This window comes from Rhamphochromis sp. 'chilingali' (genome assembly GCF_963969265.1).
Source record: "Rhamphochromis sp. 'chilingali' genome assembly, chromosome: 16".
NCBI classification, from domain to species: Eukaryota; Metazoa; Chordata; class Actinopteri; order Cichliformes; family Cichlidae; genus Rhamphochromis; species Rhamphochromis sp. 'chilingali'.
The window spans coordinates 16,694,816-16,761,281 of record NC_137943.1 but is presented as its reverse complement, the minus strand read 5'-3'; the positions used below and the strand labels follow the sequence as shown (position 1 = coordinate 16,761,281).

Below are 66,466 nucleotides of genomic sequence, written 5' to 3'. Positions count from 1 at the left end.
GTGTTTCAAATACTCACTAAAAATGACAGTTACTTCTCTGACTTTGTATGTAAACTCTTGTAAAGTACAATTTACTGCCATAACAGTTTAACTATGCGAGATATGGACTAAAGTATGAATCATGCAGTTAAAAGTCAAAACTATAGATTTCATTCATTATTTGAGTTTCTTAAAGCAGTAATAGTTGACACAAAGTTTTACCCTTAAAGGGTTGTTTTTCTGATTAATAAACTCAGTCGGTGGTTTGTGTAAAATGTCGAAAATAACCTTGATCGTTTAGGAAAGAGAGCAGGAGCTACTCACAGCTTGATCTTTGAAAACTAAATCATGGATCTTAAATTTGTAGAAAGACATTTTATTTTTTGTAAGCTTAATTAGCAGCGACTTACTTGTCCTAATTAGCTTGAGAAGGATTGTAATTTCTCTCCATAGCAGTTTGTTTCAGGATTTGTAGAAAACCGGGCGGTCATCTTTAAATAGAAGTTTAGAATATGCATGTAAATGTAAAATGACACTATCATGAGTTCAGATTTAATCTGGGGGGTGTGATACAAATAAGAGTTACACTTTATTTATAAGTGTGTGCGTCAGGCTGAAAAAACGAGCTTTTTCAGACACTTATGTGGCTGTTGAGGATGCACCACAGAAATGTCTTCTCACTGTATTTACTGAAAGTACACAGACTAAATTACTTTGCAGCTTCTTGCTTTTTCTGCCTCATTTTATCTTTATTCCAATTTCTGTGTGAAACTTTTGCTAAAAGTTTTACTAATCATTTTTATGCTTATTTAAACGTTAAATCTACCTTTCATTCTCAATGTGAAATTGTCTCATTTTTGATGAAGTATTGCAATCACAGCAGTCACGACAAGCCAGTGGTTTCTGCAAAGGGCTCTTACTTTGGAACTTTTCCTCATATCGAGGGTGACTAAATGTGGTGTTGAAAGACTGCATTTACTAGCTTAAAAATATAAAAACAACAGTTAAGATTCACTTTATCTGTGTTCTTTGTCTTGGCCGTGTTTACGCTTTTGGTAAATTTCCACTCTGACCTCTCTCCTCGACCACATGATGAGATCTGGCGGCCGGGTGTGTTTGGGTAAAGGTTTGTATATTTACGCAAATACCTCGGAGCCCCCTCAGTAAAGCACCACCATGGCTGAACCCGTCTTCCAGCGCATACAGTAGATTTGTTTGCTTGTGCGTGTGTGTGACCATTATTAATCTTCTGTTACAGCAACTAATAACCCTGTGAACGACTGCAAATGCACATGTGCGCACGTGCATCCAAAGGTTTGCAAGCTATGAAGACCTGATCGTGTGTTTTATCATAAAACCAGTCATCTGTGATACAGAACCATTTCATAGATGATTACCGGTATTGGTTGTCCACAAGATTTGTCTTAACGGTTGTGAAATTTAGACAAACTTTTAATTTTTTCGGCGTGACTCTGTGGTGAGTGTTTACACCTGGTTGTTGAGTGTGAAGTGTGTATTGTTTTGTGATGGTGTGCTTGAATTATAAAGACAAAAGTTGACAGAGGTCTGGAGTTCAGCAGACTGGTTCTCATCAGAGGTTTTTTATTTTCCTTTTGTTAAGAGTCTGGGAAGTGGCTCAGTGTTGGTTGGGGAAGATTCAAATGGTTGTCAACATTTAATGCTTTTTGTCAAGATAAATGCATTATATGACACCTCTGGGCATGTTAGACTGATGCTATCTGATTTGTATAATAAAAGACAGCTGGTTAGCAGATTTGTAGTTTAAAAGGGGAAGTTCATGTAAATCTGAAAAAGTGGGGTCTCATTTACCCTCCAGGGACTGTGAACTTTTATAACGCCACACCCTGGCCACCGCCTGAATAAAACTGAAATAAATCAATCATCTTTGTGTTACACAAAGTCATGAAAAAATATATATAATACTTTTCCAGAAATTAGTGTTCCAGAGACTCTTGATAGTCTGTAAATGACTGATTTGCTTTTGTTGGAGCGATACTGTCTACTGAAGATGCTGTGGGGAAAACTATCCAAAGTAAAGTCTGGATCATCCAGAGTAAAGCTGATAGATTTGGTAAAGAAGTAGTTCACTTTTCTAAATTTTAACTTGTGAGTTAAGACGAGTCCTAAGAATCACTGTGTTAGAAGCAGAAAGGAAAGTACTCGAAGTTTGTTGGGAGTTTGTTCGTTTTTTAAAAAAAATTAGAACAAATAGATCAGATTCAGAGTGGCTCAGTGATGGGTCAGTCATCATGAACTCAAGTTTTAATGGAGAAGTGTGAAATAAAGAGGAGTACAAGATGGGTGGGTCAGATGGACAGTGGAGGCAAATGTGTGGTGCACGGACAAACAGATGCACAGAGAGGTGGGGTGGAGTCTGTGCTCTGGGTGGTGGTGGGGGTGTCTGAGACGATGGGTGGCTTCGTGGCTTGAGGGCTGATTGTGGGTGAGTAAGAGACAGACACACACACAGAGAGAGCAAGCAGGCCACCCAAGTGGCAGTCAGTCAGAAACCTGCGTGTGTTTGCTGCTGACCCCTACACATTAGCACAACACTTCCTCAATTTGTCTTCTGTGTTCTCTGGCCACAAATGAATTTCCTCCCTCCCTCTTTTTTTTTTCCACACACTATACCTTTTAAGATGCTACCGCCACACCAAAAACACACACACAGACACACACACCAGCATTTGAATACATATGCACACAAACACCCCTTTTACAAGTATTACATACAACAGTTGCTTATGCTGCTCGGCCAACAAAGAGTGTGTGTGGCGACACAGATTCAGTGTGTGGGGTAACAACCCCTGTGACATTCCTCGGACACACGTACACTAAGCCAGATATCGCTGTCTGTCACATTGTAACCCCCCAACCTCCCGCACACACCCTTGCCCTCTCCAGCAAATTAACGAAACTTTGATTAGGCGCTCGGCTGGGATCACATCTTTCTCAGCAACATCAAAGGAAGAAGTCTTCAGATACTCCGTTCTTTCTGGTCTCATTCCGCTGTGTGTTTAGCTGGAACAGCCCAAAGTTTGTTTCTCAGACGTTCAGTGATATTTTTCATTTGATTCTGTCCAGCTTTAAGCAAAAGCTGCTTGTTATTGGCTTTAAAATTGTGAGAAAGTCTTCAGTGACGTCTGAAATGCAAGACATCAGCAATTTCAGCCTCAGTTTTCTACTGAAGGGAAAAAAATGTGTCTCATATGAAGAAGAGCTCGATGTTTCACAATCTTTAAGGTGGAGCTTTTCTGATGAGCTTCAACACTTTTAAATCAAGCTAGTGTGGCACTATTTTTTTTTGGAAAAGCTATACCATTTCAGCTATGCTTGCTCTCACTGCCATACATATGCATGTTCGCACTTTCTTGTAAAGGCTACAGGTCTAAGTTTCCATTGCCACCTGGTTGCTGCATCTGACAATACCTCTGTTACAACCGCACGAACAAAGACTTAAAGAAAAGTGTGTTTCACTGTCTCTCTCTGGGTTTTGTGTGTTTTCCCCCCAGAAAGGCAACCATTCATTTCGATGACAAAGGGGTATAGGAGTGCATTATCATAATTAATCTTGTGTGAGACTGTGGGTGGCAGCTTTGACTCTGCTCTGAGACTGACAGAGATGCTCAATAAAGAAAGTGTCTCTCAGCACCCGGGCAAATTTTGAGCCTTTTCACTGATATCTGGGAAGTAAAAGTTTGTGTGTGTCATCAAGCTGGAAAAACTTACAGGATCTTCCCACCAATGTGACTTTGTGAACTTTACACGAATCGTGTGCAAATTAGTTTATAACTGAAACAATACAAACATTTTCAGAATTTTAAAACTGATCCGGTGTTTTTGTTTATCTTTCTAAAATATTTGCTTTGGTCATCTGTCAACATAATCTGTGCATTTAAATGGGGCTTGACTTTAAACGTGCTTGTGGCTGTTCTGTTTTATTTTTTTTTTCAGAGATTTTTTTTTTGTTTGTTTCTTCTTGTTATGTCTGAGTCTTTTTCTCTTTTAGGTCTGGATGGGATGCTCTGATGATTAATGTTTCAGTATACTGAAATATTAAGACACATGACAAAATATTGAAAGATATCAAAATTGTGTAATGAAGGGGTAGAAAATTATTATGATCTTATCGCCCTAATCGCTGACTAGTCTTCTGAAGTTTTGATTGTTTGTTAATTTATTTTATTTTTTATGTGTAAGATACTTTAGTGCCTTTAGGTAATACTGGGAAAGTGTGTAAAATTTGGTTAAATTATATTACTTTCTCTAATTGGCATGTTAACTATTAACTGGACATAAAAGGACATAATAATAATATGATATGCAGCTCGACACAGAGACACACACAACTTTAGAAGAGGATAAGAGAAGGACAGCCACTTCTGCTTTGACCTCCTGCATTGGTGCATTTTAATGGAAGGATTTTTATTTTAAAGGTCTTCTTTTTCAAAAGTGAATCCAGAAACTTTCTGAGGGTTTCCCACAACCCTCAGAAAGCACTGCAGTTCAGCACTTTTCTGAGCAACATGACTCCCTGCTCCTTTCTTGAAGTATTATATATAAACCGTTTTTTTTGTAATAGCTCATTTTGCTGGCTATATGGGTTTAAGTGTGTCTTCCACGTGAAGACCCTCTTTGCTTTTATTTATTCTTTATGAGAGAAAAGGCGGCATGAGCCTTTGAGAAAATAAACAGCGTGGGCCTGAACACCCAGTGTCTCTGCTGTTGTGAGACGGCTGAGTGCCAGAGTGGTTCCGTAGCGCTGCCTATAGCACATACAGAACCCCGGACGGACAGCCAGCCATGCATGGATGAACGGCTCTATGGATGGAGTCTCTGGGGAGAGATGAAATGGAGGAATGGAGATAGGTGGAGGGGGGAGAGCAGGACTGGGGAGACTGAATGCGAGATGAAGGGGGAAAAAAATCTGATTCTGATAAGTGGAGATAAAGGCAGGGAAGACAGACCAGGGGAGATGATAAAGAAAGAGGAAGTTGGGAGAGGCACCATGTGGGACAAAGGACATGGAAAGGTGAAAGAAGGAGAGAGGGCTTGGGTGGTTTGTGTTTAGAAGCCAGGGAGGTGTGATGGCAGATATCTGCACAGCGCATGGTCATCTCAGATGGTTTATTTATCCAAGGCCTCCAGACCAGGCCTCGGACCTCCCTGAGTTTGTTAGGCTTGAAGGGGCCCCCTACCACACAACCCAATTCCTCACATTCCACATGAGCTCCCATTTCCAGCTGCCTGTTTCCCTCTACCACTCAGCCCGGCCCAACCCAGTCCAGGCAAGCCGTGCCCAGTTCCACGAAGGGGAAAAACAGGCCTTCGAGTGCCACTCCTGGACATGAGCAGGTTATAGGAGCAGATGGACGCCTGTGACTGAAGATCAAGATGAAGAAGTGTTTACAATATGCAGCTATGTTGGTGAACATCTGCAGAGTGGCAGGGGTGGTTAATGAGAACCGAAGACAGTACCCTGAGAGTCTACATTTCACCTCCACAGATAGGATGACACACTGAGTGATGGTGAATTTGTGCTGTTTTACTCTAAAAGATGATGAAGATGATGACAATGGTTTTTCTAAGCAGTTTGACAGATTTTTCAAATTCATGAAACCTTTAGTAATATTTACTGTCCTTATCTGAGTTACTCAACAATTAACCAGTGGCGTTGGTCAAAAATAATAGCACATAGTTACTCAATATAAAACCACTTTTTTTTGGTGCAATATTTCATATTAATTGGCTTATGCTATTCACTGGCTGCTGTTTAAAGATGCTAATGAAAAAGAATGATAATAATATAAACATGCTTTGTTTACTCAGCATGTTCTATGTGATTTGTCACGTTATGTTTTGTTCTTACTGCAATTATCAGTGATTTTATGACACTATCCTATTAACTACTTACAACAGCGTTGTCAAACATGAGACAGAGGAGTCAGAACTGGCCTGGCAGACTTCCAGCCAGGACTCTGGACAGCTTTGGAAAATGTAAAGGAGGACATTCATTTAGGATTTTTAAAAGCATTTTTACAGCTTTGGCTACAGATAAATATCCACCCCATGGCCATTCATACTACACCTAATTAAATACATAATAAATAATCAATGAAATAATAGAAATGTTCCTGTTTTTTCCCCCCATCTACTACAAAAATTTCATTTTTATACAGTGGCTACACAGTATTTTTTTTTAAGAAAAAGAAAGGGCATTTTATAATTACAGGACATTCTGGGCAATGAGCTACCCGAAATATTTATTTCTTACAATTTAAGCTCGAAGAGTCGTGCTGACAGATTTCTTTCATTTACTACAGCAGCATTTCTTTATCATATAGATTACGAGACGTACTTCTTTTTCTTGCATGGGATTAAATGTTCTGCACACTGACAGAAACATAAGATCGAAGTCAGCTTGTAGGTGGCCCACAGTGTAAAATGAGTTTGACATCGCTCATTTAAAATATGTGTTTCTGTTTTTAATAATTCATATCAGTGATGTTAATAAGCCCTTTTTATGCAATGCAATAAAAATATTTATACAAACATATTCAGTGCTGTTTGTAAAACTATCTTACTGAGTTGTATTAAACTTGATAGCGACATGGCACGCATGTAAAAGAATAACAGTATTATTTGTACTAGTGTGTGGCTCTGTTCACTTTATTTAAAACTTGGTACAGGAAGTTCTTTCAAAGGCTCTTGTAGTTTACTTATTTTTTAGGCATTCACAACTGTACTAAGTTGCCCTAACTTAGTTATCTTGAGTAAGCTTTACTTAGTTTTTTTTAGTCAACCAGTTTGCATATTTCTTCAAAGTTCTGGCAACTAATTAGACTTTACATTCGTACCAAATATTTCAAATGTATTTTATTTTATTACTACACCTAAACATAAAAAGAAATTGAAAAAAATCTGAATAATTTGGAAAATCCATAACTCACCTAATATTGTTTTATCATTCATTATATGTGCACAATTAATAGGTTTTGGTCAACCAGAACCTGTACATCAGACTTTATTGTAGACCGATATCATCCCTGGTACCTCATTCTTGCATCGGTGTCTTCTTTCTTATTCTAACTCCGCAATCTGACTCCTCATATGACTTTTCATTATTAGTAGTAGTAAAAAATGAAAAATTGTGAAATAAAGATCATTTTTCAGTCCCCGTGTTATGCTCTTCATGGTGTGCAAGAGCCCCTTTAATGGAATATCACTATAAGCCTGCCCATGTCTCTCTGTCTCTTATTCTTGTCTAGATATAATGCAAACGGTGAAAACTGACATAACAACTTAGCAGCAAAGTGATAAACCAAATGAGCTCATAGCACCATCACAGACATGTTCAAACAGCTTAACTTTAGCTTCAGATAGTTTTACAGTCACCCAACGGGCCTCAAATTAGTAACAGCCACCTGACAAATGTTCTGCACAGCAGCACAGGTCAGTGTTTAGGTGGAGAATGACTTTGTAATCCAGTAAAGTGTTTGTACTTCACCCCCATACAGTCATGAGTGGGGCCAGTGGAGGCTTACATTAGCAAACCACCAAGACACCCTTTACTTACTTTATGAGAGAGAAAACAATCTTTCTTTCTTTGTTTCTTTCAGACATTATTCTTAGGTGAGCTGCTTTCTGAACTCATGAAACCATGCATGGCGAGACATGGAAACTCTCCAAAAGTCTCTCCAGAGAGATAAGGCTTTCGCAGAGAAACCAGGCGGCACCAAGGCGTTAATGAAAGAGATGCACGTGTCTAATAATTCCCCCGTCTTTTAAAAGGCTTGCCTTACAGGACTGAGGGGTGATATTTTCTAGGATGTGAGAAACCCCACCAACCTACTTTTAGGAGCTTTTGGCCATAAGAGGTGAGATTACAGCTGTTTAGTGCTAAGAACCTACAGGATCACACGCTTCTTTCCACAGCTGCCTGAAACAAACTGCACTCACAGCAAAGGCTGGGGAAGCTAGAAATGTCTAACAAATGTGGAGGCTCCAAAACATAAGATGCCCTGGAGTGATATGAAAAGTGTTGAAAGATCTCTAATTCCCCCCATACAAAAGAAGAATCACATGTTTACAATCCTTTATAAAAACACGTTTCTTCTCCTTCTCCCCCCCTTCTTCCTTTCACTGATTGGCTGGTGTTGATGAAACAGAAAATCTGAAAATTGTGTGTGCGTGCATGCCTGTCGCTGTTATATCAATAGATGGCATGTGCGATTGCCTCTACAAACTGGAGGCCAGGCCACTGGGAATAATGCTCACTAAGCAAGTGAGTGGGGCAGGGAGCGAGCTGTGTGCGTAAATGTGTGCGCGCACGCACGCACGCGCGGGTGTGTGTGTTTGCATGCGCGGCCGTGCGCAGTTTATTGAAAGAGTTCCTCTCTCCCTTCCCCTCCTCCCCACCGTCCTCCTCCCCCTCCCTCCAGCCCAGGCAGCAGCAGCCTGGGTGGTCCCCCTCTCTCTCCACTTTGGTGAGCTGTTGCTTAGCAGCTAATAATAGGCGATGTTTGCAAAGTAATTTGCCTCTTCCTTGGCCAATGGGAGCCGGAGCACTTTTCCATCAAACCTTCCTTTTCAGGATTTGCCGAGAGGCGAACTTCTCCAAATGTTACCGCCACGGGATCGGAGTTAGACTTGACACGGACGGCTCAGACATAAGCTACTACTACTACTACTACTAGAGCTACTACTCCTCTCTGAGACGTCGGTTCACACACCATCGGGACGAATGAAGACGGAAGGATCTATACGGACTCCGGCGCATAATGTTGGGATGGAGTTTAGAGACTTGTTTGGCTCAAAGGAAGACTAGAAAACGTTCTTCTAGTTTGTTGCCGGTGCTGCTGGATGCGCTCTACTTCTATGTTGGATTATTGTCGCTTTTTCTGAACTCGCACCGATTCTGTGTCGCTTCGCTCTGCGTGCCGTTCACGCTCTTTGGACTATGGCCTCGGATCGCGGGGTCCCAGGGGCCGGCGTCTTTGGAGATTTACCCCCGAGTTACACACGCTCCCAGCCGCCTGCGAACCCAGACCTACTCCGGAGACCCAGCTACTGCCACGCTGCTTTCGCACTCAAACAGATCTCAAAGGTGATACACTGGTCGCAGTCTAGAGTGGATTTTTCTGTGAATACAGCTTTCATCCAGTCGGCAGATGTGAATGAAAGGTTTCCCCTAAAAAGGCAGCTTATTTATTTAGGAGTTAGGTTATCTAATCGGGATTTGAGGGTCGCATGTGGGAATGCGGTGTAGACTTTAAGCAGCAGCTATCAAACCGGAGTCCGGGGACCACCAGTGCTCCCCTGAGGGGAGACGACTGCGAAATCGGGATCGGTTTGATTTGACTATTTAATACTGAAGGGAAACATTGTCGTTAGAAGTTGATGTAATATAACATAAATCGTTTTAACTGGACAGAGCCGTGTTAACCAAAAGCCTACCTGCGTGACATTTTGGGAGCGGAATAAAGCGATAACAAATGAACGAGTCTTCTTTTTTAGCTGTATGTTAACTCTGCTGTTTATTTGAACTGACATCGGCTTCTCATTGCTTTCTGCTGTTAAAAGCCACCGTGAGGAGAGCGAGAGAGAGAAAGAAAGATAAGGGCTTGTTCCCATACCCTATCCCAGGCGTGTTGTGCGTGTTGTGCGTGTTTTTTTTTTTTGACTGTGTGCAGCCAGCGGAGAGCGCACTGGCCCGGGGTCTGTTTGGAAATGTGGTGGGTCCTGTAAAGGAATTCACTGATTGAGTTTGATCTGACAAAGCATCTTTGGACCGCCCGGATGCTTGGACGTGTTTCAGCACTGCTGCGAGAAACCACAACACTACAGCAATGTCTCCTAGCGCAGCAGTGACATTTGTGGCAATTCACAGCAAATGAGAGATTAGACAGATGGGTGTAAAATTATTCATAAAATGTGAAGTAGAACCAAATTAAAGCAAAAGATATCCATTAATATTTTTCTGTTGGGCTACAGTTATAGAAATAGCTTGAACTGCATAGTAAATGTGTTAATGGCTCTTTTTCAGTAGAACAAACTCACAGTTTTAACTTTCAGCTTTTTTTAAAGTCACGCATTTTGCTTTGGAATGAAATTGTCACCTCTTATTTTTCTTATTTATGGGAGCTCCTCTAGGCTGTAAGGTAAAACACTGGAAATCTCTCTCCTTAAATAAGGATGTCATTAAGTACAAAATAGTCCCAACACAGTGTCATTTAAATCGTATTATTGGGATAGGACTACAGATAATGTCTAGCCTGAGATTTAACACATAAGACCTGCATCAGAGCTCTTTGGCACCACGACTTGTCTCCATTTTATGGAAAGCATGATATAAATAACAAACATATGTTGTCTCTGAATACAGATGCATGTCTCTTCAAATGTTTAGAATTTACTTGCACAACCTTGTTTGAAAAGATATGCAACTAACCTTTTTGAGACAGTAAGCATGATTATGTGTAGTATAATAGTAATAATAATAATAATGATAATGTTCTTTTCTCATCCTCTTCCTGCTTCCAATCCAGGGGAAGGCAGTAGGTCAGAAAGCTCCTCTTTGGATCCGGGCGAGGTTCCAGGCCTTCCTATTCTCTCTGGGCTGCTACATCCAGAGGCACTGTGGGAAGGTCCTCTTTATTGGACTCTTAGTTTTCGGGGCTCTGTCTGTGGGACTCCGAGTCGCAGCCATCGAAACCAACATTGAACAGCTATGGGTGGAAGGTGAGTGTGTGATATTTCCTGTTTGACAGTGCATGCGTTGCCCTAGGGAGCTTGTTTTGGGTCGTAATCATGCGAAGCAGTTAAATGTTAAAATGTCTTAAACACTTAACTGTATGCTGTCTGGCGCTGGCACTGAGTCTACAGTAAAGCTATCATTCGGTATGCTTCCTCACTACGTTGTAGCTGGTTGGTGGACTTTTTTTTTTCTTTTTGCTTTTGTTGGATCGTGACAGCTGATAAAGTGACATGAAACTAAGAGAGTGATTGAGATAGAGCAAATGGTGCAGACATCCCCTGGTTTGTACACAATTCTCAGTTGTTTTCCACTGAGTGTAGCTGGAGTTCTGATGATGAGATGTGTTGGCAGGAAGATACAGGTTAGTGTCATCTCAGTGCCGTGGGAGGGCACTAGGTGTTCAGTGAGCGACACAATGGCTTGTCTTGTTGAAATCCTGATGACAGAACTGAGGATTTGTGGGACTTAGTTAAGTATTTTTTTTTTATCTTTTTAGGGGCTTTTATTAAAGTTCGAATTACAGCACACATTTCTAATCGCATTAGCAGCATATAAGGAAAACAGTCCTACTTACTACACACCAGTATTAACAGCCTTGGATACAGCAGATTCATGCCACTCTCTCCTGTGCATTGTATATGTTTTTATCAGCAGTTTTTCATGTTTTTTGACTTCTTTATCTTCTACGTCTTTTCATCATGAGAGCAAACACATCCCTGACATTTCTGCCGTGTTTTTTTGGATATCTTACAATTTCCTCTTCTCTTGATAGCGCTCCCATTCCTTACCTCTGAACTTTTTAAGTTAAGGTTATCTGTACATTTCCAGCGGCAGAGGCAGCTTTATTTGGTTTTTCACACTGACCAAATTCCTTTTAAACCCCCAGGCTTCAGTGCCGGGGCTGATCCCTGCAGCAGATGGACTGTGTGAATGGTTAGCCATCTTTGAGGGCTCTGACCCCTCCCCCCCCCCCCTTAGCTCCCTGTGTGGTCCCTAACTATTCTTGGATTCCATTCAACAAGAGGCAAGCAGGCAGGCAGGCAAGCAAGCAGGCACCACCTCCCTCCCTTACCCTCCTCCCTCCCTCCCTTCTCTCCTCCTCACAAGAAGAAAAAAAATATAAGTGAATGCAGCTGAAGTTTACCCACCTGTTTTGCACGCTCTAAAAGCGCCACAGCAGTTGGTGAATATAAACAGACTCTATAGGGTTTTTTAAGCCCACCATGTCACTGGAGGACAGGAACAGGCGGCTCCCACAGGACCTGTGTGGAGGTGTTGGTGGAATCACACGCCGCCGGTTGTTGGAAGGCTGTGCGCTTCACTTGCGCAGGAATTTAAATAAGGTTCTCTATCAAGCACAATAAAACAAAAAAGAAACAAAAAGAAAAATCTTTAAAAATGTAGGCACTGAAATTGTTTGCTTTGAAGGAAACGCCTCCATCTGCCACAATAAGAAGGAGAGCTGCCACTGTCCCTTTTCTTTGGTTTCACTGTGGTTAGTGTAAAGCTTCGGGATTACCTCTTGAGCTAATTGGCCAAGCCATCTTTTAAAGGACATGTTTAGATGTTTGTGTGCAAGTTGTTTTGCTGTGGGATTGAGAGAGTTGAACTGGGGGGGTGCTCAAAAGGAATGCTGTGCCTTTAAGAGGCCGTGGCCATCTTTCTAAAGTTTCTGCCTGCCTTGTTTCCACCAATAGCCCATTGACAAAGCTGCTAGGGCCTCAATGGAGAGTAAAGTGGTTCGGTAACAAGGAGAGGTTAGTTCTCCCTCTGTCTCTCACTCTTTCTCTTTTACACACACACGCACGTACGCACACGCAGAAAAAGACACATGCACCAATACACATAAGCCAGGGCACAAAAAAAAATATGCCTTCTAGTAAGACATCAGATTTCAGACTGATGGAACGAAATTATGAACATATATTTTACATTAGTTCCTAAGTTTTATTTGCTGTGTTTTCTAATCTAAACATGTAAATAATTTGGCTTTACATCAAAAGCAACTTTAAGAAGCGGCATAAATGAAAGTTTTCCCACTTGCACCCTAATTTGTTCAGATGAAACTAGCTGTGAATTGACACCTTATGTGTTAACACTCCAAGCTGAATGTGAATGTGTGTGTGTGTGTATCTGAATGTGTTAGGAGCATATGCTTCCCATCATATATTCATACTAGGAGCTGCCCCCTGCAGTTTTCACACACATACACAAACACGCACACTTGTCATCTTTGTCACTTCTGGTGCGTGCAGCTTGCCTGGCCGCCTGTCTTCCCGCCTCAGGTTCCTGACTGCGTTCCCGTCTGTCTGCCCGGGCTTTGTGTGCGCCTGTTTATATTTCTACCTGTCTGTCTGCCTGCTCTGTGAAGTCAGGCCACCAGGGCTTTTTTTTTTTTTTTTTTTTAATTGCTTCCTCCCTCCAACAGGACCAAAATACCGTGAAGCACAGCAGTGCAGTCTGTGTCTAGAAAGTGTAGACAGAGAGAAAGAGACAGAATTTGTGCCTACACTTCACAATCAATCAAGCATTCTTTACGTCTTTATTCATATCGTTTACTTCAACCTGAGGACTCTTGTGCATTTCCAGAGCGGATGAGCTACTTATAAGTCGAAGGCTTCATCGTACCTTCAGCTCTCACACCTGTGTAGTGGAGAATAAAAGCTGGAGTATCAGGGTGTTTTGTCTGACAAGGGGATTACGAACTATTTCTGGCTAACTGCCTCTGCTCTAAAGGATCTGAGACAGACATCGCCCATCAAATTACCTTACACCCATGCACATCTTTTTTTCCTTCTTCCTTCTTAAACTGCAGTGCTGGCCCGAGGGATGGCACTTGTTGCCAATTTTCAAAGTGCCTGGATTAAATTGAGTTAAATTGTGTTTCAAAAAATCATTCATGTTATCTAGTTAGAATTAGATAAAGTATACACTGTGGTTCTGCTTATCTAGCTTGGGCCACATGTGAGAATTTGAAAGTTAAGGTATGACCTGCGCAACGTGTGACCCGGCTCTGTATTGTTCACAAGGAGAAAAGAAAAAGATCATAAAAAGAGGCGCAGGAAGAGGACGAGGATAAGAGGAGACAATGGTGTGGGGGGGCAGGAACAGGGTGGAAGGTTTATTGCAAGCTCACACTTTTTTTCCTTTTTTTTTGCTGCTGTTTTTACCTGTCTCATTTGAACAAACATCAAGTGCGAAACGGTCTCGTGGACGTCTTTCTCCATAAAGCCCCGTTTGTTTTATGAGAGAAGTTACTTTCTTAAGCTTTTTTTTGTTTTGTTTTTTTCACTAAAATGTGTAAAACTTAAGGATGCCTTTGCGCAGCCTTTGGATAATTGTTTTCAGGCGCGTATCAAGCCGCAGCCGAAAAGCTGTGTATGGGAAAGAGGGTAAAGAAAATGCCTTCATGTAACAGTGGTGCTGTTTACTCTGACTTTAACTAAACTCATCTTTCTTGGCAGTTGTTTGGGTGAGGCATGACAGACATGTACACAGACTCAAGCTGTCCAAATATGAGCGCAGCGAGACGAGGACTATCCGGGTAGCAGTTGCCCCATAAAAAGTCTTATGCAGGAGAGAGGGAGGTGAAGACCATACAGTGTATACAGAATAACAGGGAATCAGACAAGATATGAAGAGACCGAGGTGTGGACTGATTTAAAGAGAGGAGAGCAAAAAAGTTTGCACAAATGCACACGTGGGCGTTTCACCGTTTGGAGCGGTTTCTCTAAACAAACCTCAGAGTGGCACAGCAGGTAAATGCTATAATTCATTGGAGTGCACACAGCGCCCCAGTTCAGACAGAGAAAGGGAGCTCTATGAGGTATTATTGAAGGTGAATAGTGCGCGGTGGTGCCCCAACTAGATAAATAAACTCCCAGCGTTCAGGGCCTGGGACCTCACTGGTAGAGAGAACAAACAAGACAGAGTCAACCTGGGTCACTTCTAAATGTTTATTTCACCCCCTCTCCCTCCATCCCTCAATCCAAGACTACCTCATTCCATCTCCGTTCTCAGCATCCCCAAAACACACACACACGCTCTTCAACAGAGAGCCCAAGACCACCCCCCAACAAATAAACACACACTGAGCAGCTACAGATACATCTGCATATGACAGACACATGGCTCTTGCTTCTACTGAGACAGGAAGCACAAAAGAGCGTGCTCTACCTTCCCTTTTTTAAAGTCTTGTTTGTTTGGGGTTTTTCTTTTTTCTTCTTCTCTTTTTTGCCTTTGGTTGTAAAACAAAAGCTCTTCATATATTTATTGGGTAATGAGTATCACCGGTTTACAGTGATAGCATAAAACAGGTCTTTGGGCTGAAAAAAGGGCACTGGACTGTCAGGCTCTTTGCTACATTGAATGCGATATCCTTAGAAAGGTCGCAATGCAACCGAAAATGGGATAATAAAAACTCAATCAGTATAGTGTGGCACCCTTTATCTCTTCGCTGAAGAGCAACCTTTGTCTCTGGCTGTGGGGTGGGTGCAGGGGGGAATAAAGCGACACCAGTCACCTTAGAGTTTGCACCATTTGCCTCTGTCTTTACACCGTGGAAGTATAAAAAGTGAAGTGAGAGGGGCTGGAGAGAGAGAGGGGGACTGAACATTTTCTTGGTACTTGGGAGGGAAAAAAGAAATGCTTCTGGGGCTCAATAAATTCATTTCTCATCTGAATGAGACCAGCAACGTGGAAAAATTTTGCTTTTCAGGCGGGGATGAATGTATGTTTCAACCACACATTAAGCAGCATTAGCGGTCAGTGGAGTGTCTAATGTGACTATTTTTCACAGTGGCCAACACTGCCCATGATTAGCATAATTAGCAGAGGCAAGCCTATACATATGGAAATAGAAAGTGCCTAAATGCCAGCCCTCGTGGAAATTTATGTGTGGTGGCTAACACCACTGGCACATCTGAATAGAAAGTAAGTGAAACTGATTTTTCATGTTGTTTTTGCTGTTTTATGCAGTTTTTAAGGTGTGATTTGGAGACAGCTTTTTATTTATGTATTTATTTATTTTTTATTTTAATACCAGGGAAAAGTTACAGGACAAACAGAGACCACATTTGTTTTTTTGTGTGTGCGGGTAGTTTAGCTCATTTCCTGAGTGAATGGTGTTTTTGACAGCTGCTAAACAGATACACTGTATTTCTATAGGTAAGATAGCAAAGTGCCAGCTTCTCTTTCTTGCCCCTTGCCTCCCCCCCCCCCCCCCCCCCCCTTACATCCCGACTCTGGCATTGTTTTACAGGCTGGGAAAGTTTTGGTCCATTTGCTTTTGTTGAGGGGAGAAAAAAAAACGTTCCCTCTTTATTTTATTCTGCTGTTTGTTGGGAAACATCTGAAAGAAATTGAAGGGTTGAATGACAAAAGGGTTTGCATTCAGTCTGGAGCTGTACTGACGGATTCTATAGAGGAACAGCCCATCTGCTGGGGTGCAGCCTGCTTTAGGCAGCGCCCTGGCTAGGGGAAGCCATAGGGCAGGACTGGGCTGAAGAATCCAAAGTGGAGATTCTGGTGGGTCCAAAAGAAGGGGGCCTATTTGGGTGCCAAGATGAAGGAATGAATGTCTCATTTAGCTCCATTGCTGAAAATCAAAAGGAAGTAAAGCAGCTCTTTTGTGAATAAAACAGTGGAGAAGGAAGTAAATCATAGGGAAAAGACAGCAGGCGAGGGATAACTTAATCTATTTTTCATATTGTTGCTACGCTGTGATAAAGTAGCGTAGCAACCTTCCCTGAACTATATTTTATCAAAGGAAGTTTTGTGTAGAAATCGGCTGCATATTTCTTCTCATCTTGTCATGCTGTGTAAATCAGGAAAAACGTCAAATGCACTACATAGCAAGTAATAGCATACATGTCACCTTCAGCCCTCTTCTTCTTGAGTCTTCCTCCATAGCAGCGTGGGGCCTTTCAGGGGCCCCCTAATCCAGCTAATCTACCACACTAAACTTTGAAGGCGGCCTGGTCTGACCTAGAATGGCCTGGAACTGGGACTAGGTACCCATAACCACAATAGAATAGAATAGAAACAGGCCTTTAAAGGTGGTCTTGGATCATTCTAGAAGCCAGATGTTTTATTGAGTTAGGAGATGCTGTCTGTTTGGCTTGTAAGGATGGAAGGGTCAGGTGGGTAGGAAATGACTGAGGTTGGTGGAGACCGAGTCCTGTTTCACCTCAGTACACACACACACACACACACACACACACGCACACACACACACACACACACACACCGGCACATGAAAACACGCTTTCTTAAAAAGTTTTGTTTTTTTTTTTGTACACCCACAGCCATGAAACCATGTCAGGGCTTGTTATGACATTTTCCCCTCGCTTTTCACTTTCCCAATGTCATAACTGTTGTGAAAGTGCTTTTAGTGGTGAAGCTAGTAAATGAATTCACATGTTGCACCCATCAGAGTCGAATTGTTTGCTAAAATTTGTAAGATGGTGGTCGAGTATCGCGAAAGCATCTCGACAAACCGATGGGATGTGATTTAGAGCTGCGATCATTTGTGTTCACCCATCTCCAAGCCCCCCATTTTTATTTTTTATTTTTATTTTTTTCAATTTTGATCATGTTGCCAAACAAGGACTAATATTTCATGTTTCAGAATCGCTCGTGTAATAAACTTCCCAGCCACTGGGCTGTTAAAACCCAGCTTTACACCCTCAAAGGTGCTTTCTTCCCAGGGTGGGAAGAAAGTTTCTGGGAACTGTCTCTTTAAGGCTGTGAGGAGCGAAGCCTGGGTGAAGGGAGAGGGTAGAGGGGGGGAAACTGAAAAAGAGTGAGAAAGGGAAAAACAGCCTCAGAAAGAGAGAGAGAAAAGGGGGACGAGGAACAGGGAAAGAAAGGTAGAGACGGAGAGGCTTCTTATGAAGAGAGTGGTGAACTTGAGCAGAGCTGAGTGCTGGGGAAGCTTAGAAGTCGGGTGGTTGGGGCCGGACCGGGGGTTGAGGAGAGAAGGCGAGAAAGAGAGGGAGAGAGAAACGAGAGAGGACTGGCTGCCTGGGTGGTCCAGATGGGAGGAACGAGACACAAATAGCTATAATTTACTTCAGGAGGCCTGTAATTACAGAGCCAGAGTCTCTTCGAGCCACCCAGTTCCTGTTGGGATCAAAACCCCACGCTGCAGAGGTTAACATACGAAATGTCAAAAAAGGTTTAACAGATGTCAAAGAGGTCCTCAAACGGAAAGTGTTCAGTTTTTTAGTGGTTTTTTTTCCCTTTTTGATTGGAAATTAGTGGGGCAAGAAAACCCAAGCGGGGCCACGAAGATTAAAATGTTTTACACTAAATCTCGTATTTACACTTCATGACAGTATGAAAATGACTTAATAAAAGTTAAATCTCATTTTCTAACATTTCCAAAATTCCAGGCAGAATTATTTCTTTCACATATGTCCTGCTGTGGTTTATAAATACATTAGCTTTAAAAAAAGAAAAAAAAGAAAAGTTTTTGTGCAAAGAACATCAAACAAGAGCGTGTCCCATTTTGAAGTGTTTTCTTTGTGAGATGCACTAAGCCCGACACCAGTCACTGCAAATAAACAAGGTGACCCGATAGTGTCGAGGCCCTGCGAATGTAATTAAGCCTTGAAAGCGAAGCCTAGAAATATTGGACTGTGTCACAGAGGACCGCAGTTCTAACCTGATCTCACACTTTTGCGGCGTAGGCTGAATAGTTTGTTTTTTCTTTTCTCCCCATCAATTATGGGAGCCTGTTCCAGCCAGGGGGAGGTCCAGAAAGCGTGAGGGAAAAGAGAGAGCGGGAGAGTGTGAGAGAGAGAAAGAGATGGAGAGAGAGGTAGATGGGAGAGTGTTAAAAGGATAAAAGAAATAGATGCTCGGAGCTGCGAAGTGCAGTGCAGTAAAATTGGGTGAACGACTGACAAAAATTAGAATCAAGAAGGTGGTAGCCCTAGTTTCTAAACTCCCACCACTTCCCTCTTTTCTCCCCTCCCTTCTGTCTCTCTGGGGTTGTCGTGTAGTGGGACAGCAAGAGGGGCAGACGGGCCCTCTGTGATCCAGCGCGGCATGTTTCATGTCCACTTGGCACTGGCACAGATCCCCCCAGCTGGCAAACTCTTTTCAGGGCAACCTCCTGTAATTAGGGGGCTGGGGTCTATTGCACAGCACAACATAGCTCGCTCTCTCTCTTGCTCCCTCGCTCTCTCTCTCGCTCTACATTTTTTTTCATCCACTTTCTAACTTTTCTCTTCATCACCGTCTCTGACAGCCATATTTCTTTCCTCCACGAATATATTCACCGTTCTTTATCCATTCGCACTTTTATGTCTTTCAATGCCATATCACAAGAACACCGCTGAGGAAGCGTTGCAGAGAAATACAGAGTCTGAGATGAACACATTTTCCAATAAACAACCTTTAAAGGTTGAAAACTGTGCATAAACATCAGGAATAAAAGATGAAGTGCCCATCATAATTATTTTTTACGAGTTCAGATTGTCCCGGTCTGTATCTGCTGCTCTAAACAGAGCAGCAGTAGAGCGTTTTGGGGGCATCAGAAGGCTGGTTTCACTAACTAACAGGGCACATCTGTTTCGCAGAAGGAGCCAATAAGAAGCTGTATTACTCATTTCTCTTGGCCAGACACTGGCTTGTGTGAAGTGCCTTCAAAACCAACACTGGCGAAGGCCAAGGGCGTTGGTCAATATATGTGTGTGTTCTTGTGTAAGTGTGTGTGTGTGTATGTGCATATGTACGCACAAAACCTACTCTGTATTAGGATACAAATGTGTGAGTGTCTTTGCGTGTGCATTAAAGAAAATCTATCTATCTGTCTATCTAATCACTTTTCATTTCTACTTTTTTAGCTGGCAGTCGTGTGAGCACAGAGCTTCGCTACACAAGGGAAAAGCAGGGAGAGGAGTCTGTATTTACCTCACAGATGCTTATCCAGACCCCCAAAGAAGAGGGCACAAACATTCTCACCCAGGAAGCTTTGCTGGTTCACATGGAAGCCGCGCTGTCCGCCAGCAAAGTGCAGGTGTCATTGTTTGGAAAGTAAGTGGACATGCTCTGTGAAGATCTGCTTCGCGCACCCATGTGTTTTTTAATAAAACTTTTAATCTAAAACCTTTATTTCTCTTAGATCATGGGATCTTAATAAAATATGCTATAAATCTGGAGTCCCCATTATAGAGAACGTCATGATCGAAAGGGTAAGTCGATGAAGAAATATCTGTTTTGTTTTGTTTGGGTTTTTTGTGTGTCTATGTTTATTTATCACTGATTTGTGATGTTTACTTCTTTCTTTTCTATTTCCTGATCCCAGATGATTGACAAGCTGTTCCCCTGTATGATAATCACCCCATTGGACTGCTTTTGGGAAGGGGCCAAGCTACAGGGAGGCTCTGCCTATTTACCGTAAGTCTTGGAATATTTGCCATAATTTATTTTTTTTTGGGTGCACTTTTAAGCACTTCATTGACAGCTTGGCTGTTTCTATGCACTGCTTCCATCTGATCTGAGTAGAGCTTTTGGAGGGGTCCGTCACTTTTAGCACATGATGGATGGAGACATACAGTTGGGCTTTCAGTAGTCTATCAGTGGGTGCTGTGACTGACAGTGCTGGTCAGTAATAGAGTTCTTTTAGGGCCCAGAGAGGGACTGAAAGGGGGTGTACTGACAGAGAAATTCAAAGAGAGAAGGTTAGAGAGAGATGCAGCGGGCAAGCAAGCGAGGCAGGGATGGAGAGAGAGTAGATGGCTGTAACAGCAACTGGGTGGTGGGTTGGTAGAACGGAGGGCGGGGAGGCGGCGGTGGCGGTGGCGGCGGTGGTGGTGGTGGCAGGGGAGCCCTTTGGGTCAGACAATGGTAAGCATTCTTTCAGTTTACGAGTGAGTGTCCATCAGTGCAGGGGCCCCGGAGGAGGGAGGGGGGCTGGCTTTGTCAGCTCACGGCTAACACTCGGCATTCTCATGGTAATGCCCCGGGCTCCTAGCTCCCAAGTTGTCCAACAAATAAAATGGGCAGTATTCAAGCCCCAAGTCCCCCGAGAAGGACAGAGAGAGCCTACAAGACAGTTAACAGTGGAGTCTGGGCGTATTTGGGCATTTGGAGATTCTATTTTTTTTTCTGCAGGGGATAAAGTTCTCTTGAGAAATTGAGTCACTGAAAGGGATCTCTTTTTTTCCTCGTCAGAAGTGATATTTCAATTGTGTGCTTAGTTTAGAAAAGATAGTTTAGATCATAGCAGATGTTTCTTTGCAGAGGAATTATTTGTTTATGTGTGTGTCTTAGCTGACAGCGGTATGTTGCATGACAAGCCAGCACATACAGAAACAAACACAAGTTTCCCATCCTTAGCATCTCCCTGTTGGCTTGTGTGAAAAGCATAGCACCAGAGAAAGAGAAGGGGGCCTTTGATGAATCACACATCTTCCAAACATTCACACAGTGCTCAACATCTGCTGTTATTTATTAAATGTATTTAACTTCTTCATTTATTTGTTGTCGTCGTTGAGCTTACGAGAGCCTGTTGCATTCACTGGCGGGACTGTCCCTTTATTCAGCTTCTGCTCCAACCATTTTTTTAAAAAACAAAACAAAAAAAACCAACTCAAAAACAGAAGAAATAAGAGTATGATAGAGAGCAAGAAAAGGGGAGGGGGGATCGGGAAAGAGAATGAGTGAAGAGTGGGAGAGAAAGAGGGTGAGAGAACTGGGGAGAACAAAAAGCAGCAATCTATGAAAAAACAAAAGGGCCCAGGCCCGGTCCAGTCAAGCAAAAACTAGCTGATAAAGGAGTGTCTTTGCAACCAGCAGCAAAAGGGGGACCCTGGTATGTGGGAATAGGAGAGCAGCTCTCTTCATGAGCCATCGGGGGGAGATTCAGCTTGGAGTTCAGATACTTTGGGATAATTTTATTTCCCTTTGTCTCGCTGAATCACAAACCACAAACATAATTCCTCCAGTTTTTCCAAAATTCTTATTTTCCTTGAGCAAGTGCATTACATTTCCTGATGTAGGCCACATTGCAGAGCAAACCAGCGCAGTACAGATGAAGCTAACAAACAGGTTATTTGTCCATGTACATTTCATCCCTCGCCCGTTTTCCCTTTCCCTGCCTTCCATCCTCCTGGCCTCTCCCTTCCCTCCCTCCTTATCAAGATGTTTGGGAGGCAGAGGTAATTGTTATGACTCAGTGCAGGGCATTGAGGAATGAAAGTGAGCAGGCAGCCACTGTGCCTTTTCCCTGGGCATTGTGGCAGCGTGAAACAGGATAATAAACGCTATTTTATCCTGTATCTGCAGCTAGCCTCCTGTGTAGCCCACCACAACAAAGGAGCGAGAGAGAAACTGAAGTAAAAGTTTTCCTGCCCAGAGTAAACATTAGCGAAGAATTCAAAGCCACGTAGCCGTGTGGGCACATGCTCATAAAAGCTATTTTACGTTGCCTTCCTTCCTTAAGTTCCTACAAATAATGTAAAATCAGTGTGTGTGTGTTTGTTGCCATTATAAAGTGTGTCTTTGCTCTGCAGGGGTATGCAAGATATCCAGTGGATGAATCTAGATCCAGTCAAGCTGATGGAGGAGCTGAGCCAGTTCACCTCACTGGAAGGGTTCAAGGAGATGCTGGACAAAGCCCAGGTGATGCACAGAAAAAATTACATGGATATCTTTACTAAACAAGGCTGCGTGTCATCTATGTTTACACCTCTTATTGTGTACTGAGACATCTCTAACATTGTTTGATTCCTCAGGTGGGACATGCCTACATGAACAGACCATGTCTAGACCCCTTAGACCCTGACTGCCCCCTCAGTGCACCTAACAAGGAGCTAGGAGAGGTAACCTCGCATGAAAGAGTGCAACTTTAGTAATTATTTACAGTGCACACAAAGTAAACCAAAGAGGCGCGCATATTGACATTTCTGCTTTCTTATTCAGAGTCCTGACATTGCTGGCCGTCTCCAGGGTGGTTGCCATGGTTTTAGCCGGAAGTTCATGCACTGGCAAGAGGAGCTCATTTTGGGAGGGCGGGTCAAGAACAGCCAGGATGCTCTGCTGAGGTGTGTGTGTGTTTTTGTGGGTATATTTATACATTGTCTTCCTCTTGTGTGATTAAAGGATCCAATAGCAAGGATGCGACGCGATCACTACCAGCCAAGTAGGCCTCGAGTTCCCCTCTGAATCTATGGAACCCCCTAACAGCAGTGAAGACACATGCTAGGAATGCCTCATATCGAGAGGGATCAGTTTCCTGAATGACCCCGGTCTGGGATCAGCCAATTAAAGATGATTGACAGTCACATAAAGCCCCACCACCCTGCTGCACATTTGTTGTGTGCAGGACCAAAGAAGAAGAAGAAAAACAAGGAGGCGAATAACACTCAAATTCACTTTTATCTAACCCAGGGCTCTTTATAAGACAATCTTCAGAGTTCAACTGGCTATAAAAGCATGGCCAGTACAAATGGAGTGAGAGCACTGGGTCAGAGCCCAGATCAAGCCCCCCTCCACAGACCCAAGAGAGCCTTGAATGAAAGAGGATTCCAGGCCCATCTGCAAGAGCCACACTTATTCTTGGATGTGATTTATGATCATCTCTTTCACATTTTGAGCGGCACTGCTGCTTACTTTGCTGGTGCCAAGAAAACCTGAGGACATCTGGGACTGCAGCCTAGAGATGAGCAGACAGACTAGATAACACCTGCTTTTAGTTGTTTACACTGGCAGATGGGCAAGCAGGCAGGCGGACAAATCTTAGAAGAGACGGCACCTGCTTTCAGATACAAGGAACATCTAAACACTCAGACTTAATGGTTACATTATGGTTTTTTTAAGAGTTGCTCATCATTCCTGATGTGTACTAAACTTTGTTTGCATGTTTTGCAGTGCGGAGGCTCTCCAGACCATGTTCCTGCTGATGAGTCCTAAGCAGCTATATGAGCACTTTAAGGACGACTACGAAATCCACGACATTAACTGGAATGAGGAGAAAGCCACCGCCATCCTTGAGTCCTGGCAGAGAAAGTTTGTCGAGGTATGAACTCGCGCACAGATTTCACGCTCCTTTAAACGCGCCATGCTTCAAGGACAGCAGGGCAGAAATAAAGATATTTTGTTGTCACTGAGATCATGTAGGAGGAGGGGGAGAAAAATTAGAGCTCATTTCCTTGTCCTCATGCCATCTTCACTGACACACACACATAAACACACACACAAGCGCACTGAGACTTTAATCTGCAGTGTCTGAATTCCATCAGTCTTCAGCTCCCTTGTAAACTGAATCGCAGGGCAGACCAGAGCACCGGGTTAGTGTGTGTTTGTGTGTGTGGTAGGCCAATCGTCTCCCTCTCTGTCAGGACCCTAGTTATAGGAACAAGCTGTTGCTGTGATAGCTGACACCCACCACGGCGAGGCTAAGCACAGCGGGAGGGAGGGGCATTTGGGGAGGGGAGGAGGGGTAACAAAACTCAAATGTAAACAGAGACATGAGGCCCCCCCAGCCCGACATATTAAAGTACAAGCGCAGATCTGTACGAGATAGCAAATGATGGTCGAACGCTTACAGGTAAATGGCTTTCAGGCGCTTTGGTTCCTTCATGGGCATGAAGTACCAGGAGACGCCTTCTGAGCCATGCGATCCCATCCTTTTTCACCTTTGACCTCACAACCTCTGGCATCTGTGCTCATTACTCCTCAGTTGTCATACTTATGCACGCACACACACATGCTAGCACATGTAAAAACACACTCGGGCCGTCTTACTCGCTTTCACAGCCATGCACATTTCAAACAGAAATTTTAGGGGGTCCTGAGATATAGGGCTGTAGTAGTTTAGGGGGATTTTGAACCATGTGTGTAACAAGGTCCATATTCCTTCAGTTGCTCTTCCACAGTGCTTAGTTATAAATTGGGTAGTATGTTTTTTTTTATTCTTCAGCAGAACGCTTTAACAGTTGATTGATGTTTCCCCATCAGGTGGTTCACCAGAGTATTCCAGCAAACTCCAGTCAGTCCATCCACGCTTTCTCCACCACAACCCTCAATGACATCATGAAATCCTTCTCTGATGTCAGCGTCATCAGGGTGGCTGGAGGATACCTGCTCATGGTGATTATAGTCACTGACGTTTGCCCATTATTAATGGATAATAAGTATCTTGTATCATTTCACTGTCTTTAATAATAATACATTTTCTCCTCTCCAGCTGGCCTATGCCTGTGTGACCATGCTGAGATGGGACTGCGCCAAATCCCAGGGGGCTGTTGGGTTGGCTGGGGTGCTGTTGGTGGCTCTGTCAGTGGCAGCTGGACTGGGTCTCTGCTCCCTGCTTGGCCTCTCCTTCAACGCCGCTACGACACAGGTACAACATAAAGGGAGCGGCGTACATCATTCAGTTCATAAGCACATTTAAATTTAAGGAGGTCCTCCTTTGATTTAAATCACAGAGTTTGATTCCACATGCTGAATGATCATTCAGACCCTTTATTCTCGACTGATGTTTTTCCTATTCCAGGTGCTTCCCTTCCTGGCACTGGGGATTGGTGTGGATGATATGTTTTTGTTGGCTCACTCCTTCACAGAAACTGAAAGCAACATACCCTTCAAGGTACCTTTAAAAGCCTCTTCTCCTCTCTTCCCTTGTCCTGTCCTCTTTTTTGCTCTCTTCTGATTTGTGTCTTCTGTTTTTGTTTTTTGCTTTTGTAAAGGAGCGGACAGGAGACTGTCTGCGTCGCACCGGCACCAGTGTGGCTCTGACTTCCATCAACAACATGATTGCATTTTTCATGGCTGCTCTAGTACCCATCCCTGCGCTCCGAGCTTTCTCATTGCAGGTATGTTTTGCAGACATACACAGACACACGCCTTCACACACATGCGCACATGCATAAACAAGCTGTACACAATCGCACACCATGAGGCCTTGGGCTCCTTTTAAAATGAAAGAGATAACTTAAAAGAGTTGACATTTATTCAAAGCAAGCAAAGCCTTTGTTCCTAGTTTTATTGCCACTGCACCTAGAGGGCCAACGTTTTTTGTGTGTGTATGTGTGTGTGTGTGTGTGTGTGTGTGTGTGTGTGTGTGTGTGTGTGTGTGTGTGTGTGTGTGTGTGTGTGTGTGTGTGTGCATGTCTTTGCGTGTAAGTGTGCATATATATTTATATATATATATATGTAATGCGCATATAATATGTATAATGGGGAATAATCAGAGCAAAGACAGCGATGAACAGACAGAGACAGAAAACGGCAGGGAGAGGGAGGGAGTGGACCAGTATATCACTGGGCCGTCAAGGCGGTTTTCTCTGATCTGTGACTAACTGTGGGTGGTCTGAAACACACAAGCTCGCACACAAATACACACACAAAGATGGACACACTCTGGAAACCACAGCCAGTTAGAATGTCAGCTTCAGGGGACGGGTGAGCGGGGAGGCTGTAGCTGAACTGGTTAAGGGTGATGGTTTTGCTCAAACTTTATATTTATATATATCTTTCTATATTTTTTTGTGACTTCTTTCTTTTCTTTCCCCTCCTGGCTCGCTTAGTATTCGTGGCTGGTGATTTAGAGAAGAGCTTTGCTTTACTTACTGTGGTGTCAGGAATTTAAAAAAAAGTCTTGACTCTTCCCAGTTGGGCTGGTGTGTCTGTAATTTTATATCCTGTTCAGTCTCTTCTTAGCTCTATCTTGCTCTTATTTCACTCTGTATTTTTTTCTCCCTCTCCCTAGGCGGCCATTGTGGTTGTGTTTAACTTTGCCATGGTGCTGCTCATCTTCCCCGCCATCCTCAGTTTGGACCTCCACCGTCGCGAGGACAAGCGTTTGGACATCCTCTGCTGTCTCTACAGCCCGTGCTCCGATCGCGTCATCCACCTCTCCCCTCAAGAGTTATCGGACGCCGGAGAACAGCCTCACACGCCAACAACGGCGCACACGCACCAGTACACACTGCAGGCTCGACCATCACCACCAGCACCCAAATCACTACGACGGTGCAGGCGTTCACGCAGTGCGACGCGGCAGGCCAGCATATTGTAACAATTCTGCCGCCTACCTCACAGATTTCCACCAGCCCTCCTTCCATCATCCTCTGCCCTCCCTCCCAGCCTCAAGGTAAACTGAACTCTATGATGATTCTGACAATACAGCAATTTATGATACTGGAATGCTCATTTCCTGCTTGTACTTCCTCCTTTTAGCCGCCTCTCCTTCCCCCACCACCTCTGTGCCAGACCCCTATGGCTCCCAGCTCTTCACCCCTACCTCCAGCTCCACACGAGACCTCTTAGCCCAGGTGGAGGACTCCAGATCAGGGAAAAAGTGTGTACCGCTCCCTTTCCTGCACTGGAACCTGTCCAATTTTGCCAGGGAGAAATATGCCCCTCTGCTCCTTAAGCCTAAAAGCAAAGCAGCCGTGGTTGTTCTCTTCCTGTGCCTCCTGGGCCTCAGCCTGTACGGTACCACCATGGTGCATGACGGCCTTTACCTGACCGATATCGTGCCACGTGACACCAAGGAATACGACTTCATCGACGCTCAGTTCAAGTATTTCTCCTTCTATAACATGTACCTGGTTACTATGGACGGATTCGATTATGCCCGATCTCAAAGGCTGTTGATTCAGCTGCACAACGCCTTCAACTCAGTTCGATATGTGGTCAGAGACAGCGACAACAAACTGCCCCGCATGTGGCTGCACTATTTCCAGGATTGGCTCAGAGGTAAGAATTCAGAGTAATGTTATTTTGGGTTGTTTTTTTTAGAGGGAGTTAGGTAATAACTTCTTCTTTCTGTCTCTTTCTGATAATGAGTCTGCTATTTAATGCATTAGGTTTTTTCAGACATGCTTTTTGCTAAAGACAACAGTGAGTGGGTTAATGGGTGTGGGGGTTACAATGTGCAAAGGGTGAGTGGAAGTTCAGTCATATTGTTAGACTGCATCCACCTGGGCTTAGAGGTGACGTACTCGCTCACGGTTTGAGGTCATAGGCTATCTTGGCATGTGTGTGTGTGTGTGCGCGTCCTTAGGCTAGAATGTGTCACAGATCCAGTGAAGAAGAAGTAATAGCGATCAGGTCAATCTGATCCAGAAAAGGAAACTTGATATTTCACATTTTCAGCATCACTGCTCACACAGGCAGACATGCAGAAGAACTGTTATGATAACAGAAATCAAAGCATTTATAAATGACAGCCTCAATAATCCTCTCTCTTCTTTGTGTGTTCTACCTCACACACAGGTCTTCAGGCGGCTTTTGATGCTGACTGGCAGGCAGGCAGAATTACCGCTGACAGCTATCGTAACGGCACAGAAGACGGGGCTCTGGCATACAAGCTCCTGATCCAGACTGGCTCCAAGAAAGAGCCTTTTAACTACAGCCAGGTGAGTTAAAAAAAAAAAAAAGATAAAAGGCTTTGTCTCATAATATGTTTGCTTGGCATTGTAGATGAAAATATGATCAACAAATGCTAATTTTTTCTCTAGCTGACCTCTCGTCGGCTGGTGGATGTCGAGGGTTTGATTCCCCCAGAGGTTTTTTACATTTACCTGACAGTCTGGGTCAGTAATGATCCCCTGGGCTACGCTGCATCTCAGGCCAACTTCTACCCTCACCCCAGAGAATGGATTCATGACAAGTATGACACTACAGGGGAAAATCTGCGCAGTAAGTCATCTGATTTTGGTCAGAGTGGATGCATTTAAAGGTGACTTACAGTGTGAATACAAAATCACTTTACCTTCTTTTAATCTCCTCTCGCAGTCCCAGCTGCAGAGCCCCTGGAGTTTGCTCAGTTCCCCTTCTACCTGAACGGCCTTCGTCAGGCCAGCGACTTTGTGGAAGCCATCGAGAGCGTGCGCACCATTTGCGATGAGTTTGGCCGCAAGGGTGTGTTCAATTACCCCAACGGATACCCCTTCCTGTTCTGGGAGCAGTACATTGGCCTCCGACACTGGTTCTTGCTGTCGATCAGTGTGGTGTTGGCCTGCACCTTCCTGGTCTGTGCGATCCTCCTGCTCAACCCCTGGACTGCAGGCATCATTGTAAGTGGATAGCTCTTCATCCTGCACTCCACTTTTTTATTCCTTCATATCATGCATTTTTCCACATCATTTCTGTTTTGTTTTTTTAATTCTCCACCTCATCCTAACTTAGCATCCTTAACCCCTTCCTCCCTCTCGCTCTCTTTATTTTCACCCTTCTCAGCATAGCTCAATAACACTGTCTAGGGGGCCCCTTTTTTCTCTGTTGAGGGCCAGCATGCACACACACACACACACACACAAGGCCCTTTGTTATTCTAATGTGCGCTCTGCGAGCCTAAAAAAAAAAAAGGAAATGCAAAGGAGCAAGAAAGGCTTTACCCTCCTGAAGCCTCTACCTCCAACTCTCTCACTCCTTTTGTCAAAGGGAGAGGGAGAGATTTGGGGACAGGACAGATCTGCCCAGTTGCGACCTTGGCCTGCACAACCCATCCATCAGGGATATTTGTCTGTACGTGTATGTGCGTGTGGGAGAGTGGAAAAGAGACAATCTGAGTGGTCAACAGATGGATAACATTTCACACACAAGCTGGTGGGACCGGTGGTCCTCAAAGACCCCAAACTCACACAGAAACACATATCCCCATAGCCCCATTAGGGGTCTGTAGCTCAACTACAGAGCCAGTTTCAGCAGGAATGCGTTTAATTTAAGCAGCGGCCCACAGCAGTGCTGATTGAGACAGCAACACAACACAGTCTCTCAGACAGAGAGGCACAGCTACGTGCATGCATGGTCTCCAAGCATCAACCGGCATGTGAAGGCTTCACCCAGCCTGTATGTGGTCGAGCAGTAAAACAGCTTTTATCATTTCCAATTTAACTATGCCCCAGCTAAAAGCCCCAGCTGGGATCAAAAGCTGCCGTTGGCCAGGAACTGCTTTCTCCTCCTTGTTTTCTAAGGATTGTTGTTGCTGTTTGTATTGCGGTGTACAGTAACACCCCACATGAAGGCATTCGAAAGCTGTGGCACTGCATTACTTAGCTGTTGTATTAAATGTCAGAAAACAATAAAATGAGCGACACAGGCTAAAAATCTTGTGGAAAAAAAATGAAACAAGATAATTTGTTATGGACAAGTAAATGTGAATGTGGTGCAAACACTTTGCCTTTGGTGCTGTCAATCTCTGGTGTTAAGCACCTATGGGAAGGAAGAAGAGAAAGAGAAAGAAGGAATATGGGAGTGGGCGAGGGGGATGGGATTAACCCGAGGGTGGGAAATTTGATCTCATGTCATTAAGATCTTGACCACAGGGTCAAAGATTCTGGCAGCAGGACTCCGCTCCATCTAGAAAGAAAAGCATTATCGTAGTTGAAATGCTTTAATTTTACAATCTCGTTTAGCCATATCTTCTTTTTTCATCCTACTGTGTTGGCTGGCTTAACATTTCCTGCACTGGAAAAGTGGTAACGCTAAATTTCATGTGTGCTTTTAGGTGTTTATCTTGGCCATGATGACTGTGGAGTTGTTTGGCATCATGGGTCTAATTGGCATCAAGCTGAGTGCCATTCCTGTGGTCATCCTGATCGCTTCTGTGGGCATCGGAGTGGAGTTCACTGTTCACATCGCTCTGGTAAGGAATGAGCAGCACCTAACCACCTAATCATACCTAATAGAAGAAAATGCATTACAAAATATTTTATTTATAACTGGCGAAAAGTTGGCTATTTTAAAATTATTGAGGTGTTGGCTTGCTCACTCATGGTGGCAACCTGCTTCCGTGCACACTCTACTGTCTTGTAGCATAGTGTTGTAATCCTCAACAAAACCAAATGCAGGAACTAGGGAGCTTGCCAAAGCCTCACCGCAAGCACAAGTTTTGTGTGATCGGCAAGATTTCCAACTCACTTCTCTTCCCCACCTTCCCCCCTCTCTCTTCCGCAGGGCTTCCTGACAGCAATTGGCAACAGAAACAAGCGCTCGGCGGTGGCGCTGGAGCACATGTTTGCCCCGGTGGTTGACGGAGCGATCTCCACGCTGCTGGGTGTTCTCATGCTGGCCGGGTCCGAATTTGACTTCATCATGAGGTAAGTGAGTGTGAGTGTTCATTCGGAAAGGTCATATGCTACCTTTAGAAGAATCAGCATTTTGTGTGGAGCCGGTTGTCTCATCTCACTTTGGGTGCAGTAGGAAACCTCACTTTGGAGGTCTACATGCAGGTGGAAGTCCTTTTTTTGTTGTTTTTGTAGACACACACAGAGACACACAAACAGTGACAAATAAGCACCTGGTTCTGTCACTCTGGGAGCGCACACACATCTGACTCCTCGAGCTTGGAGTGAAACAAATGGGGAAAACATCAAGGGTGTGTGTAGCAGCTGCTTGTAAACATGGAAGTGTTCTGCTGCCCACTGGGTGGTGTCTCCCTCTCACTCTTTCACGCTGTCTCTTTCACACATACACAGGGGAATCTGTAAAAATTCCTATCATCTGTTTGGCATTCCCGCCTTCCACGTTGGATGCCGTAATGAAAAAGAAGTGGAGCTAAATTTGAACTGGTCAGATGCTCTGCGGCCCACCAACAGACCCTCTGTTTGTGTGTGTGTGTGTGTGTGTGTGTGTGTGTGTGTGTGTGTGTGTGTGTGTGTGTGTGTGTGTGTGTGTGTAAGAGAGTCTACACTGGTGAGTGTACATTGTGTGCGCATCTGCTCTGTGTGCGTGTGTTTTCTACCACTGTTTCATGGTCAGAGTGGAAAAAAGGCGAATACCTCCATGTTTTTCAGCCGAATGTGGTCTCGGCCCAAACCCTAAACCACAGCCTTGAGCTCACAGACTGCAGCAGGCCTCCATGACATAAAAAGCACAGTTTTCTTCAGAAACGGAGACAGAAGCAGAGGGAGCAGGAGACGTTTTCTGAGGGTGGCTTCCGTACAAGGACATAAGGTCTTTGTGGGTGGCTAGATCACAGCCTGATGAGTAGATCTTCCAAAACTGTTGGATTACACTCATAAAGAAATGTACATATATTTAGGTACCGGTAGCGGGAATTTGAGAATACCTGGGAAGTTGGGTTGGAATTAAGGGTGCCAGAGCAAATTTCCAGTACTTTTTCTCTGCTCACGTTTTTGAGAGACAATTTTCAAAAAAACAGAGCGTGAAGGAGAGACAGAGGGGACTAGTCTCTGTTGGAGGTCTTGTTTAGCTGTAGCTGTAGCTGATTGGGGGAAGCCAAGGCTGGCTAGCTGGGGAGTAGCATAAATATACTGCTGTAAACATCTCCTGGCCTTGTAATGCACTGAATAAACAGCACGCCTAATTCAGCTCTGCTCAGAGACCTCTCTCACACACATACTTACGTAGAATGTGCATGCATGCAGGCAGGCCACAAGTCAGTGCGCACGCACGCACACACACGGGTGTACACACGTGGAGAAACGCACATACGTACATGCGTGTAAGCGCTTACTGTCTCATTCTTACACACACACATACGACTCTGCAGGCCTGACAACGAATGGAAAAGATTACAGTTTATATAAACAACAGAATTCCTAACAGTGAGACGCTGTTGGAGGTCCCACCAACGTCTCACTCTCTTTCTTTCTGTCTCTTTTTCCGCCACGTAAAGAATTGTCATTTTGGGGTAAAAGCAAGTGAGCTCAAATGTGGACGCCATTCTAAAATAGTAATGATAATATTGATAAACTATTTATCATTTCGCCATCTGCAGGTGAATGCGCATTAATTCGATTAAGCATGCTTGTTAAATATGTGCGTCCCTGCAGGGTTTTGGCAAAGCAGCTTATGAATATCCTTCTGATAACAGAGGAAAATAAGGACAGCTGCTAGAGAGGAAAAGAGCAAACATATCAGACAAAAGAGTGACCTTTGTCAAGTGAGGTAGTAGTAATAATCACTGTAGTAGTCCATTGAGAGGGAATGTTTCCATAACACTCTGCAGCTATTATCCTTGTCCTTGTTGGCTTTTTTCCCTCATACCAACTGTCATTTTTTTCCCTCCCTCCCTCTTTTTTTTCTTGTTTTACCTCTTTAAGTCTGGCTGGTGGTTAGCATCTCACTGTCTCCCTGCTTTCTGTTAGTGTTTAAGTGGAGTCCTCTCTAATTTTCTTGGGGAGCTCTTTCTTGTGGCCTTGCCTCCACCCCTGGCCTCCTCAGAGCTGTACAGAGATGGAAACACACACACATACACACACACACGCACAGTGTGAGCAGAAAGAAAAAAAGAAAACGAGCGAGAGAATATCTTGTAGCAGCAGCAGTGGAGGCATCAAAGCATGTTTTAGTTGGACTAAGCAGGGAATCAGATTTGCCCCCACCACCCAACCCCCTCGCCTTTGATACACAAACACTGGGCTTTCCCTGTATTCTTCCCCAGAGCTACTTCCCTTCCTCATGTGCCAACTATGTGTGTGTTTGGAGTGTTTGGAGCCGCACACACACGTGTGTTTTTGTCCATTTAAAGAAAAGAAAAAAAAATGTGTTGCATAACAAAAATGTTAAATAGAAAAATGGATAAAGCAAAAAAAAAAAACCCCCAAAAAAACCCCAAACATTTGTCAAATGTTAAATGTCTTGTACTTTGTGTGAAAGTGTCATGAGCTTGGCTGACAGTTTTAATGCATCTGTATTTTAGCCAAATCCCTATAAAACTTAGCATGCAAAAGAAAATAGGATTAAATGAATTGCAGCTCTGTCACTGCACGTTCCAGTTGATTGAAAAAATTGCCAATAGGCTAAAGAGAGATGACAGACCTGCTCTGTCCTTTGGCATTTGTCTGATTTCAGGATGGTTAAATGCATTAACAGCGATCAGTCACTACTGCGTGTTACCGTTTGCTTTTATTCTGACACTGATTCTTTGTCGTGTCTGTTTTCGGTTCACGCCCAAACTAACATCTCATGTCTCTCCATCCTTCAGGTATTTCTTCGCTGTGCTAGCCATCCTGACTGTTTTGGGGATGCTTAATGGCTTGGTTCTCCTCCCAGTCCTCCTCTCCATGATGGGTCCTCCGGCTGAGGTCACCCCGGTTGACAATGCCAGCTGCCTGCCGTCACCTTCTCCAGAGCCTCCGCTGCCTCCACCAATGACCCATCATGGGTACTACACAGGCCACCCCAACCCACGCTCTCGTCAACAGGCGTTTTCTGAGTCATCAGACTCTGAGTATTACTCTGAGTTGACCACTACATCAGGGATTGGGGAGGAGGATTATAAGTACTGTGAACGGAGTGCATACTTAGCATCGCACACCAGCGTTCCACCAGCAACATCTCATATACTGCTGGAAGCGAGCAAAGACCCGAGCTTCCCTAAACTTACGGTACGCTGCATGAGCACGCAGACAAATTAAGCTGCCCTATTGTTCATCAAATCTTCTGAAAGTTAACTGTAAACATTTCTTTGTTTTAGGTGGTGAAGCCATTTAGAGAAAATGCAACAGCTCCTGGTGGGAGGATTGAACCATTAAGTGAATCTTCCTACATTGCACAGTCTCCTCTTGGATCCCAGGTTACATGCTGGGATGAAAACAAGCGGGAGCAGCAGAGGGGCTCCCAGAGACTCCAGGCTCAGCCTGGCCAACACTTACCCGGCGACAGAGCCCACTTTCCTGGGAGGACTTTTCAGAGCGGCCCCAGGTTCCAGAACGTTAGAGGGCCTCAGCCAAACAGGACTAAAGGGCTGAGCTATAGCCATAGCAACTCTACCCTGCCAACACAACAAGGCTCCGCTGGGGGACCTGTTACTATGGTTACAGCCACGGCTTCTGTGACAGTGGCTGTCCACCCGACCTTGCCGGGAGCAGCATACCAAGGCTACATGCATGAAGGTTTTGACACGGACAGCGAGTCGGACTGTTTTGAGGCTGCTAAGAGGACATGTGGTGACAAAACAAACTTTTCTTCATGTAAAAGAGACTCTCTAGAGCTCCAGGACTTGGAAGCAACACAGGGCCAGACAGAATATCAGCTTGACAAGACACAAGGTGAGCAAAGTTTTCAGGCTTCTTTGTCACTGACAGTAACATGTGACCGTGACTTAATGTCCCCCGTGCCTAAAGTCTGATCGCTCTCTGTCTTCTGTCTGCTGCAGGTGAGCTGAGGATCCAGGCACCCAAAGACTGCTAGACCCTCTCACACGCCTCGCCCTCTCTCTTCGAATCTCTGGGCTACTCCCCAGAACGTCCACATGGCGTCACGTCACACATTGACAGCTGTACATAGACTCTAAAGAATAAATGAGAGGTTTTACTTCAAGGACGTGTTAAGACGAAAAAAATATTTCTTTTAAGAATTATATAAATTTATGAGTATATATTTTAATACTAAACAAGAGGGAAGCTATTTAAAAGAGTACTGTATAACTTGGGTATTCTCTTGTGTAAAAGTTCAGATGTAAAAGATTATCTTCAAGTGGGGTGGTTGATTTTATTTGTTTCTTTTTTGTGTTTTTTTTTTTTTTTTGGGTTGCCCCCCTGCACTGTATAGAATAAGAAATGTGCTATATGTTTTCACAAAGCTGAGATGTTATTAAGATTATAGGCTATTGAACATACATGGTCAGTGTTTTATTTCTATTTGTATTATGTTCCTTTTTTTGCTGCTACACTTCAAAATAATTTTAAGCAATTTGCCTTAAAAGAAAAATGCAGTACCCCTCCCTCCCCCTTCTCCTGTTAGCATCTATCACAGTGTTGCGCTGTGAGGTATTCTGTATCTGACAGACTCTCTGCCATAGTGTGCACTGTAAAAACTTACACAGCAGATGGTGTTTTCTTAACAGTAGTAACCGCCGTGCCTTCACTACATCACCCTTCCCCTGTTATCACAGCATTCAGAGCTCAGTATTATGTTGTAATTGTATAAATATGTTTTTATCGCTTTCTCTTGTCGAGACACAGAATGTGTACCACGATTGGCAGTGATTGGCTGACGCTTGTCACCATCTATCTGAAAATGGTCAAATCTGATCAGTCAGCCATCATGACACGCTTAATTCATATTGCCTGTGCCCCAACGGCCTCTGCAGTTTTAAATTACTTGAAGGAGCTTTGATGTCTTTTTTTTCCTGCAGTTTTTGTAAGCTCTACAGTGGGTGATGTTTACTTTTGTCACTTTAACAAAAGTGTCGTTCACCTTCTCGTATTAGTTTTGAAAGGGAATCTTAAAATTCACAAATGCAAAGGGAGTTATTTTAGTTTATTATTTTCTTCTCTTTCTTTTCTTTGCTGGCTGCTTTAGGGTTATTAGGGTCTCTTGTTATCGTGACCCTGTGCAATTATTACACGATGTAAACCGGTTTCAATCTAGTTAGCGCTTCGACACGCTCTGACTCACTTTTTTTTTTTCTAATGACTCACTCTGTCTGTTAATGCAAACCTCATATATGTGTCATGTTACATTTCTTTCATTTCATTTGCTTTACAGAGTTTCAGTTGTTATTATTCTTGTTCAGTATTGGTCTAATCACTGCCAGGTTAAATAATTGCAGGGAGAAACTTGCAGATCTATTTGTGTGTGTGTCTACGTGTGTGTGTGTCATTTTCCAAGTGGCAGCTTTGGTTTTTTTGTTTTGTTTTTTTATTTTGGAAATATGAAAAAACAGTCAAGTAGCTACTGCAGCTGAACAAAAACACCTTTCACAGTTTGATCACACCATAGACAGCCAGGAGGTGTTGTCAGTATCTGTGTGTGTGTGTGTGTGTGTGTGTGTGTGTGTGTGTGTGTGTGTGTGTGTGTGTGTGTGTGTGTGTGTGTGTGTGTGTGTGTGTGAATGTGCGGATGTGTGTGTGCGCGCTTGTGGGAAGGGGGTGGGCGAGGGAGTCCTGCATTGATTTGTAGTTTATTTCAGAAAAAAATGTTAATGTCATGCCATATAAATTATTTATATTAAATTTTTATTTTTGTAGTTTGTACAGTTGTTAGTATCTAGACTGAAGTTCTATTTTTAAAGAGTAAATATATATTATATATAAATATATCTATTTGTGGCTGAGTTTGCTTTTATTTTATTGTTCTGTTGACTTGGGGGGGGGGGGGGGTGGACTGGAGGGCGGGAGGTCATGGGAGGGAAGGGGTTCACAACACTTTAGAGCTGAGGCCTTTGTGTGTGTGTGTGTGAGAGAGCAGGAGGTGTGCGTGCGTGTGTGTGTGTGAAGCAGAGGGGGCGGTTGGAGGACCATGAAGGAGAAGGTGTGTAGGAGTCACTGTTACACCTTGTTTTTGAGTCTCCTCTTGGCCCTTCCTTCTTCATTGTCAGTTTTAAAAATGTTCTTGTCCACGTCTAAAACACTGTGACTTCTGAAAACTATGCTCAAGAAAAAACCCTTGTGTGACCATTATGTTCCCTCACCTGCTATAGAAATTTAACTAACAAAATAAATGGAATGAAAAAAAGTGCTTCTTCGGTCTTTGCCAGTCTTTGCGTGTGTGTATGTCCACCTGTTGCCCTGTAAATAAATAAAATGGGAGCACACATCTCACACACTGTGGCCTGTTCTCTCATCAAGACACGATGTTGAGGTGTCGGGTAGAAGCATGCTGACCCTTCTGGCCTTGACATACAAGCGCTGAGTTACTAAAGCGGTAAAATCAAAGAGATGCTTAAGATAAAGGCAAAGATTTTAATATTATCTTTATTATATTGTCAGGGAAGGATAGACATGAACTTTCTAAGCATGCTCCATCCATCTCATCCAATTTAAGCACAAGATTACACTTCATTTGGGTCTGAAAATTACATTAATTTTGCTTTGGACATTTGTCTTTCCCTTTATTTCTTTGCCAACCTCAGGTCAAAATGTAAATCTTACATACAGTAAAACGTATTTACAAAGCGTGTTGGATAACTGTGTGAGCTGGGGGCCTACCTCAGCTGTCAAAGGGAGAGAGGCTACATCCTTGCCAAGATGCCAATCAGTTGCAGGACTAACACAGAGAGAGGCGACCATTCACATCCACACCTATCACAATTAGGAATCCCCAGTTAACCCAACTCTGCATAAAATTTTGATGACCACATTCTTAATTTTCCTCATCCCAAGTCTTCAAGATACTTGCTACATTTGTCTGGTACGCAGTAGTTAAAGGATAACACGACATAAACGCAGCTATTCGCTCACTGTTTTGTTTGTGTTCAAATAAATGTGAGTTTCACAGATCAGAGGGATGATAAACAAATTTATGATGATTATCTAAGGACATGAAAAAGACAGAAAACTCCATGCAGAATGAACTGGATGTCTTATCGGTTTAGATTTATTGTTATCTCACTGTGCCTGAGGTGTTGTGCAAGCATAACAGTGCCCTCAGCTTCCTGACAGTCATCTGACACCCCCTGAAAGCCGCACAGGTTTAGGGTTAGGAAATAATCCGTCAGAAAGAGTTGTCGCACACGGACAAGCATTTAGCAGCGTGTGTCTTCCTGCTGAGTAAAACGTCCCCACTTTGTGAACAATGACTTAACAGTAGGAACCAGTGAACTGGAGCTTTGAACCACCTGTAAGGTGCCTGGGATCACCGGTTGCCTGAATTATTGTTGTGACTCATCTGTCTAAATCTCGGACGCACATCCCCACACACAAACATCAAGCCTCTTGTGTTTATGTGCACTGCAGATTCTGAAACACAAACATAAAACAAGCTACATGCTCTCTCTCTCTCAAACACACACACACCCACATCCCTGCCTCCTCGTGCGCAGATGCACACACATATACACACAGGCCCACCTGTGTAGATAAAAGGTAGATGCTGTAAATTCCTTTGCTTCCCACACAACAGCTCCTCGTTTGTCAGCCCAGGCAAAGCAGCCCATGTCTGAATCTGATACCTCGCTCTTTTGAAGTCGCTGTCATGCACATGCACATCTAACACAAGCCTCATACTCTTGCACACAGGCAGACAGCAACAACACAACGCAGTGTTTATGTGTCTATATTCGGGGTAAGCTAAACCTAAATATCTCTTAGTTTCTACTATCTCACGTACGGCCTCGAGCTAGGAACAACGCGGGCCCTGCTGATTTTGTTTTAAGCTCTTCATTAATGAGAACATTTGCTCAGCGAGTGATGTCATCACATTTGTGCGCAATGTCACAGTTCAGTGATGAGAAAACATGTCCAGTTATGGGTCACAGCAGGGCTGGAGCCTTACCCAGCATGCTTTGGAGGGAAATTATGTAAACAACTGTTCAGACTAATGTTCACACTCATGAGAGACTATTTTGCATGTACCTAAAGAGTAGAAGAAATTATCTACTACTTATCTAAACCCAAACCTTATCCTGAGGTTAATATTAGTTTAAGCTCACCCTAATCTCAAACCCAGTACAATATATTGATTTATGTTGTGGGGACCTGCTCCTCTGAAAAGAAGGTGGGTCCCCACAGATTTATGTCCCCACAGCTGAAGAAACAGGAGTGCTGAGTCATTCTGGGAACCACATAAGATAGGATTTAATAAGATAAAAAATTAAGGTGTGTTGGACTATTCCTGAGCAGTACAAGAACTACTTTTAAACCTTTTCTGCCTCCTCTCCCCAGCCAAGAAATTAAATAACAATATTGTTAGTCGGTAACAGCTTTTGCAATTAGGGAGGAATGTAACAGCCGTAATGACGGCAGCAGGCACATCACGGTCTGTCTATGAAGCGTCATAGAAGGGACAGCATTGGACGTAAAACTGCTCAATGTGTCTGCTTCTCGTCAGCATTGCCAGGACAGTGGATGTTAACAGTAAGTAAAAATGAGCTCCTTCCCTCCTTTCTGTAAGCGAGTGCAGTGTGTGGGCCCAGAAGCTGATAGTCCAGATAACAGGATCTTCCAGTGCCAACTCCTGACCTGTGTGAGGTGAGATCAATGAAGGAAGAAAAAACATGATAAAGGAACAAAAGACAGAACTCATGATCTGGTGCTGTTGGTGTGCATGTGTGTGTGTCTGTGTGCATGCACTGCTTGGGTGGCCCGAGGATGAGCGCCTATTGTTGCTGGAATTCAATAGGGCTGATTAGTAAAGAAAAGTGTGTGTGTGTGTGTGTGTGTGTGTGCATGTGTGTGAGAGCGGTGGGTGCGTGTGTGTGTGAGTGTGTGTGTGAGTGTAAAAACATGCACTGGCATGCGTGTCTGTGTGAAGCAGGGGGTGGTGTATGTGTTTCTACTTTTGCACTAAGCACAGCAGAGAAGAATGGGGGAATTAGCTGTAAAGCCAGTGAGAAAGCAGACTTCAGGGTGACATACCACACAAATCTGGGGAACTAGGATTGCTTCTCTTCACATCCACAGCAGCGCTTTTCCTCAAGAGAATAATTACAGTAAAGTGTAAACTGTATTTTAAAAGGATATCTTTTTTTGTTGGTTTGTTTGTTTGTTTTGTAAGAACTGATAGTTCTTGTTGGAAATCTGAAAATTAAACCCACCATAATCCAGAAATTGGCAGGAGACACAAATGCTGTTCAGTGATTTTTGTTAAGCCAACCTAACAGCCTTCTATCTCTAGCGCCACAGCTGAGATGTAAGAGTGGTGTTGATCTTCTGATCCAAGTCTTGAGGACTCTGGTCACCAGTCCATGCAGACAGCTGTGAGACTGTAGTGATATCCTCGACACCATCTTCCTACCTGCAAAAAAATATCAACAATCAGAAATTAGTATTTCTTAATTACTACTATCTAATGGCTACTATGAACTTTGTATATTCTCCTTGCGTCTACGGGTTGTCTCTAGGTACACTGGCATCCTCCAACAGTGCATGCTAGGGTAACTAGGTGGACTCCAATGATGCATTAAGTGTTTTTTCTTCAGTCACCTTTCTCACTCACTATGTGTTAATAGACTTTTCTGCATGTAATCATACTTGTTATTAATCCACAGCTCTCTTCCACAGCATGTCTTTTATCCTGTCTTCCTTCTCTCTCCCCAACCGTTTGCACAGATGGCCGCCCCTCCCTGAGCCTGGTTCTGCCAGATTTTCTTCCTGTTAAAAGGGAGTTTTTCCTTCCCACTGTTACATAAGTGCTTGCTCATAGGGGGTCATATGATTGTTGGGTTTTTCTCTGAATGTATTATTGTAGGGTCTACCTTACAATATAAAGTGCCTTGAGGTGACTGTTGTTATGATTTGGTGCTGTATAAATAAAATTGAATTGCATTAGATTTTATTTGAAACATGTCATCTTTAACTTTTTGAAAATGAGCTTGTTTAGCATGTGGCTAAAACGTTTTCATCCTAACTCTAAAGGGGTGACCAGCACGATTGGTTTTTGAAGTCTGGTTTTGAAGACAAGTTTTTCACGAGTGTTGGTTCCAAAAATACCGGATGCGGTAAGGAAGGGCTGGTCTGAGTTGTTAGCCAGTAAGTACGTGCTTTCATACCTGTATTATGTAAAAATGGTATTACCGTAATTTACAAAATAGACTTAATTTTTCATTCAGCATCACATAAAATGAGTGATTGAACTGATAAAATCAACAGGAAAACCTTTATAGTGATTAAGACAGAAAGCTGCTCCCCCATAGACTTCTAAAGGTCCGGAGTTCTTTTTGCAACCACATCTATCGTCATCTGGTGGCCTTCAGGTGGAATGCCAATTTAAGGCGCTTCTACATTAGCTTCTGTTTTAAGACGCAGAAGCTAAGGGCTGTAGTCATCAGCAACCAGGTGACTCCTAAGAGGTCACTAACATTATTATTTCAAACTTACTCTGTAATAAAGTAAATATTATAACTTATGCAACCACAACTCACTCACCTTTACGAAATTACTTTATTAAATTACTATGATTGAGCTTTTTGTAGTTTTTTTTATATATATTTGTGGCAATATTTTAGGTGTTAGCAATATTTTTCCTTCAGCAAATGTTTAATGAATCAAAGAACATGTTGTTTCACTTATATACGTAGTTACTCACCCATCTGAAACAAAATGCTCCTTTAAGGCTTGAGTTTCTCTGCTGCTGCATGTATTTATATGTGTTCCTGCATAGTGATTGCACACTGTAGCAGACCGCTGCTCCGACGGAGTTCTTCTAATCATCTCTCACAGAAACAGAGGAAGAACGAGATCAATATTTACTGAAAACGCTCTTCAACATAACAAATGTGTTTGTAATCTATGCACCGTGTGTGTGCGTGTGTGTATTTGGTATACCTTGGCCGTGACCGGGCCCGTCGAGGGGTGGCAGGAGGAGGAGGAGGTGGAGGAATGCTAAGTTCCAGGCAATCATGCAGAGAGGCAGGAGGGCCCATATAGTGTAAACATGTTTTAAATAAACAGGAACCAGCGTAATGCCCTTTTAATTGATTCATTCTGTGCTTTGCTGTTTACAGAAGGGCCTAAATATGAGCCTCGTAAGGCAGAGGCCTTGTGTTTATAAGTGATTTGTTTGGTTCAAACAATAACAGTTTGAACGCCAAACGTAGTTGTGGATCAGCCCTGATGGGATGTGCTGTAGTACTCTCTGGCACAGCAATTTCTCTTATGTTTTTCATGTACTCTTTCTTTCTCTACATCACTTCCTTTGTGCATGTGTGTTTCTCCATTTTAGGGGAGAATAAAGGAGCTAAAGCAGCTCTCTACAGTGCCCCACTGTCTCCTCTTTGCAATTTGCAGGCCAGCCAGGGTATGCTGGTGCGTCTGTATGTGTGACTGAAGTTTAAATTGCAGCCACAGTGTAATGATATGGTGGCATGGCATTGAGGGGTACTCCAAAGGGAGGGCGGGGGTTGGTAATTAGACATATGCCGACACAGACACACACAGAGTGTGAGACGTGCACACACAGACACACACAGTGAGGCAGAGAAAGAGAGCAAAGCTAAACACATCCAAGTGGGGTAGTAAAAGCTAATGAAGGCTCAGCGCTAGGCTGGCACAGACAGCCATTTCATGTGGTGAAGAGGAGAAGAGGAGGAGGAGGACTGGGGCAGGCTGGGGAGCAATAAGGCAGAGCCTTACTCTACAGAAAGTTAGGCAAACCAGATGATAAACTATAATTGACAACATGCATGAGCGTGGTTTTTCAATATCGTTTGTCTCAGGGTCTGCCAAATCATTGTCTGTGCAATAGAAAAGGCAAACAATGGCATTAACACATTAACAATAAAACTAACACTCACGTGTAGGTAGCTTATGATGGAACTGAAGTAGTTAAGTGTCAGCTCAGGACCTTGGGGGGAAATCAAGACCTCGGTTAATGATAACAGGATAAATGATAAAAATGTTAGTAGCATAGAAGCAATACAAATACACAATAACATGTATCATTTGCCTTTTTAGACAATATCCAAATCATCGTGTCATTACGAGGTAAAAATGTTTAGTTCCATCTTTTGATAATAAACCAACGTTTGCAGCAATGTTTCTCAAACACACTTCAGCGCTCACAGTGTGGCCAGCGATGTGGTTTCTTTAACGCTTTGTTTTGGGGTTTGTTTGTTTTTTAATGAAATTTGAGCTTCAACGTTTTTGTTTTTAATTCGTTGCCTGTTCATCTGTCTTGCATATGCTAACTAGGGGTTTCTGTTTGTCTCAAACCAAAGTCTGTTGCTCGTTTTATTACAAACAAGACATCACTTAGCATAAGTCAGAGAAGGTTTGACAGGGACTACGTAACTATTTTGTTTTTTAAACAACAGAGAGAAAAAAAATTATTTGAGCTTGGTGAGATTTACAAGCTTCATTGAAGAGCTCACTCTTAAGCTTTAATTCCTGAAATATTATCATTGTCTGCGGACATGGATCACTGGAAAGGAAATCTTTATCTCATTATCTGATTTCTTTTTCTTAAAACAAGTGATACAATCTGCTAGTTTGGTAACATGACTTCATCTGTCATCCTTTTGCAATTATCTCGCTGAACGGCCACATTTCTCTCTCTTTCGGGGAACTTAGTAAAACACGAAAATTAAGTTGCTATTCTGGAAACCTTCGCAGCGCATCCCTTTGCTGTGGTTTGGGAGAAGGCCGTAAAGCTCTGTGTGTAGGTTCAGTTTTTCTTTGAGAACTTTGGGGTCCACATGTTGTACCCTGCACTATACAAGCAAACATGCCTTCTCTGTTGGCTCCTGTAAAAAAAAAGGGAGAGAGAAAAAAGCCCAAAACACTGGTGGGTTTTAAGGATTAATTTCAAAAGCACACTAACACATTTCTGTGCTATTCACGGTTTGTGGTTTCAATTGGTGTTCCCTTAAAGAGGTCGTATGGAGGCCTGCTGTATTTCAGTCTCTACAGTTTATATATAAAGAAAGTGATTGAATTCAGGAATAGAATTTATGGGCTAATTTCACAGTCATGGATAAAACTTTGTTTTAATCTCCCATTAAACTTTCAATGGACAGATTTACATTAAGATATAACCCTTATTTTGCAACCCCCAACCACCACCACCTCCTTTTTTTGTCAGATAGCTTCTCTACTTTCTGCAGTTTGCTTTAACTTTGGAAACTAATGAAAGCCAATAGGGGAATTGTGATGACAGAATGGCCCTGTGGACTTTTTACCAACCAAATAGAGAAGTTGAGGAACCGCAAGTTGCACTCTGTGACCTAACTTAAAGTATGTGTGAGGTTGTGGGTGTAAAGCCATGTAGATGACATTAATGATATTTCAGTACTGTATCTAAAGGCTATAATGCCTTTTACTTTCAAATTCTTCAAAATAGCTTCACATGTAGGGTGACAATATTTAGGATTTTCACACCAAGCATCACAATGAAGAAGAGAAGTGATTTAAATGACTCTGAAGGTGGCACGTGTGTGGTTTCAGACTTGTTGGTCTGAGTATTTCAGAAACAGCTGATCAACTGGGATTTTCCCGCACAAACATCTCTGGTGTTTACAGAGAATGGTGTAAAAAAAAAAAGAGAGAGAGCATCAGTTCTCTGGGTGATAACGTCTTGTTGATGCCAGAGGAGAATAGCTAGAGTGCTTTGAGCTGATGGGAAGGCAACAGTAACTCCAATAACCACTCGTTACAACCAATTCATAAGAGCATCTCTGAAAGCTGCAGAAGACCACACTTAACACCAGTCCTGTCAGCTAAGAAGAAGAACTGAGGCTACAGTTCTCACAGGCTTACCAAAACTGGACAACAGAAGATTAGGAAAAACACTACCTGGTCCGATAAGCCTCAGTTTCTGCTTCAACATTCAAATGGTCGGATGAGAATTTGGCATCAACAAAATGAAAGCATGGATCCGTTCTGCCTTGTACCAGCAGGTCAGGCTGGTGCTATAATGGTATGGGTGATATTTTCTTCACTCTAGGCCCCTTAATACCATCTGAACACTATTTAAACACCACAGCCCACCATGTTCATCCCTTTATAATCACAGTGTACGCATCTTCTGACAAACTCATACAAAACAAAAATAAACATTTATTCAAACTTGTAAAGCGTGATCCAGTGATGCAATTAGGGTGTTGCTTTTTTACAGTTTACATTAAACGTACAGGATGCCCACAGATGGGGTGTGGTCATATGTCAGATTTAGCAGCTTAAACCACCCAGCCAAAGTCATTACAGGAACTAATCATTCCTTTTAAAGCCAAACACTCAAATCACCATTACCAGTTACCTGGCTACCACAAAAAGGCAGGGAGATAACCATTATGCTATTCACAGGTAGATTCTGTTTTAAAATACAACACCATCACATCAAATTGTTGCTAATTAGTAACTTAATACAGCATATATAAAGTACTACTTACAGATAAAGTATCACTACATAAATACCAGTGGATGCACGTGTTAAGTTTAGTTCTTTGGCCTCAAAACGGCTGTTAAATGAAACCATTTGAATTTTAGCATAAAAATCTACTGGACTGTAAACAATAGTTTTCTGTTTGTTTGTTTGACTTATAAAGAATTTAGTAATAAAACTATCACATGAGAATGTAGTAGAAGCATAAAGTAGCATACCTGTAACTTGAATAAGTGCACTTAGTTCTGTGCCAACACTGTCATCAATCTTGGCTTTAGTTTATTTAAATATTTATCTTACTGAGTGTGCTGACTAGATTCTAGTGGATCTGTAATATTAGCCAGCAGTGTATATAACATACACTGCTGGCTAATCATTAACAAAAAGCCAGTTTTCTGTGCCCATAATAATGATTCTATTAATTGCATTTTTAACTTTAGGTATAAAAATGATAATTACATTAATGTACAGGCCGAAAACACATGCCCATAGTGTTACTGTAATTGCAGGTACTGCATGAACCATTGTTTACTTCTGAGCCAAAATAAATAAATAAAATTATTGCTGAAGAAACAGATATGCATTTGCGAGCAATGGGGAAAAAATAGAACTTTGTCTGGCTGCACTCACAAGTTCAAAGGTGAGTGAAGTCCTCAGTGAATGACTCCAAAGCTTGAAATGATGTGGCTGAAGAGAAAATTTAGTACTTACTTTTTTAAAATAATGGCATGGAAAGAAAGAAAAAAAGGGTCACTGGCATTATTTACTGGATCTCCACATGCCAAGAATACGAACATGCTTTAATGAGTGAATGTTCCAGTTGCACGTTTAGCTCTCTGGCTTGAGAAGATTTAATTCCCTGCTGGATGCGCAGTGGGTTCAGTTATGGAACAGCACGTACCAACCCAAAGCTATGCTATGGAAAAGAAGAAAACCTGCATTCTAATACTGGATCTTGAGTCCTGTCAGCACTTTTATTTCAAATCCCACAGTTAGCTGTACCTGACTGCATGCTGTCAGTTCTGTTTGTAGTTATATTGCTCTCTGCTGGTCATGTTGTAAAATGCAATACAGACCCTATATATTTAGGGTTTTTATCTTAGAAAGATAAAAAAGATGAAAACCATTTGATAAAACCACACATTACAGACATGATTATAGCAAATCACATGCCCACTACGAACTGCCTCATTGGTCAGTATTTCAGCATCACTATAGGGCTGACACAGAATTAAAGTCCGCTTCATATTTAGGGAAAAACTGACTAATGCTCGCCGACAGCTTACACCCAAATGCTAAACTTATTCTAAAGACCTAATTTCATATTAGTGTTAGGTTTGGCAAGGGTTACAGAATTATTATTGCTATTAATACCATACAAAAAAGAAAGAATATGAAAAAGTAGTTCAGTTTTTCCTTCTCTGTTTCTCTCACTGCTCCTCTCCTCATCTGTCAGCCTTCCTGGGTGGTTTATAAGTGTGCTCAGCTCACGTACAGTATGCATGTGCATGTTTATTTAGTCTGTATAGAGGAACAGAGCTACGGCCTCCGCCAATTTTCTTTACACTGAGAAAATATGCTTTTGGACGGGTGGAAAAAAGGGGAGCGGTTAAACAGTGACAGGGCCAACAGATACAAGACTGCGTTCTTCTTCGGATCAAACACCACCAACAATCGACGCTGTGAAGCCAGCACCTAAAAATGCCGCTGTGTCCTTTCGGCAACTGTGATCTTTGCGTGGCGTGACAGTGTTGAGGCCAACTTTGGTGTTTAAAAGAGGAGACTTGAACTCAAAAACCCAATTTTCAGTTTGTTTTTTTCTAGTGTTTTTCAGCCAAGTATTGAACCCTTATCAGTATGAACAAACAAATGTGGAACAGAGCTGGCTGCTTGAAGGGAAAGCCCACCCTGAAGTCTCTGCAACATGTGCGAGACATTCTCCGCAACAGTCACAAAGTCATGAAAAAAATCTGAATAAACACGCACAAAGGTATATGAAAATAACAAAAGCATAAAGCCACAGATGCTACTGTTTTGTTACATTATTTCACATTCCCGTGACCTAGCCTGTGTATAACAGGATGTGCATTTACAAGAGCTCATGCTCAGTTTTGGGACAGACACATGTGAAGTGATAAAACATCATCACCGAGTGAGTCAATTCAAAGAACATTTTAATGATGTGCACTGTCAGCTGGTTCATGGTTTATTTTGTAGTTTAAAGCTTGAAAAAGAGAAACAATGTGTTATAGCTTTAAATATATATGTTAAAAAGAAGAAAATGTGGATGAGGATGTGTGATACTTTACTAACCCCCCCCAAATGTTTTTGTAATCAGGCAAAAATCACACCTTTGTGACAGTTTTTAGCTTTATGTAAATGATGAGGGCATACTTGGACTAAGTGCACACAGAGACAAGGTTTCTTTACATTTTTTCTTATCTTACTCGGTCCACTTGAGGCCACTGGGGAAGTGTTGAGCTGAGGACTATGGCTGTGAGAATGGATGGACTGACAGAGTAAGGGGAGGAAAAGGGGGAAGGAGAACTGCTTGGAAAGGAGAGGAGGGAGAGGAGGGTCTAGAGGTTTAGGGGATGAGAGGGGAAAAAAAGGGAGGAGGGGAATACCACCCACTAAGCCAGTTGTGGAGAGGTTCTGGGGGTTGGACTGCCCACAGGAAACAGTTGTGGCTCCATCCCAGGCCTCACACCAAGCAGCCCTGGGCCACCCAGTCATCAACAGACAGACCTACCAAATGGCCTGGATGCTCAACCGACAGGGATTTGTTTATTTTTCGTCCTTTGGTGGTGGTGGGGAAATTGTTCAGCGCAAGCTGTTTATTAGAGCTTTGATTTGTCATGTGTCAGCGTTCGCTCGTGGAGAATGTGTATACATAAGTCTAGCTTGTGTATAGTTAGGAGGTTTGAAAATTGAGAGGGTGTGGGCACGTAGTGGGGAGGCTAAGGGGTGAAAAAGAAAAGAGAAAAAAATGGGAAGCCTCCCACACTGAAGGCAAGGCTGAACTGCATTATGGGTCATTCTCCAGCTGTCCCTGATTGTTGATGTCACGGAGGACTGAAATGTTGTGCCTGGTTTGCAGTGAGTGTGAGAAGAGAGGCAGCGTGTGGATAAACACTGGATTCTTGTGGTCGCAAGCATGAAATGCAATAGGCCAATTAGATCAGCTTTTAGCACATTTGGGGATCACTGTGGAATGATCAGGGATGTGTTCACGGACTGGAATATCTATAAATGTAATATTAAAAGAGGCCTGTTTGGTTTCAGTGATGTCATGATAATGCCCCTACCCTATTAAAAATAGCCTCCCACTGAAAAAAGCTGCAATTATATTTGTTTGCAGCATTTTTATTATATTTTGTACGGATGTGCCAAATCAATAGTCCAATATCGGCATGGCTGCCATTGGACTATGGAAAACAGGACTAAAGTCTGTACTTGTAATGTCTCTAAATTTGTTGTTTAGGTTTCATTGGTAATATTCCTATGATCTAAAAAGTATTTCAAAATTTAAAATAAAATCTTGCACAGAACAGTGTTTTATGTGATCTACATGTAAACAGTTGTTAGCCTGTTCATGTTAAGATAACAAAATCACTGTGTCATAGTGCAATGTTGTATTGCTGAAAGTCTAATTACTCCATAATGTGGCAAATGTGAATTCTGAGAAATGCATCGGTCTGTTTTCTGTCATTATTTTTAATGTCACATCTCATAGTGATCTGTAGCGAGTTAAACTCTAGGCTGCACTGCTACATTTGAAGCGAGTGGGAGTAGTCTGGACTTTCTACCAAATAAGTAGATACAGTCCTGTCAAAACTAACTACACTCCTACTCTTTCCAAAGGAATTATGAGGGTAAGTAACAGCCAGGTGCTGCCAATCAAATGCATGTGTCATTAATTAAGCATCTGCAAGTGTGACCAAACTATGAAAATAGGGGTTTTGGTACTTTGCTGGTCTGGAGCATTCAGGTGTGTGTTAACACAATGTTACAATCTTCCCAAGAGCGGACATCTCAGGAAATTCATCCCAAGGTCAAGGTCATGCAATGCTCACAGAAACTGCAAAAAATCCAAAAGCTACATTTCAGACTTTACAGTCCTCCGTTAGGATGTTAAATGTTAAACTGCGATTAGAAAAATACTGAACAAATAAGGTTTGTCTGGAAGATTTGAAAGGGGAAAGTCTATTCTCGCTAAAAAGAACACAGCAACACGACTTTCCCAAAGTTGCATCTCAACAAACCACAAGAGTTGTGGAACAATGTCTGTTGGACAGAAAAGACCAAAGTGGTGATTTTTGGTCATAATGCACACTGAAAACCAAACACAGCATATCAGGACAAACATCTCACAACAATTGCAATGCACAGTGATGGAGGGGTGATGAGTAAGGCTTGGTTTGCAGCCACAGGACTAGGGCAGTCACTAAGTTGATCACGACCTCCTCTGTATTCTAGAGTCAAATGTGAAGCAATGACAAGCTAAAGGTTTGCCAAAATTACAGCATACAGCAGGACAATGATCCCAAACACAGCACCAAATCTACACGAGAATAGCAGAAAAAGAAAAGAACAAATGTGTTGCAATGACCCAGTCAAAGTCCAGATCTCAGCCTGATTAACTGATTAAGTGTGTAAGAAATGCCTGGGGGGGGGGGAATGAACCAAAACAATGTTGTAAATCAAAGGGCTACAACTGATATGTGAGACAGATAAAGTCATGCAGAAATATATTGCTAAAACCATTGCTGGTTGTATAATGATTTTATATCATGTTTATTTTCAGTTTCAGTTAAGGTTTAGAAAATAAAATTTAGTTGAGTTCAGGATAAATATCAGTGACGAGTATTTGGTAACTTTAACTTTAATTCTTAGATTTGCACAACTGTAGCGGTTCTTCCTAACTTGTCCGATGAGTGGCAGTGTAACATCAATTTAAATACCACCTATAAATCCGTAGAAGAAGAACGCCGGACTCTATGAAATGACGAAGACCAATCAGATTCTTAAATACTCGGAAATAACGCCAGTTTAAATTCTGGGCGCTGTTGAGTTTGGTACGGGTGAAAGGTAAGTGTGATTTTTATCTTGAAAGAAACTAAAAACAAACAAATGGAAACAACTGACGGTTTGGTTTTATCAAACTTTACGTTTCCATGAAAAGGCGGCATATTTTCACAGCGACGACAGCACAACTGGTAGAGAATGAGTTGGATACTTAATACGCTAACGTTACCTTCATTATTTTCAGCTTTTTAAGAAGGCGCTATCATGGAGAACAGCCTGTCCCGACTTCTCGTTGGACTCTCTGTCCAGATCAGCCGCAGTGATGGTGAGCTCATGTTGCATTAAATCCGTTCGTATTATGTGTTTTTGTACTTCCCGTGTGCGGTGAGTTTAACTCAGGCATGCTTTTTTATGTACGTGAACTAGGTCGAGTCCATTCGGCCACCGTGAAATCCGTTGACAAGTCCACAGTTATGGTTGAGTGGCATGAGAGGAACATGTGCCGTGGAAAGGGGGTCAGTAATGTCGTAACTGAGGTGATATCAACCAAGTATACATTAACATATCCTATATGCTGAGTCTGCTTCTTCTTCTGTGTTTTAGATTGATCTAAGTGAGTTATGTATACTCAATCCAGAGGTTTTGGACCCTATAAATTCAATCACAAGCTCAACTCCTGACCCACCGACTCGTGTTCCAGAAAAGGTAAGTGCTAGCCTACATTGTTTTTTCTCATAATTTATTACATTAACCTTGCTGTCAGTCACCAGATGACAGCAAGGTTAGATGATCCTGCTTCCTTGTGTAGCCTCTCCTGTGACATTAAGTTGACCCTTATTTCAGGTAAGGGTGCATGTGAGTTGAATTTGAATGTTCAGTAGAAGCCTTATGCTGTATGAGGTGTAATCCAAAAGGAACTCAACTGTAGTTGTAAATGAACACTTCCTGTGAGCAAACCTGAAGCAATGCTCTACTCCACACGTTGATGACCTTAAGACAGTGGATTAATTCAAATTGAGCATTTTTGTTTGTTTTATAAGTGATAAACGCCAGATGATTTTTAAATACATCATCTGGATTTAAAAATCTCCCCCTGCTTTTATACTGTTTGATGTAACTACATACAGAATGATCTTCTAATAACTTATATTACACATAAGTACACGGTGCTTCTTATGAGGGAGTTAAGTGGCTGACTGGACTGAGCATTATACAGTTTTCTTTCTGTTTTTATTCTGTAGAAATACGAGGGTCGACTGCGCTCCTCTAGGATTCCTGCACCTGCCTCCTGTATGTAAATATTGATTCTCTGTGTGTGTCAGGTGTAAATGTTAAGTACTCTTGCCTAATGGCTTCTTTCCTTCCAAAAGCTTCTACTACGGCAGTCACAAGAACTGAAGAGTCAGGTCGGCACGGCGTGCATGTTTTTTGTTAAAGCAAATCTGTCCTGTTTTGGTTATGGGTGCAAGGGCGAGGAGTGACAGTCCTGCAAGAGCTGACCTCTGCTCCCAGATTTTAGATGTACATTAGATTAATAATAACGCACAAGGGATGCAAATCAAACACACTTAGGTGTTGGGTGATTGTATATGCATATGCAGCAATGGGGTTTTTTTTGTTTGTTTGTTTTGGGGGGGGGGGGGTTGTTTTTTTTTTGTTTTTGTTTTTTTTTGTCTCTTCGTCCTTAAATTCTGCCTGTTGAGAAATAAGATCGTGCTATAAAAAGGACCGCTGATTGTTATCACTGGTTGATCAGTTCATTGGAGAATAAACAGTGCATGTACAGTGGCCTCTAAGTCCTTTTTTTAGGACTTAGAACCGTTTTAATGACCAGCACATTAGTGTTTTCATATCTTTGTTATTCACTTAAAACACACTTTTCTACCACTGTGGATGTCTAATTTGGTTGTTCTGTTTTTAGAAAAATAAGTGGTGAATTTACTGTTGGTGTCACTTGTGTTTTGCCACACAGCCTCGTACAGCTTTTTTTTTTTTTTTTTCTTCTTCTTCTTCTTCTTCTCCTTCTCCTTCTCCTCCTCCTCCTCCTTCTCCTCCATTATACCAGTAGTGGCTGTCTTAATCCAGATCAATAATGCTGGTAATAATCAGTCTGAATTGCATAAACGCATATTTCAGCAGTTTGACTTGGTTTTGTGTCACTTTCAGTTGCTACTCGGTCCCAGGCTCGGCAGACGTGTATGTTTCAGGCTCCAGGTTCTGTTCAAGGACCAGTCTCAGCTATAGAATCCTTTTCAGCTAACCCAGAAACCATACATCCCGAGCCCCCACCATCACCAGTCCTCAAAAACTCTGGTTGGTTGTGATTTACTTATTCATTTAAAACAGAAAACAAAAAGATTTTTTTAAAATGCATAACGCATTTTAAAAAAATCATAACAGAGCCACATCCGTTTCATTTAACAACATGTTGTTGTTGGTGACCATGCCATATTCATTTGGTTATCTGCAGGGTACAAAGTCATATCATGTACCTGTTAAAATGTATTTGAATAAGTTTCTGAGTACTTTAAATGTATGAAGAAATATTTTGGTCTTTTCCTTCTGTTAAATCTGAATTATATTTGTTTTTTGTCATCTAGTAATTCCGAATCAGCAGCGTAAAAAGAATGATACACAACCAGCGACTTTGCAGCCTTTTGTTCCTGAGGCCATAAAGCAAAATGATGAACCTGAGAAAATGCCTCCTCCATCCACAGTTAAAGGTATGTAACCTTACCATTTTATTGGTATTAGGTGTTAACATCTCATTTATTTATTTATTTCAGTGTGTGTGTGTGTGTGTGTATTCAGTGTGTATATTGTTTGTTTGGTTTTTCACGTTTCAGGCAGGAGGAAATCTGTGGCTCCCGTGGAGTTGAACAAAGGCAATAAAAGGCTCTCTTGTGTTGTAAAGCCCCCAGATATGCAAACCAAGAGGGGAAAGGTGAAAGATTTCTTCAACCATTTTTATTATTATTATTATTTTTTTTTTTTATGTAAATTGTTTTAAACATGAGCAAAACTACTCCTCATTTTGTTACAGTACCTTTTGTTTGCTTGTCTTTATAGTTTCTGGAAGGTTCCCGGCCCAACCAGAAGTTCTTTGAGATGATTCAGGATTTCAGAGCGACTTTGGAAATCACACCCTTATCAACTACTGAAACGGTAGGTTTGAACATGGACTTACAATGTTCCATCCAGAAAGTTTTATTGTAGCTTTGCAAACTGTAGCACAGTCATTTCTCTGCACATCTCTTGCCTTTTTTTAAGATTGAGCCCCAAAGGATTTGTGTGTGTGTTCGCAAGCGGCCCTTTAACAAGCAGGGTAGGTCAGGAATAATTTGTAGATTCTCTATTCTATCATCTGAATATAAAGGAGTAATTGAGGGAGAGAAAACAGTTGCCATGTTTATACACTAACTCCGATACTCTTGTGTATTGTAGAGATTAATAAAAAGGAGATTGATGTGGTGTCTGTACCTGGGAAAGGTGCGTTACTGGTCCATGAGCCAAAACACAAGGTGGACCTCACCAAGTACTTGGACAATCAAGTCTTCCACTTTGACTACTCCTTTGATGAGACCGCCACCAATGAACTTGTCTACAAGTAACTACCTAATTTTTCCTTTAAGCCAACAGTGGCTCTGATTGTACATTTTCTAACTTAGCTTTTTCAACTGGGACATTAACCAGTACAATGGAGACTTGATGTATACTTTTATACATGCTGTAATTTTCCTGTTAATGTTATGATGACTAAAATTCTGATTTTCCTTTTAGGTTCACAGCTAAACCTTTAGTCCAGTCCATTTTTGAAGGTGGTATGGCAACATGTTTTGCCTATGGCCAGACAGGAAGTGGTAAGACTCATGTAAGTCTCCACTTGATCTAAGATTTTGAGGGTTTTTTGTTTTGTTTTTTTTGGGGGGGGTTTGAAGCACAATTTTGCAAATGTGGAATTTATTCAAAGTCTTTATTTGATTTTAAGACAATGGGAGGTGATTTCACAGGAAAGCAGCAGAACAGTGCTAAAGGCATCTACGCATTAGCAGGTAGGACCTTAAATGAAACAACTGGATTTTGTACAAAAAACAGACTTTGTCATAATTTGAGTCTATTCACTTCTAGCCCAGGATGTTTTTGCCTACCTCCACCACAGGAGGTATGCTAATTTGGATCTCTCTGCCTACGTCAGCTTCTTTGAGATTTACAACGGCAAGGTAGGAAGACGTGAAGGGAACACCCTTCACTCAGAAGATATCTATTGAATCCACGTGTTCAATTAATCCATATAGCAAACTAGACCTTTATTTATTTATTTATTTTTATTTAGGTGTATGACCTGCTGCATAAGAAGGCCAAGCTGCGTGTTTTGGAAGATGAACGACAACAGGTTCAGGTGGTCGGCCTCGAAGAGGTCTATGTGACCTCAGCAGAGGAGGTCATCAAGATGATACAGATTGGCAGTTCATGCAGGTAGTTTAGTATCAAGAATGTGTTTGATGTTTCCTTGTGCATTTTTCTTTGTGGCTGAAAGGGCACAAAAACGTATTAATTACCCATTAGTGTACCGTAGGTAGGCAAACTCTAAGTTAGAATCTCACTGTCTTTTCCAGAACGTCGGGCCAAACCTCAGCCAATGCCAACTCATCCCGCTCTCATGCAATCCTTCAAATTGTTCTTCGGCGCAATGACCGTGCTACCACGCTGCACGGCAAGTTTTCACTGATCGATTTGGCTGGCAATGAGCGTGGTACAGATGTCAGCAGCAATGACCGGAGTACTTTAGTTGAGACTGCCGAGATCAACCGCAGCCTTCTGGCTCTCAAGGTAAGCGATGGCTGATTAAAAGGCAGAAGTACTCTGTTTTCTCTCCATTAAATATGTATGCACAGCAACTCAAAACGCTGGTGTTTCCTCTCTTGTATCCTGTAGGAGTGTATCCGTTCACTGGGAAAGAACAGTGATCACATTCCTTTCCGAATGAGCACTTTGACCAAAGTCCTCAGGGATTCTTTCATTGGAGAGAAGTCCAGGACCTGCATGGTATGTTACCACACCAAATTTGACTTCCTCTCAGCATTGGATATTTTGAAATCCACATCAAATAAAATTTTTTCTTTGTTTCACAGATTGCTATGGTGTCTCCAGGTATGACCTCATGTGAATATACAATGAACACATTGCGCTATGCTGACAGGTATGTATTTAGCATATGAAGCTCTGAATCTGTGGGCTTGTTTTTTTTTTTTTTTTCTAATGGGAATTCTCAGTCGCCTTATTGTATGATGAAGCTTGAAACATTTTCTGCAGAGTGAAGGAACTTAATGGCAATTCCAAAGCCAGTGAAGCACCTAAGACACAGGAGCCAATGAATAGCTCCTCAGAAGAGGTAAGCTTGCACAGCATGAATCCAGTTATAACCTGTGTGGAAGTTTCTCAGATTTAACTTGTCACTCTTTTTGTGATGTAGGAATCAGTTTTGGATACCGGTGTGTATGATGCCATATCTCAGGTGGCTGAGCTGGAGGAGAAAGTTTATTCAGAGCTCAAGGTAGAGTTTTCCTAACTTTGTATGTTTTTTCCCAGGATTCAAGTTACAATGTCATTTTATTTTTTTAAATTAGTAATTTCGCCTATTTTTTATTTTTTTCTACTCAGAGGGGAGGTGACCTCGTACAAGAAATGGGCCAAATCTCATACAACATCGAGGAAGGACTCTCCAATCTGGTTGATCATTCCAAAAAGTTATTGGGTTTGTACCAACCAAAATATTGCTTGATTTGTTTTGTTAATGTAATGTACTAAATCTGCTTGCTCATTACACAAAACTTTACCCCTTCTAACACAGCTCCAGCCTTTTTTCTTTTGTTTTTTTGTTTTAAATAAAGGTGTAGACTCTGTCTTAAAATTCTATTCTTTTTAATGGCCACCAGGGGGCAATACCTAGGGCTTGTAAAAAGAATTTTGTTACTATAGAAAGAAAAACCGTTTCCAAATGTGACCTCTCTAAACACTTTCCTGCTGTATTTAGTCATTATTTTCAGGGTGAGATTGGGAGAAAAATGCATAGATGCCAAACAGTCATCTTGTTTTGTCAAAATTAAATGTATAGCCTGACAAAGGATTAAGAAAGGATTTACTTTGGTGTGCTTTACATTCATTTGTTTCATCCACAGAGACAGTGATGGCTTTGCAGTCTGCTGTGGATCAGGAGCGATCAGCGAGGCTGAATCACTAAATCAAGCAGAAAACCTTCTCTTCTGAGTAACGAGCTGTTTTATTAGAAAATTGTGTTTTGTTCTTACTATATTTGTTTCATTGTATTAACTTCTGTGTATTCAATAAAATGTTTTTGAACACTATTCATTAAATATGTGATTTTATATTTTAGGCAGACAGCTCATTTCTAGTGCAGAATTGGATACATGTACATTAAAAAATCGAGACAAGTTTTGGAGGGCTCATTCTTGATGGAATTGGTCATTGAAGTTGTCTATGCACCTCATTAAATAAATTATACCACCACTAAGAATGCAGTATGATTTCTTTTCTGCATCATAGGTGAACATAGTTCACCTCTTTCAAAACTATGATTCAGATTTGAAATTTCAACAGAATTGATTTATTCTTGGTCAGATGTGGCTCTGTATAAATAATTATAAATAATTGAATGACTAAGTTGATGGTTTCTGGCTTTTTTTGTTTTTTGTAAAAGCAAATAGCTGCTATAGAATATTTTGCTTCCATTATTTGACTTGGCCCCTGTGAGGGAAGGCTAACTTAAAATCAATATAACATTTTGATGGCCCCTATCCTATAATGAGACTTTGATCTCAAAAGGGGGAATGATGGTGCACAATGACTCCATGAATTTTGCCAGTGTAAGTGTTGCTCCATATGGCCTTAGTAGGTATCCGATCAGCTGCAACACTATTATCAAAACACCCACTAAGGAAATATCCCATCTTTAACCTCCTAGGACCTGGCATCCACATATGTGGACATCACATTTTGGGTTATTTAGACCAAAATACTCAATTTTGCTTTACAGGGGCCTGATTTCCACTTACAAGGTTATATACTGCTACTGTTCTATCAAAATTTTAAACGAATATCCTCATATGGGGCTCTTATTTTTCTTAACAAAAATAAGGTAAAGAAAATGTGGTAATTCTTTGGTTTTACGTTCATTGGGCCCCAATATGCCCAAATATCAAAGAGAAATTAAAAATGCATGCCGTAGAAGAGTTCGGGTCTTAGGAGGTTAAGATGGGGTGATCCATGTTGTTATATTTTATTAGCCCAAAGGCTCTGTCAATCAGTTGAACTGCCAGAGCGGGAGGTGGTGCTAAAGATGAAACCAGTACTAGTTAAAACCTGCGATTGGATGAAGAGGAAAAGGAGGGACCAACCAGAAGCGAAATGTACAGATTAACCTGCCTGCGTACGACGGGTTAAGGAAGAGACCGTCGAAGAGGATAGCCATGAAGTGGATACGGTTCTCGCTCCTGGTTTTGGGGGTGTTTTCCCTGTGCTGTGCCACGGCTGGTGACAGCAGCGGCATAAAGAAAATGAAGATGCAGTTTGCCACTGGACCTCTTCTCAGGTTTCAAATCTGGTAAGCAAATGAGCCAAAAAACTGGCGAGTCATTGCACGCTAGCCCCCGGCTAACAGTGTCGCAGGCCTAAAATAAACGCTCGCCGATAGGAGGTTAATTTACCGGATGTTTGTTAGGAAATAACAACGCTCCGGGTTGTTCAAACTGAATAAATAAACAGTTGTCAAAAGCTCTACTGAAATCATTTTCTGGAAGTCGATAATTTTTTGCACTTTTTTCGTAAACATTTGGTGGAAAACATGGCTTCCACTTCCGCTGTTAAACCTTTAATAAACCGTCTACTGTGTGTAGGTTATGTTAATGTGTTATCATTGTTACGCTACGACGACAGGATTTTCCCCCCCCCCCAGATTACAGTAAAATAACTGGTCTGCAGTTATTGTTGGTAAATTTAACATATTGTTTTCGCTGATAGACTTGGAGATTTTAGGCAAATTAGTCCACTAACTACTCTAAATATTAACCTGACCAGGAGGCGGTGTGCTAACCTGAAAACTCTCACTTTGTTTGACGTTTGTGTACGAGGAAAGTATTTTTTTAAGGCCACGTTTGCAATGTAAATAAGCTAGTCACTAAAGCAAACACAGCCCACAAAGGTGAACATGCAGCTTTCATGTATGATAACGCGCTGCTGCCAAGTCACATATAAAACTTTTGAGTAAATGATCAACAGAGAAGTTTAAAATTCAAATCTTCGTGCTAAATCATCAACGTAACCTTTGTTAGCCTGTCCTGTTTTGACTTTAGACTGTGCTCGGCTTTCTAGCAGTGTCCTTGTTTCCCCCCACAGCATTTCCTGAGGATACAAGCGGGTGTTTGAGGAGTACACGCAGGCCTTGTACCAGCGGTACCCAGACATCCGCATTGAAGGGGAGAACTATCTTCCTGTTCCCATGTATCGGTAAGCGAGAGCGAAAGATTGCCTGCCTTGTTACAAGTGGATTACGTCGAGCCTTATTAAAGTGGGCTGAAAGCTCCCTGGGATTAGCCGTGATTTGTCTAAGGAAGTGAAATTCTCAAGCACGAACATATCTGGCCATGGATTGGTGTCTGGTAGTTTTGGTAGACACTGCTTAAACTGCTGTCCTTTTTAAAGATGTTTTGATCCAGTGTCCTAAAATCACTCCAATGAAGAAAATGTCTACAAATCAAATCGAAATGTCAGCAATAGATAAATTGTTAGATGAACTGGGCTAATTTTACTCCAGCTTACTTCATTTTGCATTCCCAAGTTTTAAAGATGTTAAATGGGTACTCTCCGCAGGAAATCCAAACAACTGTGATGCATTCCTTAATTGCTTAAATTTTCAGGCCATGGGGCTGAAGTTGCATACCTTCCTTGGTGTATACAGTACAGGCATGGATGTGATGGTTTCAGCTAAAGTATTTAAATGTAAATTAAGTGGAATGTCATACTATTTTAGTGTTTTAGTTTTATTTGTCACATTTTAAGTTAATGCAGGGTCAGCATTACAGATAAATTTGTTTCACAAGATATAACAGGTCAAAAAGCTACAGACATAGAAGTTTAAAAACTATAAAGATTAAAAAAAAAAAAGAAGAAACAAAAGAAAGAAACAACATAAATGAAGTCAGAAATCTTCTGAAATGTAAATGGGTGGGTGGGGACATGCACTTTTTTTTCCTTCAGTTTTTAAAAATGTATAGCTTTGTTATGGTGTAGGATTATATGACATACGTAATGGTCTATTAGGTATTAGTTAATAGTAATGTAGCCTTAACTTGGGAGGGTAATGAAAAATCTGTTCCAAATGACCAAATCCACCACTTCCCATATTTCTTATAGCCCTTTTCCACTCGTACCTACTAAGATTAGCTCGCCATGGCTCAACTCATTTTCAAGGACTTTCCATTGGGTTGTAGTACCAAGTACTTTGGTACCTAAGCCCCTTTTCCATTAGTACCTACTGGCCATGGATTACCACACCTAGACTTGGATCAACTGGTTTTCTATTACAAAGCAGTGGTACCTAACACACGTGACTGTTGTCATAGCTAGGGATGGGTATCGAAAACCGGTTCTTGTTGAGAACCGGTTCCCACTGTTTAAATTCCTTGGAGTTGTTTGCCATTTTTTTTAAACGATTCCCTTATCGATTCCAGTCGCCCCGAATGACGTCACCACGTTGCGGAGCGTCATTTACCTGGCAGGAAACATGGCGGCTCAAACGCTCAAAAGTTTGATTATACTTTATGAGAACAGATGACAACAGGGCAACTTGCAATACTTGCAAAGTAGAAATTTCATTTAAGGGAGGAAACACTACGAATATGGAAAAGCTCACAAAACACGCGATAACCTTAAATGAATGTCGTGTTTTTAATTCCGCTTCGGACCCAGCAGCAGCGGTAACGTTTGCACGTCCTCTCCCGTTAATGTGGCAGGTAAATAATCAACTAACAGTGCATATTATGTTAGCGCGATCTGCCTTATTACAAAACCTGCCATTACTGCGCATTTAGGTGATCATGATGAGAGAGACAGACAGACAGTCTGGCTCAGATGCTGGCAGTTCTCGCTGCAGTCTACCGTTAACATCTCCTTTCAGGCCAGGATAGACGAATGTCACAGAGCAGTGGCTAAGATTGTGGTAAAAGGCTTGCACCCATTTGCCACAGCAGATTGTAAGTGAATGTGTTTAACTGTAGGCAGGAACATTACTGGATATTCTTGTGTAATTGCTACAGAATAATTTATGTTATACTTTGTTATTGCTACAGAAGAATATTTATTTTATTATTTTACTTTTTTTTTTTTTTTATGTCCTGGGGACCCTGTGACACCCCATTGAAGAGCCGTAGGCTGGATCTCTTAAGATGTCACTGTTGGGTTTGTAAGGCCATGTTACTCCTAAATTTTTATCTTGTTCAAAGAGAAGATATAAAAAGTTCTAAGCTATTCGACCTTAGTGTTCTCCTTTTTTTTTTTTTTTTTTTAAAAAGAATCGAATCGTTAAACAGAATCGAAAATGGAATCGAAATCGTGAAAATCTTATCAATACCCATCCCTAGTCATAGCACCACGTCTGAGCATCCCACGATGTGAACGCTAGACTCTGGAAACACAGCGTTGTTTTTGTAGCAGTTTCTCTCATTTCCAGATTTTGATTTTTGTAAACGAGATAAGTGATGCTACTGACCAGCCAATCGGTGGCATGCAGTCTGATGATGTCACATTTTAGTACCTGCTCGGATCGCTTAGACCCCTGGTCAAGTATTTACTAAAAAAAAGTACCAGGCACTATGACAGGCGTAAATGCATAGTAACTAAAACCAGCATATTAATGATCAAGGAACTGACCTAACAGCCCATTATTCAATCAGTGGGCTGGTTTCAGTTATAATGCAATGCAATGCACTGTTTATAAGGTTGGGGAAACCTGCAGTCAGCTGAGACTGAAGAAGTCACTTGGATGAGTGATGAAATGTTTCTCCCACTGAAAACACTACATCCAGATGAACAGAATCAACTTTTTGGGATTTACTTACCTGGATGATTGAGCATGCATCAAGACTTGCATCAGAACATTAGGTATTTAGCTAAACCAACAAGTCCATCTGTACAACAATCAGCACTGTGACTTATGATAATAAAGTTCAAAAGAGAACTTATAAATAACACATGAAATCTTTCTCATTGTATTCTAGTTGCTATGGAACAGTTTCTTTGTGTTTACCGTTTTAGATGGACTATAACTTGGTTTCTGAATAATTAGTCTGTGGCATTTTGAGGAATCATTGCCTGGAGAATTGGATTGTATTTGTATTACATGTGAGATGTATTTGTGTAGCAGTCCCAGGTGTTGTAGTTAAGGTGTGGTGTTACTGAGACTCTTAGGTATTTTTCTGGGCTTCTAATGAATACACACGAGAAAAGCTGTGCAAAAGAAATGGAGATGGTATCAAGCCCCCTCAGAGTCTTTAACCATTGTTTTCAATGTCTCACAATGTAAAACTAAAGATTTTGGAGAGATTTTACTTCAGTAACAAGCTCTGTCTGCTTTATGCTATCACGTATAAGAGCTGTATTCAAATCCATATCTAAACATATTTTTGTTTTGTTTCCACAGACACGTTGCTTCCTTCCTGTCTGTTTTCAAACTGCTGGTGATTGGGCTGATTATCATCGGCAGGGACCCATTCGCTCTCTTTGGTATGCAAGCCCCCGGAATGTGGGAATGGGGCCAAGGAAATAAGGTAAGGTTTCCTGGAATCAAAACTGTGTCCTTATGGGAACGTTTTTACTGTAGTGTTTTTATGTGTAACAGCGTGTTAGACGGCAGACTCTGGCTTTTCAGTAGATGGAGCTGCACGTTGTTTTGGCAAGTTATTGCAGATAGCACAGGCGTGGGTAGCATGTAGAAATGAAGAAAGGTGGGCTCTAGTTTCCGTTTACTTACAGGCTGCCAAGTACAACTAAAACCCGCAGGATTTCATTAGCTCTTCATTTGGTGGCTTCTGGTTGTTTTGTTAAGTATTGTTTGGCTTGGATTTGTTATCCCCAGGGTTAGAGACCTGGCAAATCCCAAAAGCCTTCCTGCAATAATGGTCGTTCTTGCATTTTAACAGAAGGCTGAAAAAGATTAAAAACTATTTTTGTGCCATTGAAACCCAAGCGCATAACAGCAACTCTTGCCTTTAAATACACAATAAAGACTTATTCATTTTGGTTTGGGCTGGTTTTGCTAGTGAATTTGTTCTTTTAAAATTGCTTCTAAGCCACATATGTTTGATAACAAAGACTATCTTAAGTTTTTCTTCCACTGAGTATGTGTTTGATTTTAAAGCTGCTTTTGGTATATGCATGGAATCCTTTCGCATGATATTTAACATGAATCTAGACTGCTATCACTAAATCAGCTGGCTTGAGAGCAGAAATCTGGTTTTAATGACTGTGCCAGGCCCTGTCATTTGTTGTTGTGTAATCCTACTGCACTGTAATCTCATCAGCCAATATGGGGAGAGCTGCTCAAGAGTGTGCGTCAAAAACAGGCATGCACAACTCTGTCAGTCCCTGTCATGCGAACTGCAGACGGGTAACAAATAAAACAAAACTTAGACCTGCAGTAAAGTCTTAACGGCATAACTGCAGGAGCCCATATGTTACTTGGATTTAAAATGTATTTATTTTGAGAAATAGCCATATACTTCACAATGTTAACATATTAGCAAGTGTTACTCCACTGAGAGTGACTACTGAATTGCACTAACGTAGCGGTCCCCAACCCTCGGACCGGTGCCGGTCCGTGAGTCGTTTGGTACCGGGCCGCGAGAGTTGAGGCTCAGGTGTGAAATGTATGGTTTTCAGGATTTTTATCGGTTTTCAGCGTCATTTTGTTATCGTTTTTATCATTAACTCGGTTTTCCTGGATGTTTTCACGTGTGTTATGAATAAATCTTCTTTTTTTTCGGTACCGGTACTAGTTTTATTTTGTTGTAGTTATCCGCGACACCTTAAAGGCCGGTCCGTGAAAATATTGTCGGGCATAAACCGGTCCGTGGCGCAAAAAAAGGTTGGGGACCGCTACACTAACGGATGGCATGAACGTCATATTTTAAAGCAGCTACATGCTAACCTGTTACTACACTTTTATCCTGTGGGGTTTTTGTTCTAATTTCTGCTCACTGAACATTGCAGACTCTGTTTAAATAAAAGAAATCTTTCCTCTCCATCAGATTTATGCCTGCATGATGGTGTTCTTCCTCAGCAACATGATTGAAAACCAGTTAATGTCAACAGGAGCGTTTGAAATCACATTAAATGGTGAGTGTTATTCTAGCACGTACTTAGTGCCCAGTGGATTTGACTTTATTTAATTTTTCTTGCAATAACATTCATAAACTTGAGATGATGGAACAAAATCTAGCCCACAAATTAAAATGAAAATATTCTTTTATAGATGTACCAGTGTGGTCCAAATTGGAGTCAGGTCACCTGCCCTCCATGCAGCAGCTTGTGCAAATCCTGGATAATGAAATGAAGATGAACATTCACATGAACGCAAGGCACCACCACCATTCATAACCTTACTGTTCAATTCCTAGCTGAAGCTAAAAGCCCATCCATGTAAGTACAGTCGTGTGACAAAGACTTTTTTTGTTTGTTTGTTTTGGAGTCACTTCTACTAAAGTGAAGGTTTATGCTTTTTAATTTGGCCTGCTCCTTTCTCTGCCCTTCTAGGTCTGAGGTGGGTTTCTCACTGGGCTGTGAGGTGATGTTTATGAACGTCTGCGCTGAAGGCAGGAACACTGCTAGCACAGACTGGATGTCCCCATCACTCTTCACTGCGCCCCTTAGAGATGACCCGCCCCTGACGCCAGAGTGGGATCCATGGCAACAGTGCTGGCCATTTTGTCATTTTCTTGTACTATTCATACTACTACAGAGTTCATCCAGGTGATATTAGTGAGCCCATAAGGAGAGAGTTAACATTGGTTCTTGTAGTCTTTAACTATTTGAATATAATTTGATCTCTGTGGGGAAAAAAAGAAACAATGTGTCATTTGTACCACTGAGCCAAATGTAGAAATTTGTTTATCAAGTAGTTTACCGTGTAGAAATTTGCAGCACTTAAAAGTCTGTCATCACTGTTGTGAAAATAACATTGGGAACCTGTTGGTATGATTTCTGAATTTTTATATTTACAAACCTTGGAGGAAACTAAGAAGATTAATAAAACATATTGTTAACTATTTAACTCTGAAACTGCGGTGTGGTGTTGAGTTGACATACTAACGCATCTGTTGTCATCAGGCTTATAATTTACTGTGGGTATACTATGCAATGGTATGAAATATCTGGAGTAACAACCTGATTATCTAATCTTTGGGAAGCTCTACACTGATTTTATATTACAAGGCAAAAGAGAGGAGAAATTAAAAAACAAAAAAAACAACTACAAGACCAGCCTAAAAGAAATAAAGTGGTTAATGTGCAACAGATGACTTTATTTAGACAAGGAGTAATGAAAGTCATTTATTGGGTTAATTGTATAATACCTTTACTTGATATTCTCTTTGTGAAACTGGGCTCCATTTAAATTGAATTTAAAATAAAGGTAAGTCTGGCCTTAAAAATGAGAAAATACTGATTCAGCCAAGCATGCTATAAGGATTATCTCTATATATCGACATGCTGGCACTCGGGTGCTAGTACATAAAATGGTTGTTGTTTTTTTGTTTTTTCCTTTCGTTTTCTGGTAACTAAAGTCAAAAAAATGAGACATGCAAAATGTTTTTCCAGCTTTGCTTTTTTTTTTTTTTTTTTTTCAGTCACTGTCATCATGTTCCAATATTACATATACATCAACAATCCTGAAGGCACTTGAGGATGAAGGCTTTGTCACTGTCATTCATCATTACATCGTCACTGACTTTCAGGAGCCTTTGAGCAGTAACCTGTAAGTGATGGGCTGGTGTAGTCTTAAGTTTTTGGGGATGTAAGGGCGTCGTCAGGTACTGGTGAAGATGCTGAATTGCTGCGTGGATCCTGATTTTGGCTGCCAATGCCAGCAGCTCGTCTTTAGAGAGCGATGAACCTGAAGTATGCACGTATTCACCCTAATCAAAGATTTTTCACGTTAATGAAGCACTTTAGCATTTGTTACAGTCATTTTGCAAATCATTTAAACCCTCTGTGTAGTTAAATGTTAAAATATTTGCTTTCATAAAGAAAGACATCAGAAAACTGGTAGTAATGCATACCCATATCCAAACTTTTAGACTTATTCCAGTGTCATACTCAAAATGAACATATTTTCCAATTTTTGTTTTTCCATTTTAGCCCTTATGTTTTGTCATATGTTTAATTCTATAAAATAGCCAGTTCACAATGTGCAGACTAGTTGCACAGTGCTTCAGTCTTACCTGAGCGCAGCAGGTACCCACACTGAACTTAGCCTGTTGCCTGCCTGCCAAGAAGGAAACAAACACTTGTTTGTTCCCCAGGACTCGAACTCCAACAGTTTTGTTGAGGGACAGAAAGATGGGCTGCAGGGGTGTGGGAGTACCCCAGCTCCACTTACAAGTTACATTGCCTGCATTGTTTAAGCATCGGCCACCAGACATGTTCAAGGACAGCCTGCAATGCGAGTACAGAAAAAATACATGCATATAAATGGACTGTAGCTCATTGCCATTATGTATTTATGCTCACCTGTGCAAATTTTAAATATCACATTTACACCCCATAGACAAAAACATTTTTTGACAGCAACCTCTATGACAACAACTATAGGGCTAATAATATAATTTAAAGAGGCAATATTTAATAAATGGTAAATATTAAAAAAAAAATGCTATCTACCATATGTTTCCATTGGTGTGATAGCATGTCGCTCTGCCATCAGAC

General features: G+C 41.9%; 3 protein-coding genes across 4 annotated transcripts; all 3 read left to right on the top strand.

The window, feature by feature from the left end:
• Positions 1-8,501: 8,501 nt before the first annotated feature.
• ptch2 (patched 2) lies at positions 8,502-37,147 on the top strand. The gene is given in 24 exon segments (XM_080907546.1): positions 8,502-9,106; positions 10,548-10,740; positions 19,609-19,798; positions 19,887-19,956; positions 20,070-20,161; positions 22,279-22,387; positions 22,501-22,587; positions 22,688-22,809; positions 23,636-23,783; positions 24,725-24,856; positions 24,954-25,109; positions 25,263-25,355; positions 25,456-25,581; positions 26,478-26,684; positions 26,687-26,861; positions 26,948-27,469; positions 27,989-28,131; positions 28,234-28,414; positions 28,511-28,791; positions 30,225-30,362; positions 30,674-30,816; positions 33,669-34,071; positions 34,161-34,734; positions 34,842-37,147. Coding segments are annotated over 24 exon segments (4,467 nt in total). The 5' UTR covers positions 8,502-8,959; the 3' UTR covers positions 34,877-37,147.
• Positions 37,148-50,432: 13,285 nt separating this feature from the next.
• kif2c (kinesin family member 2C) lies at positions 50,433-56,838 on the top strand. 2 transcript variants are annotated; one of them, XM_080861842.1, is made up of 23 exons: positions 50,433-50,536; positions 50,718-50,798; positions 50,900-50,988; positions 51,077-51,178; positions 51,715-51,763; positions 51,844-51,879; positions 52,640-52,786; positions 53,074-53,196; positions 53,320-53,417; positions 53,543-53,638; positions 53,744-53,798; positions 53,918-54,080; positions 54,254-54,344; positions 54,462-54,525; positions 54,602-54,693; positions 54,807-54,949; positions 55,090-55,303; positions 55,409-55,519; positions 55,606-55,673; positions 55,787-55,865; positions 55,947-56,027; positions 56,135-56,228; positions 56,653-56,838. In XM_080861842.1, exons 2-23 carry the CDS (start codon positions 50,738-50,740, stop codon positions 56,712-56,714), a joined length of 2,118 nt encoding a protein of 705 aa, XP_080717968.1. In that variant the 5' UTR covers positions 50,433-50,536; positions 50,718-50,737; the 3' UTR covers positions 56,715-56,838. The 2 variants fall into 2 exon arrangements, with proteins under 2 accessions (XP_080717968.1, XP_080717969.1); XM_080861843.1 differs by lacking the exon at positions 51,844-51,879 and having other exon boundaries at positions 50,435-50,536.
• Positions 56,839-57,863: 1,025 nt separating this feature from the next.
• LOC308383699 (thioredoxin reductase-like selenoprotein T1a) lies at positions 57,864-64,822 on the top strand (the record flags this gene model as incomplete). Its single annotated transcript, XM_080861767.1, is given in 7 exon segments — positions 57,864-57,881; positions 57,883-58,094; positions 58,886-58,996; positions 62,187-62,313; positions 63,793-63,880; positions 64,017-64,183; positions 64,298-64,822. Coding segments are annotated over 6 exon segments (681 nt in total). The 3' UTR covers positions 64,142-64,183; positions 64,298-64,822.
• Between the last annotated feature and the right edge of the window lie 1,644 nt (positions 64,823-66,466).

Excerpts from the sequence above, each read along its gene's own strand:
- kif2c (XM_080861842.1), top strand. The coding sequence starts at position 50,738 with ATGGAGAACAGCCTGTCCCGACTTCTCGTTGGACTCTCTGTCCAGATC. Across the intron at positions 53,799-53,917 it reads GCGGCCCTTTAACAAGCAGG|AGATTAATAAAAAGGAGATT; the intron begins GTAGGTCAGGAA and ends TGTGTATTGTAG. Across the intron at positions 55,674-55,786 it reads ACATTGCGCTATGCTGACAG|AGTGAAGGAACTTAATGGCA; the intron begins GTATGTATTTAG and ends CATTTTCTGCAG.